Below are 68,930 nucleotides of genomic sequence, written 5' to 3'. Positions count from 1 at the left end.
TATACTTATAAACTAAAATATGAGATTTTGGGGGAGTGCAAATAAATACTCCCTCCGGTTTCCTAAAGGATGCCATTTTGAACAGCGACACGATCTAAAACAACAATTTTGACCATTACTTTTTGATATAAATTATTTTATAAAATATAGTTAATATATATGTCGGGTTCATAAACCCGGGGTCCCTCGTGGACTGGTTTCTCAACAAAGGCTCGGCCTAAGCAGACAGCGAGCAACTCATGGGCCGACCCAAGTATCCGGACAATAGGCCAGAAGGGCGATTCAATCACCGACCGGAAGGTCTGGCCGAGGAGGAGCGGCACCCGTTTTTTTGACTCTGGCCCACCTCTTCGACTGGAGCGCTCGCTCTGACTCCAGCTGCCTCTAGACAACCTCTCCAACCGGAAGGCCTAGTCAGAGCACTACTTCTGACTCCAACCCCACGTCTCTGACCGGGGTACGCAGAAGCCCTGCTCACTGCTCTTCTCCGACAAGCGCAACTAGAGCCGACTAGAACCAACCGACTAGGGACGTCCGCTCGGAAAGGACCAGGGAACGAACGGAGAAAGCGAGGCAAGGTGCACAAGTCAAAACATGAAACCAGGGACCGTATCCTGTACACCTACAGGAATAGTACTCTACAACTACCCTGACACGAACAGTGCTGTAGGCGTCGATATTTTACCTACAGTATTGTGGGCGCCATTAACTCCCATACGGTAAGGCCCCCCACATGCCTCTAGGCGTCGACAGTGTTGTGGACGCCGAAATTTACCGTACCGAGTGAACTTGGTGAAACTCCTCATATGTCTCTGGGCATCAACAATATATGCAGGTATCGACATCTACCATATCCAAACAAAGACGACGTAACCTCCCACGTGCATCTGACATCCAACAGTGTTGTGGGCGCCTACCATCATCTTGCACCCACCACGCGTGGGCAATAAGACTTAGAAGCATATGAACTCTCTCCCTCTCACTTGTAAGGTCATCCCCTTCATCTATAAAAGGGGATGCACTCTCTCTCAAGAGATTTAGAGTTAATCCAAGTTGATACAAGTCATTCCAGATTCACTAGATCGACCAAGTTCACTAGTTCACAACCACAGAACCGCCAGGTTCGGACCTCAAGCACTCGCTTGAACACATAGCTCATAGCGGAGCTCCTGTTGCTCTCGGCCCTTTTGACTAGAGCTGACCAAACCTCTCGTACACCCCATCTTTCTCCTTCTCGTTTATAACCCCACCACAAACTTCAAGTATCTGGGCTCAGGAATAAAGTCACCGACCGACTCAAACTGGACGTAGGGCATGTTGCCTGAACCAGTATAAACCCTATGTCATTAAATGCTAGGCCACCTCCGATCACAATGTACGACAAAACTATAAATATTTACTTGTTGGTCATTTTCTGCACCGACAATATACTTTTATGAAACTATATTTCGAGATGAATCTACTTACATCACTTTCATATTTTCAAACTCAACCTAAAAAAACATTATTTGTAATTAAAGTTTAAAATGTTTAACTTAAGACGACTTCAAAATGACAATCTTTAGAAAACCGGAGGGAGTAATCAACAGGAGGGAGTAATCGATAAATCCCAAATTTTAAGGTAACAGTACACATTAGTCAGCACTACATTATAGTCAATGGCTGGCGTGGCTGACTATACTGAGGACATCAATACTGATGGGGAGGAAGAGGGAAGAAGGTTCACACAGTCGCTGCTCGTGTTGTTGCGTTGGAGAGGAAACGATCAATGGAGGGCCGGCCGACCACTTCACCTCTACTTGCGTGTCGTACCAGTATATATAGGCAAAGGCAGGCAGGCAGGGGCTAGGGCTATGGAGCCAATCTAGTTCCAGTGCAGTCACAACAAGCAGCTAGCTCGCAACCAGCCACCATGCTGTCCCCATCGCCGCAGCTGCGGGTGCTATCCAGGCGCACCGTCAAGCCACCACCACGCCTACTCCCACGCATCCCGCTCACCACGTGGGATGTCTCCTTTCTCTTCGCCAACTACATCTAGAAAGGCCTCTATGCCACGCCGCCCTTCTCCACGGCCTGCCTCCTCGACTACCTCCAGACTACGCTCGCCCAGGCGCTCCACGCCTACTACCCCATCGCCGGCCACTTCGCCACGGACCAGCACCGCGACGCCCATGGCAACGTCCTTGGCTGCTCGGTCTCCATCGACTACGATGGCCAGGGCGTCGACATCATCCACGCCGTCACTGATGTCATCCCGCCCGACACCGATGTTTTGCGCCTCGTCTAGTCCCTCTTTCCCCTCGACGGCGCCATCAACCATGACGGCCACCACCTCCCGCTGTTTGTCGTCCAAGTCACCGAACTCACCGACATCGTCTTCCTCAGCTTCGCCTACAACCACGCGCTCTTCGACGGCACTGCCTTATGGACATTCATCAACGTATGGACGGGCATCACTCGCGACAGCCTCTCTGCCTCCCCCTCACCCTCGAGGCCGGAGGAGCACAAGCACGCTCTAGCTCCGCCACCCTTGCTGGAGCGCTGGACCCCAACGGCCTGATGCCGCCGTCGCCGCCGGTCGTGGTCCCAATTCCTGACCTCACAGGGCGCATCGAGAGGCTGCCCCCGCCGCCGCTGCGCGAGCGCATGCTGCAGTTCTCGGCCCACACGCTAGAGGCGCTCAAGGACCAGGCGCGAGAGGAGCTCCTGGAGGCCAGGGACGCGCCCGGCGTGGCGGCCGTCACCAAGTTCCAGGCACTCAGCTCGCTGGTGTGGCATTGCGTCACCCGCGCGCGCCGCCTGCCGCCCAACCAAACAACCTTTTGCCGCGCCGCCATCAACAACCGCACGCACCTCCACCCACAAGGAGCCGCCACCACTGGCTGGCGAGGCTACCACGCCACCTCCGCCACATCGCGTGTTGGCCGGAGGGCTGCGCCGCCGCCGCCAATGTGTGGGCTGGCCGGAGCTCCGACCCGCGAACCCGCCCGCCACTGCGACTGCGCTGCGGCCTGGCTCTGCACGGGGAAGAAGCTCGCGGGATCCTAGGCCTGGCCAAATTGCATGTGTGAATAGAGGGGTATATTGGATGTACGGAAAACAAACTGACAAAGTCAAATCAGTCAACTAACAAATGGACGGTGAAAATAGACGGAAGTGCTATTTACAGAAGGAAATTTCAACTTATGCTAGATTGATAAGAAAGTTTAAAATTAAATACGAAAGAATAATTTGTTTCAGTGTCAAATAGATAATTCTTCCATCGATCAATCAATCCTGTCGAAATTATAAAAAGGATGTCTTTGCGTGGAGAACATGAGAACATGGGCGCACACATTGCTGAATAGTCTGGTCGTCGGAGAGGTCTACGGTGGAAAGGCCAAAGTCGACGATGCCTAGCTCTGGTGATTTTTTTTTATTTTTAACACTTTTTAAACTAATTTTAAATCTAACACTGTTTTATTTATTTTTTCAAAACTAACACTTTTGGTCGTGCCAATTTTCCTGACGTGGCGAAATGTCTGTGTTGTGTCATGCATGGTGGCGCGGCGAGAGGGATGACATGGCGCTGACCGGTGACGTGGCAGAGACTGTCGCGCCATCGATCTTGGTGCGGCGCCGCCGTGCCATCCCTCACGGCACGGCAGGAGAGGCCAGGAGAAGTTGCCGCCTTGGAGGCCAGGAGAGGATGACGCAACGTCTGCACTCCGAAGACTGCAGACGCTCCTCGTGAGCGCCTCATGGGTGGGTCCACGTGTCAGATCCCGGGTACGTGTCGCCATAAATAAAGACACAGCGTTCGGTCAGATTCCTGGTGACCATAAATAAGGGGATGTTTGGTTCCACGGACTAAATTTTAGTCCATGTCATATTGAATGTTTGACACTAATTTAGAATATTAAATATAGACTAATTATAAAACCAAATGCACATATTAAGACTAATTTGCGAGATGAATCTATTAAGCCCAATTAGTCCATGATTTGACAATGTGGTGCTACAGTAAATATGCGCTAATGATGGATTAATTAGGCTTAATAGATTCATCTCGCAAATTAGGCCCCGTTCGCTGGTCTGAAACTTGGCTGAAACTGGCTGAAAACACTGTTCTGGCTGAAATGTTATGAGAAAAAAATACTATTCCGGCTACAAAAAGAAGTCGAACAAGCCAAATTTCAAACCAGCCGAACGAAGCCTTAGTCTGCATCTATGTAATTAGTTTTATAATTGACTCATGTTTAGTCCTTCTAATTAGCATCCGAATATCCGATGTGACAGGGACTAAACTTTAGTCTCTAGAACCAAACACCCCTAAAATAACATGGACCACGACGCCTGTTCAACCATGTGGCCACAACTACTAGCGCTTGTTGCAGCTCTGACGAGACGACGCCTCCCTCGTGAATCGTGATGGTGGTCATCCGTGTACACACAGAGAGACCCTCTATGGTGATGCACATGACCTGACCATCTGTGTCAATCTTGTATATGAGCACGAACGATCACGGCTCATATATAGTTGCTCCTCCTGTGATCCTATAATATAATATAATATAATATAATATAATATAATATAATATAATATAATATAATAGTCATGAATCCATGTGATGGTCCTAGCATGGCTTGGCCCAAGCACTGATGAGCCTCCATTGGAGGAGCAGTGGATGACATATTATATTATATTATAAGCAGTAGAGAACAGGATCACAAGAGGAGCAACTATATATGAGCAGTGGTCGTTCGTGCTCATATACGGGATGGACACAGATGGTCAGGTCATGTGCATCACGAGCGAGCGTCTCTATGTGTACACGGATGACCGCCATCACGATTCACGAGGGAGGTGTTGTCTCGTCAGAGCTGCAGCAAGCGCAGGTAGTTGTGGCCATATGGTTGAGCAGGCGTTGTGGACTCGTGGTCCATGTTATTTTATTTATGGTCACTAGGGAATCTGACCGAACGCTGTCTTTCTTTATGGTGACACGTACACGGGATCTGACACGTGGACCCAACCATGAGGTGCTCACGAGGAGCGTCTGCAGTCTCCGACGTGCAGACGGTGCGTCGTCCTCTCTTGGCCTCCTAGGCATCGACTTCTCTTGGCCTCTCCTGCACGCTGTGAGGGATGGCGTGTGGCACCGCGCTAAGATCGGTGGCGCGGCAGACCCTGCCACATCACCGGTCAGCGCCCCGGTCATCGCCGCGTCATCCCTTTTGTCGCGCCACCATGCATGGTGCGACACAGGCATTTCGCCGCGCCAAGAAAATAGACATGGCTAAAAGTGTTAGTTTTGGAAGAAAAAAACAGTGTTAGATTTAAAATTAGTTTTAAAAAAATATTAAAAATATAAAAAAAAATTCGCTCCGGCGGCGTGGTATCCATTTCCATTCCATCCGTGCAGGTCTAGCGGCACCGGGGTTGATGCACGTGGCGGCTTCGGGAGCAGCGCAGCAGGGCGGCTGGGCGGGGAACCAAGAAGAAGAAATCTGCATGCAACTGTGAGAGTTACCTGCAAGAATCCGCAACGGGACACGCCGAGTCGGCGCCGTGAATATTTGTACTTGTATGTTGCCTGCCATCAAGCAACAAGCATGCATGGAACTGAGATTTTCTTCTGCTAGAACTAGGATACCATTTCCACATCTTGAAATTTTCTTCTGCTAGAACAAGGGATTGTTCGCACTTCTAGATTAAAGTTCAACCACATACTTACTGACTAAAAAGACTTATTTTTTTAGTCGCTCAATTCTGTATAGAAATATAGGATAGACCCAGTTGAACATATGCACAAGCACACAACCATGGAACTATTGTAGACTTGTAGTCCAGCATTCCTACTGGAACTCCAAAACCGGACATTTTACCCACCTCCTCAATTCTCAAAATTATTTAATTTACCTTCCTGTCTTAATAAGATGGCCGCAATCAGTTACTTGTCTTGTCACCCCCATTGGCAACAAGTGGTCTATACAGTTTTATGTTCGTACTCACTACCACGGATACACGGTCCTTAACCGGTAAGCAAGCTATGTCCTCCAAGAAACCCCATCTTGCCATGACCATACCCCCTGCCGACCAATGTTCATACCATTCCCAAGTGACACTAGTGTTGATCCCTTCCCAAGGTCTTGCTTAGTGGATTATCATCCTATCATCGCGCGAGTAATGAGAAACACATCATTAGCTCGACTTCTAAGATCTAAGCATACCAAGCATGGTTGTCAAACAAGACATGTATGGTTGATTGGTGTGACAGTATATGGATAAGGCTTGACATAGGTAATTACATTCCTGGTTCACTAGTCATATAGTAACATAGCAATGCGGTAGATAAACATAGTTCATTATGCATTTATAAAGCATAGGGATGCATAGGGGCCTGCCTTGAACGTCGTTGCTAGGATCAACGGCTTCTTCCTCCTGAGGCTCCTCCTCAACAGGTTCTTCAGAAATCATGTCACCTATACATGCATGATGCTTGATGAGTGAACTACGTAAAGTACATGCTCATGCTATGCAACGATTCTTAGTTGTTTATGCTTTAGTGACACATGAGTGAGTGCGTAGTTAGGCACTGGTTATCTATTGACTAATAACTATCGGGTAGTCCGGTGTGGATGTCGGATGGTCCGATGGTTATTGGGACTTAGTGGGATATTGGCTCTCTAGATCCATCGGACTCTCTGAACTAGGATCAGACTCTCCGGTATGAAGTCTGTGCTCTCGAAAATCTCTCGGTGTAAAAGGTGATCCTATCGAAAAGTTCTGTCAACTGTGGCGGACCATCCGTCAGATCAGGTCTGTAGGTGTTGTGGGCTACTAAGGGTTCAGGCTCCATCGGATACTTCGTGCGAGTGACGGATCATCTTTAGGAACTAGCTGCTCTCTAGTTTCTACTCTGGGTGCTCGGAATGCAATATCTGCTGGAAGTATGGCCTCTGAGCCGTAGACCATAAAATATGGAGATACGCCGGTACTGCGACTAGCTTGAGTGCGCAGTCCCCAGACCACAGCTGGTAGTTCTTTGAGCCATCTGCCCAGGTGCTTTTCTTCTTTCTAATAGAGCCTTTTCTTGAGGGCATCGAGGATCATACCGTTAGCTCGCTCGACCTGACCGTTAGCTCTAGGATGAGCAACGGAAACGTATTTAACAGAGATGCACATGTCCTCGCAGAAGTTCCAAAAATGATGGCCAGTAAAAGTTGTCCCGAGGTCGGTGATGATGCTGTTCGGGAGACCGAATCTATGTATGATGTCTTCAAAGAGCCCGACTGCTTTCTTAGCAGTAGCTGCGACGAGTGGTTTGTACTCGATCCACTTGGAGAACTTATCAATGGCGACGTACATGTACCGGAAACCTCCTGGCGTAGGTTTGAAAGGCCCGATCATATCCAGTCCCCAGCATGCGAACGGCTAGGAAGCTGGAATGGTCTGTAATTCTTGTGCCGGCACATGTATTTGTTTGGCGAAAAATTGACACCCCTCACATCGTCGAACAAGATCTTCTGCATCGGTAATAGTCGTGGGCCAGTAAAAACCTGCCCGGAGAGCTTTGCCGACCAGTGTCCTTGAAGCCGCATGATTGCCACAGGAGCCAGAGTGAATTTCAGATAGTAGCTTCACGCCGTCGTCTTGGATGATGCACTTCTGCAGTATCCCTTCCTTAGCACTTTTCCTCATCAGGCTACCGTCCACCAACACATAGTGCTTACTTCGGCGAATTAATTGTTCGGTTTCGATTTTGTTGGCGGGTACTTCGCCGTTGGAGAGGTATTTGATGAACTGTTCCCTCCAATCGGTGACCTACGAAGGTATCGTGAGTACCAACTCCTCGGCAGGGGTTACTTCTACAACTTCCTTATCTTCCTTAATGGATGGTGTCAAGAGGTCCTGAACGAAGACCCCTGGTGGAGCCGTGGTGCGAGAAGATCCTATCTTCGATAGCTGGTCGGCTATTTGATTTTGATCCCGTACCACGTGATGGTACTCGATGCCGTAGAATTTCCCTTCAATCTTCCTAATTTCGGCGCAGTAAGCATCAATTTTCTCACTGGAGCAGGACCAATCTTTATTAAGTTGATTGATAACCAGTGCGGAATCCCCGTATACCATGAGGCGTTTTACGCCAAGCTCGATGGCTATTCGGAGGCCGTGGAGACATGCTTTGTATTCCGCGGCGTTGTTGGAGACCGCGAAGTATATGCGAAGAACGTATCTAAGTTTATCCCTTGTCGGTGTAATGAACAGAATGCCCGCACCGGCCCCATTGATATTAAGGGCGCCGTCGAAGTACATCACCTAGTGCTTGGGGCAAGTGGCGACGATGGGTTCTTGGATTTCGGTCCACTCAGCGATGAAATCGGCGAGCGCCTGCGACTTTACGGTCATCCTGCTTCTGAAGTCAATGGATTAGGTGCCGAGCTCAACAGCCCACTTGATGATACGACCATTGGCCTCTTTATTTCAGAGAATGTCTCCCAGAGGGAACTCAGTGACCACGGTGATCTTGTAGTATTCGAAGTAATGTCGGAGCTTGCGTGAGGTGATTAAAATTGCATATAACAGCTTTTGCACCTGAGGATAACGAGTTTTGGGCTCATTAAGTACCTCGCTGATGAAATAGACCGGACGCTGTACCTTGTAGGCGTGTCCAGTTTCCTCGCGTTCGACGACAATAGCTATACTGACAACTCGAGAAGTGGCGGCGATGTAAACCAGCAGAGTTTCATCAGGTCGTGGCGCTGTCATGATTGGAGGTTTTGTTAAAAACAATTTGAGCTGCTCGAAAGCTGTGTCTGCCTCCTTCGACCAAGAAAAAAGCTCGGAGACCTTGAGGAGCTTGAAGAAAGGTAGCCCTTTTTCACCGAGGCGCGAGATAAATTGGCTTAACGCAGCCATGCAGCCTGTAAGCTTCTGTATATCCTTGACACACGTCGGTCGTTTCATGTTGGTGATGGCGAAGACTTTGTTAGGGTTTGGTTCGATGCCCCGAGCGCTGACGATGTAGCCGAGCAGGATACCGGATGGAACTCCGAAGATACACTTTGAAGGGTTCAGCTTTCATCGGTATTTGCTTAGGTTGGAGAAAGTTTCTTCAAGGTCGGTGATAAGATTGTCGACGGTTCTAGTCTTGACGACCACATCGTCGATGTAGGCTTCGATGTTGCGGCCGATCTGTTGGTCGAGGCACATCTGGATAGCCCTTTGGTAGGTCGTGCCGGTGTTCTTTAGTCCAAAGGACATAGTGGTGTAGCAGTATGCACCGAAAGGTGTGATGAACGATGTTTTAACCTGGTCTTCCTCCTTGAGGGAGATCTGATGGTAGCCTGAGTAACAGTCGAGAAAGGAGAGCAACTCGCAGCCGGCGGTGGAGTCTACAACCTCGTCTATCCGAGGCAAACCGAAGGGGTCTTTAGGGCAGTGTTTGTTAAGATCAGTATAATCAACACACATTCTCCATTCTTTATTCTTTTTCTTAACAAGAATAGGATTAGCTAACCAATCTGGATGATACACTTCTTTTATAAATCCGGTAGCTAAAAGCCGTTTTATTTCTACCCTGATAGCCTCCTTTTTGTCCGGTGCGAATCGACGAAGTTTCTGCTTGATCGGCTTAGCGGTCGGTGAGACATTCAAGGAGTGCTCGATCTTCTCCCATGGTACCCCCGGCATGTCTGCAGGTTTCCAAGCAAACACATCAACGTTGGCACGTAGGAAGGAGACGAGCGCGCTTTCCTATTTGGGGTCAAGGTGAGCCCTGATTTTCACCGTCTTTGAAGGGTCGTCGAGGCCGAGGCCGATCTCCTTGACTTCCTTGGACTTGGCGGAGGCCCGGGGAGGCTCTAGGATTTCCATGTCATCAGCAGATGCGGTCTTGGCTTCGGCGACCACGCTGGCCATCTAGATGGAGAGGTCGGTGGCTTCGGCGAGGGCGAGACTTTCCATCTCGCAGGCATAGGCGACGGAGAGGTTGGCCCGCAGAGATAGGACTCCTACAGGCGAAGGCATCTTCAACACCAGATACGCATAGTGCGGAACGGCCATGAACTTGGTCAGAGCCGGACGCCCTAGTATGGCGTGGTAGGCGATGTCGAAGTCGGCGACATAAAAGTTGATATGCTCCACTCTGTAGTTGGTTGCCGTGCCGAACTATACTGGTAGGGTAATTTCCCCAAGTGGTCTAGATGCCCTGCCAGGTACCACGCCCCAGAAGGAGGAGTCTGAGGGCGTGAGGTCTGTTGTCCTGAGTCCGAGCTCCCTTAAAGCCTCGGCGAAGAGTAGATTCAAAGCGCTCCCACCATCGACGAGGACTTTTCTGAATAGCACCTTTTGGACAGTCGCGTCAAGGACGAGGGGAAAAACACCCTATGTAGGGTATGTCCGCCCACTGGTCGGCTCTGCTAAAGGTGATGGAGATTTCGGACCATGGACGATAGCTGGGGTTGGCGGTAGTTTCTTTTGAGACTACGGCGAGCACTCGTCGGGCGGCGAGCTTCCGTTCCCTTCTGCTTTCGTTGGAGGTGAAACCCCCGAAGATGGTGGCGACCACCTTGTCGTGGTCCTGGAAGGCGTTATTATTATCCCCTGGTGGTCAGCGTCCTCCGTTCCCACCATTGTCGTCGTTGTACTTTTTCTCCTGGAACTCCTTAGCCAAACCAAGGCAATCTTTCATCTTGTGTTTGGCATTTTTGTGCAGGGGGCACGGGTCGTCGAGGATCTTCTTGTACTGCTCATCGTAGTTACGCTTTGCGCGCGGCTCATTGACGTTGGCAACAAAGTGATCTGGTCGGCGGCGGCGATTCTGACCAGGTTTGAATCCGTCTGGCCGATCACGTCCGCTGTCTCGGTGGAAACTACGGTCGTCGTAGCGGCGATCGTTGTACTGTCGGTTGTCGTTGCGGTCATCGTGGCGGCGAGGCGAGCGATTAGTGCCTGTATCTTCGTTAAAACGCACCTCTGCTTCCTCGGCATCGGCGTACTGGTTGGCGGTTGTGATCATCTCGTCGATGCCGGTAGGTGGCTTTCTATTGAACTTAGAACGGAGTTCTCGATGATGAAGTCCTCGGATGAAGGCGGTGATGACTTCGGCTTTCGTGATGTTGGGAATAGAATTCCTCATCTCGAAAAAGCGTCTGATGTAGCTACGGAGTAGTTCGGACGGCTTTTGGTTGATGCGGTTGAGATCGTGCTTGGTGCCCGGCTGCCTACAAGTGGCCATGTAGTTGTCAGTGAAAACTCTCTTCAGATCTTCCCAAGAGCCGATGGAGTCCGGGGCGAGGCTTGTGAACCAGCTCATGGCGGCTGGCGTGAGCATAACAGGGAGATAGTTTGCCATGACGTTGGTGTCTCCTCCGGCGGCGCGGACGGCGGTGGCGTAAGCCTGCAGCCACTGAGTTGGGTTCATCCTTCCTTCATAGGGCTCGACTCCGGTGATTTTGAAACCACGGGGCCACTGGAGCGTTCAGAGTGCCCTAGTGAACGCAGGGGGCCCTTTCGGGCTGCCGGGACCAACATCGGCAGTGTTGCCAGCGACGATCAGCTCCAGAGCTGAGTCCGGGTTACCGTATTCCTGCTCGTACTCCTGGCGATGTCGTACTTCATCTTCATGGTGCCTGAAACGTCGTTGGTCGATACACCGTCGTGCATCCCGAAGGTTGCTGAGGTGCACTCAGGCGTCCTGTTTGACCTCTTGGTCATGCTGGCGATGATGCTCGGCGCTGTGGCCTCCAACTCCCCCCTAGGGAGGTGGTGACTGGTCAGCGAAGCGGCTTTGACTGGGGCGGCGATTGGATCTAGGATCAACTGATCGGCGGATCACGCTTGTGGAGCACGAAGGTCTCTGAACTTCTCGGATCTCGTTAACTTGATAGTGTGCCACTTTAAGCATAGCGGTGACCTTGGCGAGCTCGGGCGTCTGCGGGAGGTGAGCAAGTTCGTTGGTGGCCACGGCCAAATTAGCGCTCGAAGTCTTGAAAACATCGTGGCCATCAACGCGGAGGAATTCTTCGTTGAGGTTGCGATGGAGGGGCCTTCCTTGTGAATCGAACTGGTTATCACGAGCGGCCTCGGCCATCGCAATGACGTGTTCGTTATCACGCCATTGCGCGCGGTTGGCGTTCCTGTTTTCATGGGCAGCACGTTCCTTGTCTGTTTCGCCGTTCCAGGGGGGGCTGTCGATACTGACGTTGAAAATCGCGCCACCCCGGAAAGGTAGGAGAGGAGGTTGCTTGGTGAAGGTCTTGGTGAGGGGCTCGGTGGATCCTTGAGATTCAGAGTCCGGATTTTCCTCAAGGATAGTTTGGAGGGATGCTCCGAGACCCCGGCCGGCGTGCAGCATGTTGACGGTTGGTGGAAATTGGTCGGCGAGCTGGTCGGCGAATTTGCCCCTCAAGGCATCCTGATATGTAGTTGCGGTGTTGGCGAGCCCGAAAGGTAGGGCGGCGGGCCCTAGAGTCTACCGAGCATTGAATGTTGATAGATCGGGATCAGAGGGTGCTCAGTGCTGAACAAGGGTGTCCAGAGCCGACTCAGCAATGGAGAGGCAATCGACGAGTTTCAGGCCGACCCGATCGATAGATTCGATCAGATCGTCGTTGTTGACATGCCTCCTCTGGTAGCAAGGAAGCGAGCGGTGGGTGGCTGATGGAGTCGACCCCGGAAGTGGTTCCGAGATTGGATGTGCAGTTGCAGGTGCGAGGGTGGTCGGTGCAGAACAGATCTGCACCGGCTCGAGAAGCTCTCCAGCTCCATCGGCGCTGATGACCCACGTGATGGATCCGACCGTGAAGATCTAGCCGGGCTGCGGGAGGAACGAAGAGCCTACGGAAAAAACCATCTTGTTTGATAAGGAAACAGCACGCAGACCCCTACCTGGCGCGCCAATTGTCGATAGAATATCGTTGGTAGTCCACCGAGGGGCATCCCGCGATGGTAGATTGATCGGTAAAGGAGCGTGTAATCAAGAACAAGAAGGCAACAGAGACACACGAGTTATACAGGTTCAGGCCGTCGGTACGACGTAATACCTTACTCCTGTGGTCTGTTGGTTTGCATTAGCTATCGTATGATTTGCCGTAAATTCATAGGGGGTTCCTGCCCGCCTTATATAGTCTGGGGGGCAAGGTTACAAGTCGGTTAGATCTGAGAGATAACCGGAAAGTAATAACAGATTACAAGAAACATGGGATCGTACATATCCTATCAGATCTCGTAACATCTTTAGGATATCCTCTCCGTGCCTTGCGGGGGTCGCCGAGCAGAATCGTGCCCCGCAAGTCTCCTTCTTGCATGCTGGGCCGCCCCTGGAGGCATAGCCCATGTAACCTACCGTGGGTATCCAGGGTCGTACCCCCCACAGACACTCTGGAATATCGACGAGCACTCCGCTGTACCAAAACTGTGATCTAGGTTCTCTAGACACTTTTCTGTCTTGGGCGTATGACTCATTGGATGCTCCGATGTAGTGATGGACACTCCGGTGGGTTATAGACGTGTTCTGTGCAGGTGAGCAGTGAGGCATTCAATACTGATGGATACTCCGCTGGTGATGTCGGACCCTCCGTCGACACTGACAGTGAACACCTTATAGTAACTCGAGATCCAAATCTTCACCCATGGTGCTTGCATGTATAAACCATCTTCAGGGTAGACTACTAGGGTTCTATAGAATATATCTAGCTGGCTAGTTCTAACTACATTGGGTGCAAACTAACTATAGGCCACAAATCGACGTTTCCTACGTTTTGGCTTCTAAAGACACAATCCCTACCTCTTGTGGACGATAACCTCTAGGTGATCTCCACGGCCATCTCTTGCTGCTTCCAAGCTTCAATCCCTTCTCCTTTCTCCTCCTTTTCTTCTCCTCTTCCTTGCTTGAGTGTGAGAGAGAGTAGAGAGATGAACTAGAGAGAGAGTGGGAGTGTAAGAGTGAGCTGGTGGACTATCTACCTTGGTGTGTCCATGAGATCGACAACTGTGGTGAAGTGTGGGACCAAGTGATTCACAAAGTGACACCTCACATTTCTGCATGGGATGATCATATCGGACAATCCGTCGTGATGGCGGACTATCCGGTGGTGTCGGGTTACTGACTGACAGCGTGCTAGCGAACTAGCAGATAAGCCGGTGGTGCTGGCGAATTCTCCGTCAATCCAACAGTGAGCAATTTAATGCAACATTCAATTTCTAACTAGATGATTTCAAATGCAAATATGCTCATGATGCTGATGCTCACAAGGGTGTTAGGACCAGGTTGTGACAATACTATTGAAACATATGTGTGAAACATATGCAACATCTAGATCAAAAACGATTGCAACATACGTCTGAAAACAGACGAAACATTTTGAATAAACGCTTGCATCATGCATCTGAAACACTTGCAATATGTGCAACATCCCCCGATTTACTTTTGCGACATCAAAATGAAGCAATTTCAACATACATATGAAACGTCTGAAATAACTGAAACATACATATGCAACATATTGGAGGGGAAGGTCAGGGCCGGTTGATTCCAGCCGCCGGGATCGGAGCTAGCAGCGAGCGACGGCGTGCAAGCACCACTGCGACCAGCACTAGGCTTGGCTCAGCCCGGCGGGCGCACCAGCGCCAATGGCGCGCACTCACACCACCACCACCACCACCACCACCAGTGCCACCAGCGTCGATCTTGGCTCGGTCGGGTAGGCGACGCGCGCAACGGGTGGAGTGAGCACCACCAGCACCAGCGCGCGGGACGGAGGGGGCGAGAAGCTCTTCCGACGAGGGCGAGCCAGCGACGCCGGATGGGGGGCGCAGCAGGAGCGAGGCAGAGTGGCATATGCGTTCAGGACGGGACGAACAGAGTGGTAGCCGCAAGCCGCTACGGTGGAGATGAGGGGGCGGAAGGGATAAAAAGGTTATTTCTTTTTTTAGAACGGTTGGGGTGAGGGCGAGTGGATGAGCGGTCGTTGGGCTATGTCGCGGCTCACCATCGGCATGGTTCGGGTGGATGGACGCCCTATACCAGCAGTACCGCTTCTAAAGTTGTTTTTTTTTGTCACTTGTATGTAGTAACGGTACGAGGACATTATTCCACCTGCAATAGGATTTCGGCCTAGGGTAGTCCGATAGGACCCGTGGAGGTGGCTTCACATCACCGGTACACGTGACAGCCGGTCAGGAGGCCCAGTCAGCCTACTGGGCTAGGCCGAGAGATGTAGTCGTCGTGAAGGCCCAGACCGACCAGCCCAACAATACGAATGTCCGGTCTCTGAGTGAGTGGGCCACTTTCTCAATCAATCTCAAAAAAAAAAAAAGGAGTGAGTGGGGCACACCGCTCCTAACCAAACACGCCAGCATATATCTGCTGCAGTCCACGACGGATGACGGATGCATGCATGGTTCCGATCGCTAGTGTGGGATCTTTCCCCGACGGAAACCGCAACATATCACGTGCAAACCAATCAACCTGTGTAAACTTAAAAACTACCGATCAGAACTACTGGATGCTGATCCAAGGATGAGGTGCGCAGGCGAGGAGACGTGTTGTGCGCCGCCGCCTGCTGTTAGTTGCTGATATGATCTCTGTCTGACTTGCGTGCTGAACTGCTGACGGACGCCGTCACTCGCCACGCATGGCATGGATATGATCTGACTTGGCGTCGTCGTCGCCTTGCGAGATGAGGTGGCCGGACGCGGGCCGGCCTGCATGCTGCGGACGCTGCCGTGTCCTCCCGGCGATGTCGCTGGCCGTTTCACAGAAACGCTCGCCGGCCGGCCCGAGCGCGTGGTCGTCGTCGTCTGCGGCTAGAGCATCTATATCGCTTGGATCGAAAGCTAATTAACAGATGCATGCAATTATATTATACTATTAGATAAAGCTGCTACTGGCTTTTTAGTACTTCTTTTTTTCCCTTTGCTTTTCGCTGATTAGCAGATATACATATATGGAGATAGATCGAAAAACGGTTGGCTATATATAGATGGCTTGCGGTGTTTAGCAACGTATAACAAGATATAATAATAAAAAACGATAGAGATATATAGATGATGATGATCTTGTAGATGAAGATATATAGTACTCCAGATGATAGACACCGTGTACATGGTACACCACAAGACTAGGCCTAGGTAACCACACGCGTGACTGTTGGTTGTGCATGGTAAGCCAGTGGATTTTAGTGCAAGGCAGTACGTTGTTGTTGGTGTAACTAGCTTGTCGTTTGGGATATGATGGGAAAGTACCCTTTTTATTAGAAGGATAATAATTAATGAATATAATAATAATAACCAGGGTGCTACGTCACTACTCTCCGGAGTCCGCACACCGGTTTTAGTTTCGTGGGTGACACGACGGAAGGAATACAATAGCGGTCCTCACCTGTGTCGACGTGGCACAGACAATAGTCACTGTCACGATTGCACGGCCATGGCCGTACGTGCTTTTTCCATGTTTGCAAGTGTTGGCATGCATGCTACTATACACAGTTACACGCGTGTGGTATTATTACAGTGGCTAGTTTAATTTACCACGCACAGTCGTATACATAATTTAGCCACTCGCAGCCCATAAATAAAGGAAATTCATAGCCACTAACAGTAGATAAATAATTTTTTTCAAAATATAGAAAAAAAGAAAATCTAGAAAAGGAAATGTATAAAAAAATATTATTTTAGCATATATCAAAACTAGATAAAAATTTCATCCCGAAAATTTACAATGGTATTATGGCAAAGAGATGCTTGCATTAAAATATGGCCAAAAAAAGATTAATTGCAAATAGGTACATTATTTCGTCGCCCATAGGATTCCACATGTCGCTATCTTTATAGTAATACTGCGTATACGACAATGAGCACTGCGGAAATTATCGCACGCAAACTTTTCTCTCAGTAACGACACACACTGACACATCAATGTGCGGTGGCGATGTAGGCATCTCGCCGCTCGCCTACGGCTATAAATAGTGCGGGTCCAACGATCGTCCCCCCTCGCAGACCGTTCTTGTGTAGATATCCATCGCCAAAATTGATATCGCCATGCTCTTAAGGAGATGTCGCCATGGCTCTCGCTTGTGTTCTCTGTCTGATGCCAATCTTGTTGTACAGTCCGACCCCCCTCCCCCCCCCCCCCTCCCCCTTGGGTATTATTGCGACTGGTTAAGTTTGAAGGGTTTTCGAATTTCAAGCTTACTATGCTTAATCCATTCTTTTCCTAGGTCATGCCTGAAGCTCCACTATACCACAACACTACAATAGCATCTAACGTCTGTTGCTAAATGTTGACATTAACGTTGAACGGTGAGTCGCTAAAGCTTGTCCTCGAATTGTCAGTTGCTAATATTAAATACTGCGATGGATGATCTGTTGCTATAAATATTTTGCTTTTGCTTTGGATCATGTTGTCGGTCGCTAAAAGTTGGATCGTCGAACTGTCCGTTGCTAAAGATAATGTCCGTCGTTGTACATACAACGACGGCTTCATTAGCAACTACAAGGGTCCGTTGTTATAACCTTTAGTAACTAACCGTCCATTGCTGTACACCCCTTTTAGCAACTCTAAATTACTCGTTGTTTAAAGGTAGTGCTGTAGTGCTCGTCCATTGCGGCATCTATTTTTAATCGGCCTTCTCCTACCAAATCAGATCTATCATATTTTTAATATTTCCCGTATTTATTTGTCTTTTATACTTTGATTTTCCTCTTTCGTTTGGCACGAATCATGCTCATGTTGTGACTATTTGGTGCATGGTGATATTAATGTTAAAATTCCCCTAAAATCACAATAGTTTGGATGTGGGGCAAGCATTCTTACATATTAATTACAACTTTACATGGATTGATTTTAACTGTTGTTGTGTAAGTGAAAATAATGTGATTTTTGATACACGAAAAGTGGCCAAAACATAGGATCAAATGTAAGGAAATAAACCTTACAACTGCAACACAAATATATAAGTGCTTTTTTTTACCAGCTTATGTTTACAACAACATCATGCATATATACTGTGTTATGGTATAATCTACTATTATGATTTTTTGTGTGCTATAGATATTTACTATATATCCAAACTTATAAGTTCATAAAATAATTATATATGTGTTATTGTATTATTATTTTATATGTATATATATCTTATATAGAGACGGTATACTGGGGAAACCCGAAAACAACTTCCTCTCAAAAAGGAAATAGCTCGGAGTAGAAAAAAAACAGGGCTTTTTGCCCAACTAACTAAGCGAAAGTCATCTTCACTTTTTACATGTCGGAATCACAAGAACACTTCACCACACCACGTAAACACATATACCCACAATGGGTTGCTTTACTAACAGGCTGTTTCACTCTCATCATGCTGTACACATGACACAAGTGCGTGCGACAGGGTGTACACATCACTCCTGGTTGATCCCTATCACATTGGCATGGGACAAATCGCTCCTCATGCATGGCATGCACGGCTGCACCCCTCGTGACAGGGATAGAGATACAAGGCATCTTTACACACAGCGTCTTCTGGGAGAAGCAGCCGACGAATCTATCTGTCATGGACATGTCACTGGAGATATATGATCCATACACAGAAAAGTATCCTGCAGCACCATCTTGAAGCTACGTTGGGACATATCGAGTACGAGACAACACACGCAAGCGCCACTGCAAGCACTTGAGCCCCTATAAATACATGCCTGGGGGCCTCGAAACCATCATCAACTCACAAACAAACCTTCATTCGCAAAGAAACTAGTGAATAAACCTCACCACCACCGCCACCATGCTTTCCTGATATACTTCGTCTTCCTCGGCAAGCTCATGTGGGCATAATCTCCTCGCATGCAGATTTGCACAGCCAGAAACTAATCTACACCAGTGACTGTGTAGTTAGTTATATTAGCACACGTATTACTAGCTAGCTCTGGCTAGTGTGTGTTAGCATAAGAGAGATTGATCAATTCATGATGGCTTCCTCCTTGCCGCTGGTCACGACTGAACTCCGCTGTCCGCCATCGACGTCCGGCGACGGCCACGGAGGCACGCGCCCCAACGGTGGTGGCCGGCGGAACGAGGACTCTCTGAATTGGTGCGCGTGGGCGCACCAAGGGCACCGCCTGTGGGTGGGCATGCCAGACTCGTTCTGGGTGTTCACGTACAAGGTGGAACGGTGCCCGTTCCCGGGCAACCACGTTTGGATGTCGTGCCCGTACGCGCACAGGGGCGAGCGAGCGCGCCGCCGCGACCCCAGAAGCTTTCGGTACGCCGCCGCGCCGTGCCCGGAGTACGAGGAGTCCAAGAGGCAGCTCCGGCTCGCCGGGTCCAGCGCGACGCCCACCTGCGCGCGTGGCCTCCACTGCGGCTACGCGCACGGAATCTTCGAGACGTGGCTGCACCCCACCAGATTCCGCACAGTCATGTGCCAGCGCGGCGCCGAGTGCACGCGCAGGATCTGCTTCTTCGCGCACTGCCTCGCGCAACGTAGGCATGAGGACGAGGAAGTGCCCCTCGTCGTCTTCCCCGTGACGCAGCCGCCCCCGGTCTTCGTCCCGCGCGCCCCACGTCTGGCTGCGTCGGCGTCCTCATCCTCCCACTCCCGCTCCCAGTCGGTCTCGATCGTCTCTCGTCCGGTTGACCGCGTGACGCAGGCCATGCAGCAGGGCCACAGCGTGCACCTGCTTACGCGGCACTCCGATGTCGCCGGCGCTTCGTCGTCCTCCTCCTCCCTTGCCGCTGTCTCTACTACTGCTGCTGCCCCCACGGCGCTGGTGCCGCTGTCGGCGCCGCTGCTGCAGGCCTCGCCGTCGCCGGTCGACGACGAGGATATCGACTTCGTCGCCATTGTGACCAACTGCTGCCTCGCCTCCGAGGCAGACTCTAAGGCTGAGGGCAGTGGCTACCCGCACTTCGACCTCTTCATGGACATCTTGAGGAGGTAGAAAGCTAGGTAAGGATCGATCGATTGCAAGTAATTACCGCCCGCGCATTCGTCCACACGCACACAATCACTTACTATAGCTTTTGACGTTGTTTCTGTCTACGTTGCTACGTTAGATGTGACGGCGTCATGCGGCGCAGTGCATGGCGTCCATGCATGCATTTGGATGGATCGGCGCCTCGCCATGTGGAGGTGGTCTGGACGGCGAAAGTAGGGGCGCCAGCAGCAGCATCAGCATCGCCACAAGGCCCGTGCCAAACGCACGCATCGACGCTATGCACTGCGCCGTCATCACATGTAACGTAACGCGGGCAGAAACAAACGTTAATCAAAAGCTATAGTGTGTGTCTTGTTTGTGGACGCATGCACGGGTTCTCGCGGTAGTTACTGTACTTGTGATCGATGGATCCTTACATAGCTTTTCTTGCTCCTGATGATGTCCATAATGAGCTCGAAGTGCGGGCAGTAGTCGTTGCCTTTAGCCTAGTCTTCCTCCGACGCGAGGCAGCAGAGCGATGGCAATGGCGACGAAGTCAGATATCCTCATCGTCGACCGGCGACGACGAGGCCTGCAGCAGCGCTGATGGCGGCACCGGCGCTGTGGCGCCGGCAGCAGTAGTAAGGACAGCGGCACGGGAGGAGGACGACTACGAAGTGTCGGCGGCATCGGAGCGGCGCGTAAGCAGGCGCACGCTGCGCCCTGCTGCATGGCCTGCGTGACGCGGTCAACCCTGGGAGCGGGAGGATGCTGACGCGGGCGGGCGCGGGACGAAGGCCGGGGGCGGCGGCGTGGCGGGGAAGACGACGAGTGGCACCTCGTCTTCCTCGCGCATGCGCTGCGCGAGGCATTGCGCGAAGAAGCAGATCCTGCGCAGGCAGTCGGCGCCGCCGTCGCACGTGACGGTGCGGAACCTGGTGGGGGTGCAGCCACGTCTCGAAGATGCCGTGCGCGTAGCCGCAGCGGACGCCGGGCGAGTAGGTGGGCGCCACGTTGGAACAAGGATACGGGATTTGACCGAGATAGTCCGAATTTCGGCGAAATTCGTCCATTTCGGTTAGGTCCGAAACGAATTTTGTGCTTCAAATCTCGAAAATTCACCGAATTGAATCCGAAATTGAACCAAAATTTCCCGAAATCCTTCCATTTCTGTTGGGATCGAAATTTTTTCCAAAATGAATCCCAGAACCTTGCGTTGGACCCGGCTAGCTGGAGCCACCTCTTCGACTCGGCGTACTTGGGGCACGACGCGGCGGTGTACGTGAAGCGGCTGGGGTCGGGGCGGCGCGCGCGCTCCCCCCTGTACGCGTACGTGCACGTCGTCCACACGTGGTTGCCCGGGAACGGGCACCGCTCCGTAGACCCAGAACGAGTCTGGCATGCCCACCCACAGGCGGTGCCCACGCGCACCAGTTCAAGGGGTCCTCTTTCCGGCCGCCGCCGTTCGAGCGTGTGCCGCCATGCCCGTCCCTCGACGTCGTTGACGGCGGACGGCGGAGAGCCCAGTCGTGACCAGTGCCAAGGAGGATTGGAGGCTATCACGAATTAATCGATCTCTTATGCTAACACACTAGGTAGAGCTAGTGCGCTAACTACACGGTCACTGGTTTAGATTAGGCTACATGATCACAAGGCCAGGGCGCGTGCAGCCTGCAGGGGGTACAGGGATCATTGGATCAGGATCATCACAAGGGAGCAGCAACAAGCTCATGCGAGACTCCAGTCTACTCCCCTTGCAGCGGCACGCGGAGTGTAGGAACGAGCAGGAGTCGGGAGAGGCGGCGGGTCGTGATCCCCGGCGCCTCCGTCATGTCCAGCTCGCCGGGCTGCACCCCGTCCGGCAGCGCCCAGTCGAAGTGGTAGAGGAGGGAGGCGAGCGCGAGGTCCATGTTGGCCAACCCGAAGGCTATGCCGGGGCACATCCGCCGCCCGGCCCCAAACGGGATGAACTCGAAGTCCGTCCCTTTGAAGTCGACGGCGCCGCTGCCCTCGAACCGCTCCGGCGAGAACTCCTCCGGCGCGTCCCAGTGCCTGGGGTCCCTGCCGATCGCCCACGCGTTGACGAGGACCATCGCCCCCGCCGGTACGTCGAATCCCAGGACCCGGCACCGCGTCCGGCACTCCCGTGGGATCAGCAGTGGCGCCGGAGGGTGCAGCCGAAGCGCCTCCTTGATGACGAGCGGCAGGTAACGCAGACCGCTCAAGCTGTCCTCCGTGATGGTCTCCTGCCCGGCGAGGACTCGCCGGACCTCGCCCTGCGCCTTGCGCATTACGCTTGGGTTCCTCATCAGCTCCGCCATGGTCCACTGCAGCGTGGTCGCCGACGTCTCGCTGCTCGCTCCAAATATGTCCTGACAGTATACCGTAGCATCATTATTCACAGCTCATGATTTTCTGATTATATTAGAACTGGAAATCTTACGATGATGACTGCCTTGATGTTATCGGTGGTGAGGGGTGGATCGAGCTCGTCCTCCCTCTGGATCCTCAGTAGCACGTCGAGCAAGTCGTCGTCGTCATCGGTGTCGGCGGCGCCTCTGCTGTCTTGGTGGTCCTGGATGATGGTGTCGATGAACGCCATCATGTCCTGGCGCTCGCGCTTCAAGAGCCGCAGCGTCGGGCTGACGAGCGTCGCCAAGCGCGAGGACGGGAAGAGGTCCGGAAGGCTCTGCGCGGGCACGTTCCGGAGGCGGCGCTCCAGCAGGCGCAGGAACGTGTCCCTGTCCCTGAACTTGCTGCCGATGATGGCGCGCACGGACGCGTCGGCCACGTACGCCGACACCATCTCGCTCAGGTCGACCGGCGCCGGCGCCGCCGCCACGGAGCGGAGGAGCCGGCGGACCTCGTCCTCGCGCACGGCCCTGAACGACCGTACGCGGCGCGCGCTGAGCAGCTCCGTGGTGCAGATCCTGCGGAGCTGCCTCCACCCGGCGCCGTAGGGTGCGAACACGAGGCCGAGGCTGCCGTCGCCGAGCAGGGCCCTGGCCGTGTGGCTGACAGGCCGCGTCGTGAAGGCGAGGTCGTGGGTCCGCATCACCTCGCGCGCGGCGTCGGCCGAGGAGGCCACCACGACGCGGAGCTCGCCGAGGCGGAGCAGCATGAGCGGGCCGAGGCGCCTCGCCAGGTCCCGCATGGCGCGGTGCGGGAGCGCGCCCGCGAGGGCCAGGTGGTGGAGGTGGCCGATCACCGGGAGCGCCCACGGAGACGGAGGAGGGAGCGGCGCCGCGCCGCTGCGCCGGTGCCGGGCCGACGAACGGTGGAGCGCGAGGAGTGGGATGCCGGCGAGCAGAGGAATCAAGATAAGGAGGAGGTAGTAGCAGTAGTGGAGTGGGAGCTCGGCCATGGCCATCTGCGTCATTGCCTGCGTTTTAGCTGAGGTTGAGAAGGAGAGGTTCACGAGATCATCAGCCGCTTGTACGTGCTCTGCTCTGGGGTGCGCCAGCGCCATGCGCACCGCACTGTCTCTGCAAATGGCGCAGTGCATATAACGAGCGCGAGCGAGGAAACCAAAGGAGCGGGCCCCTCTGCAGGACCCGGACCCACCCGGCACGGCGGCACCCCGCGCCGCGCCGGCCTCGCCGCTGCCGCATGCAGACTTGTAGAGGCCGTGGTGGGCCGCAGTCTTGTTGCTTCGCCTCGGGTTGGGTTGGGCCAACAAAGGAACCCCAACTTGGCAGGAAAAGGCCCACGGAGGTCCTCCTGGCCTTCTTCCTCGTTGGTGCTGTCACAGACTCACAGGTGAGTGTACCATACCAATACCATGTTTCCATGGATCCCATCGCCCTGTCGATCCGTTCTAGATCGCTCTGTTCTTTTCTTGAGTATGCCGTCCTTGTTCCTAGACCTTGTAGCTCCGGCCGTCCTCTATGCAAGATCGAGACACAGGCGCTGAGGCGCATAGCCTCCTTGTTTCTACTGGGATGGGCTGGGCACATGGAATTGTTTAGAGGATGTCGTAGTCAGAGCCAAATAGCCAATGGGGAATATAGAACATATATATAAATGAAAATACGGCAGTATATACATTAATATACTACTAGTACCTAGGTCAAGTCAATGGTGTGGACGTCGTCCGGATCACTGCTGCGTCGATCTCATTCTCACATGACTTCGCTCGAGGTAGCAGACTTTGAACAGCACATGACTCGGGTGACTAAAATTTAGCAGTGTTACGTGAGGATGTCGCATGGGGTGTTTGAATATTAATAAAAAAAACAAATTACATAATCTGTCAGTACTTCACGAGATGAATTTATTAAGCCTAATTAATTCGTCATTAACACATGTTACTGTAGCACTACATTGTCAAATCATGGGCTAATTAGGCTTAAAAGATTCGTCTCACAAATTAGTCGCAAGGTGTGCAATTAGTTTCGTAATTAGTCTATATTTAATACTCCATGCATGTGTCCAAACATCCGATGGGACAACGACTAAAATTTAGGAGGAGGAACCAAATACCCACTAAATCTGGCGACTTGTTGTAGACTGAAACAGGCCTGGTGCAGCCATGGGTCACAATTCAGGGGGTGTTTGGTTTCTCCTCCTAAACTTTAGTCGATGTCCCATCGGATGTTTGACACATGCATGGAGTATTAAATATAGACTAATTACGAAACTAATTGCACAGTTTACGACTAATTTGCGAGACGAATCTTTTAAGCCTAATTAGACCATGATTTGACAATGTTGTGCTACAGTAAAAATGTTCTAATGCCAGGTTAATTAGGCTTAAAAATTCGTCTCGTTGAGTACTGACGAATTATGTAATTTATTTTTTTTATTATTATCCGAACATCCCATGTGACACCCTCATTTGACACCTCCTAAATTTTAGTCACTGGATCCAAACACCCCATTATCTTCATCATGTTTGCTTGCTCTTATACGATCGTGGATTATAAGCTGGAACAATATTTTTCTCTCACACCAAACCAGCCAGCAGTAAATAATCCACGATCGTTTACGACCTGCCGAACAGGCTGTTATCAGACGTCAGATACAATGCCAGTGTAAAATACTCCCTCTGTCCTAATCTGTCGGTTTTGGTTTATGTGCCGCAAATTTAACTTGATTTGTAGAAAATACGTGTAACATTTGTATCTCCAAATAAATTTATAAAAAAAACTAGATTCAAATGTCTTTCCAATGATACCAATTATATATCACGAATATTAATATTTTTTAATATATATTTTTTCAAATATGTTTCTTGAGAAACGAAAACAACGGATATTTTGGGACGCGCGTTAACTTCCTGATAAATGCCAGTGACAGTCATCGCATATTTCCTTCCAAGTGATACAGTTTATTGAAGTCAAATACCTTGTTGGCTAGTCGCCAACCCTCAATTAATGCAACACCGTGCTCATCTTGATAACCACTGCCTCAGGCAGTCAGTCAGGCTCAGGGCGCGTTTAGTTGGCAAAAATTTTTGGTTTCGGCTATTGTAGCACTTTCGTTTGTATTTAGTAATTAGTGTCTAATTATGGATTAATTAGGTTCGAAAGTTTCGTCTCGCGATTTCTCACCTAACTATGCAATTAGTTTTGTTTTTCGTCTACATTTAGTACTCTATACATATACCGCAAGATTCGATATGACACTTTGACCGAAAATTTTTAGAATCTAAACAGGACCTCAGGGTCTGGGCTCAGACTCAAGAGACAAGACAGAAGACGCCTGCATACAGCATACTGATGTATGGAGATGCATGCACCAAGCAATTAAAATTTAAAATGGCCCTGTTGTGCAAACTGCATATACAGTGTTTTTGAATTTTTAATCTTCGTGTGATAGCTAGGTATGCAAGCAGTTTCTTCAAGTAATTAATGCTTGTTAATATGAGATAAACAACAAGAAAACTCACGGTTTCATTGTTTTCAACAGAGCCGGCCGGGATTGGACGAGGTTTTTCTACCAAATTATCTTGGTCAACTATGCCTTGGTCCATGCTGATGATGCTGGATTGTTACATTTCTGGATCGACGATGATAGAGCTTAGAGCAGCAGCCAATATAAAATATATCAACAGCAACAGCAACCTCCGATCCGTGCTTAAAAGAGCTCCATGGACGACGACCTCCACTCCATGCCAACTACGTACCTTGGGACTACCTTCAGCTACCAAGGCACACACACTAGACACGCGTCTTTGCCTCTTCGATCAATACACGTTCGTCGTGCGGCGCCAGCATGTCGGCTCACGTCGTCCGCCGCCGCCTCCTCGCCGTTGCCCTGGTTGCTTTCGCCGCGGCGACGATGCAGGCTGCGCCGGCCGCCGCGGAGGACACCATCCTGGGCCACAAGTGCGGCATGCCTGTGGCTGCGGCTGCGGGGGCAGGCAACAGCAGCGACGCCGCCTACAGGTCCAACCTCAACGCACTGGCCGCCACCCTCATCGCGGGCGCGCGGGCCAACGGTTCAGCCGTCGGCGCGTCCGGCGCGTCATCGTCGTCGCCCGACGCCGCCTACGGCCTCGCGCTCTGCCGGGGGGACTTCAGGGGCGACGCCTGCGAGCGGGGGCTCCGCGATGCCCTATCCAGCGCCATCAACGACTCCGAGAACGCTTTCGGCTGCGGCCCGCGCCTGAGAGACATCACTCTCTTCTACGACCGCTACCAGCTGCGGCTCTCCGGCGCTGACTTCCTCTCCGGCACCGACGGTGGCAACGCGCCCAGGTGGGCTGGGAACAACACCAACTTCGTGACCCCCGCCGACGCGGCGCGCCGGTTCGACGCGCTCGTCCGCGAGCTGGTCACCACCATTGCCGGCATCGCCGCGGGCGAGCCCGGCAGGTACGCCACGGGGCGATCGTGGTTCGAGGAGCAGCGCCTCACGCTGTTCGCCCTGGTGCAGTGCACCGTCGACATGTCGCCGGACCGGTGCCGCGCGTGCCTCGACGGCCTCATCTCGGCGTTCCCGGCCACGTTTCCCAGCGGGCAGCATGGCGGGAGAATCCTTGTGCCGCGGTGCACCGTGCGGTACGAGACGGACGACACCTTCTTTAACACCGCCGACTTATCAGTCGACCTGCACAAGCAAAAACAGCCCAAACGTATGTAATCCTTTTTTTTTCATCCAAAACGCACTAACATTTTTTTTCCGTTTTCACATAATGGAATTAAACGACATTATCAAACTATTTGTTTTCTAAATGTAGATTAGCAAAGATGACTTGAAAATACAGATATATAAAGTGGCTTTCATGACAAACTCTACTGATCATATCATGTCTATCCATGACAAAAGATATTTATATTGTGTAAGTTAGCAAACAAAATGTTTCAAAAGTGGACTACAAGACTCTGGATGATATTTATTTTGAGAATGGTAGAGTACATATAGGGGACAAACAGATCTTTTTTTACAAATTAATTAAACATGAGCACCTTTCACAGTTCATTTTGAATTCTAATTCCGGCTTGGTTTTAACGCAGCGAGCAAGGCTTGGCTCTGGACCACCATAGCCGTTGTTTCTCTACTTTTGTTGTCTGCTAGTTTTCTTCTCCATAGATGGATCAAAATACGGCAAAAGCGAGGTATATATTTTTTTTCTCGCGCTTATATAAACTCACAAAGAAACTTCAAAAAAAAAATCCCCTTTTCCTTTGTCTGAACCTGGATCGTCGAATTTCTACCAACCTGTTGTGATCAGAACTTGCTCGGTCGGAATTACGGAGGTTGTCTATAGCTGTTAAAAATGTGATCAACCTCTGGAGATTGGAAGAAGGCAACTCAGGGTTTTCGCTCTACGACTTCTCTCAGATGAAAGGCGCTACCAATGGATTTTCGATTGAAAACAAACTCGGACAAGGTGGTTTCGGTGCTGTCTACAAGGTATATTTATGTCATTTGCAGTGATATTCAGACATTCACAATAAGTCCTTTGCTCTATCTTCAAATCAAGTAGTATATATATGTTTGGTGTTGTCAGGGAGTGCTGCCTGATGGACTTGAAATAGGAGTGAAAAGACTTGGCCCATGTTCTTTGCAAGGCTTGCTAGAGTTCAAGAATGAGATCCAGCTCATTGCAAAGCTTCAGCACAGGAATCTAGTCAGGCTGCTGGGCTGCTGTATTGAAGGGGAGCACGAGAAGATTCTGGTCTATGAGTACATGCCAAACAAAAGCCTAGATCTCATCATCTTCGGTATGTATATATATATGTAGTGTGCCAAAAGATTTCCTTGAAAACTTGTCCCAAGAAGTTCTTCTCCTTGAGAAATAAGAAATTCTCGAGAAATGAAATGATATGCTTCCATTGAAATTAAATCTCTTCTGATGGGGAAAAAATGTTTTCCTTGATGACACAGTCGTCGTCTAATACACACCAAAATCTTATCCCAGTGTAATTTGTGAAATTTTATTTTCTCATCAGTCTTAACTCTGACCACGCACATTTTATTTGCATTGCATGTCTTCTTCAGACAGTAAAAAAGGAGCATCATTAGATTGGCCTAAACGTCTGAATATAATCGACGGGATAGCCCAGGGGCTTCTCTACCTTCACATCCACTCGCGCCTCTGCGTGGTCCACAGGGATCTCAAAGCCAGCAACATTCTCTTGGACAGCGAGATGAACCCTAAAATCTCAGATTTTGGGATGGCCAGGATATTCAGCTCTAGCGTGGCCGAGTCAAACACCACTCGAATTGTGGGCACACAGTAAGTAGAGTCGATCCAAAGACAAATCCGAAGTTGACTTGTATATACAGTTTAGTTTATTGCATTAGAATATCTCCAATTCTCCATTAATATTAACTTCAGTGATTGTGTTGTATATATTATCATCAAGTGGGTACATAGCTCCGGAGTATGCCTCGGATGGAGTTTGCTCGGTCAAGTCTGACGTCTTCAGCTTCGGTGTGCTGCTCCTGGAGATAATCAGCGGCACCATGACCACTGGCTCCTACAGATTCGATGGGAAACTGTACAAGCTAATCGCATATGTTAGTAATATATATACATTCTACTAGATATAAATCTTATCAATTGTCTGCTAAAGATGATTACATATGTTCGTCAGAGACAAGGCACATTAAATTTGTGATAGCTATCTGCTCTACTTTTCTTGCACAGGCATGGCTGCTGTGGAGAGCCGGGCAATGGCCGGAGCTGGTGGACCGCAGCTTAGGGAGCGGAACGTATGACTACACCATGGAGAGGCACATCCACGTGGCGCTCCTATGCGTGCAGGAGAGCGCGGACGACCGCCCCGCCATGAACGAGGTCGTCAGGATGCTGAGCAGCGGCGAGGTCGGCGCGGCCCTCCCGGAGCCGAAGCAGCCGGCGTACTTCAACGTGCGCCCCGTCGGCACGGAGATGTCGGCGTCCTGCGACATGACCATCAGCATAACCTTGTCGAGATAGCAGTAGTTGTCATGGATGCACCCATGCACTTAAGCGACTGTATTGTGTGTAGAGTGTAGACTTTAGAGAGCTATCCTAACAGTTCTATTCACAAGCATGCTTATTGCTTACCATGCATGATCTGACAAAATATTATGACTCAGGATGCCAAAATATGCATGGGAGATACAAATTGTACACCCTGAAATCCTGAATGAAAATGTTGAGATACGTGCTGCAGGCTGGCAAAATGTTGTTTCTTTTTTTTTTAAGAAATGCTGATGGCTAGCCATTCTGACCCTGCTCACACTGAATGCTTGGTACCACTCAAGGTGTGCGCGCAGAAGGATTTGGGTTAGATTCTGTTGAAATTATTTTGGTGTGATTAGATCTGGTCATTTGATTCATGCTTCGTTCCTAGCGATCGGCGACGTGGTTGTGTGAATATCATCGCGACTCAAATGCTTTGGATTTGGTCGCTCTGTTTTTTTCTGTTTTTGTTTTGTCTGAAGCCTCTTGTAGTGAAGCTCAGATTCAATTGGACGATCTGTGAGCTAGTACAGCATGCGCCCGCAGACTGACGGCATCGTGGGTTCTTGTTCAGAATAGAGCATTGCAGACTTGCAGTGCAGTTCAGTTGTTCGCTTGAACTTATCAGCCGGCTTATCAGCTAGAATCTACAGTATTTTTCTCCCACAACAAATCAGCTTCAGCTGGCTTATCAGCCGGCTTTAATACCAGCCGAACAGGAGGCCCCGTTTAGTGTAGATCAGTTTTTTCCAGGTCCACAGGCATCTTTAATGGCAGAGTTGATACTGTTTAGTAGAACAAATTCTCATAATAGATCTGAGAGAGGGAGATGGTGGAAGCTACACTTTTTAGATCCACCTGCTTATCCTAAACAAGAACCCCAATCATATCCAGAGACAGCACTTATCCTAATTAACATTACATAAGAACAGATGTATAGGCTTCATTTCTGAATACAACTCTTCAGATGCTTGGTGGCACTACTACGAACAACGCTGCCCAAGTCCTCCATTCCACCTCAAAAACTAGCCACAACATCAACGATCAGAGGTAAGTAAGCTTATGTATGCACATGTTCACCTTAGAACTAGAAGATAGTCTACAGTGACAAATCTTTAGGGCATGTTTGGTTTCCATAAGTCAGGTGACTTATTAAGTCAGGTGACTGAAAACCAGTGACTTATAAGTCATGCCTGTTTGGTTGTAGATGACTTATAAGCTCATTAAAGGTGTGGGCCCCACGCAGAAAAGGATGACTTATAAGTTTTAAGCAGGGGTGAACCAACTTAAAACTTATAAGCATGGGTGACTTATTAGTTGGTGGTGTTTGGCAAAATAAATCACTTATTTTACTTTTTAACTTATAAGTAGGTGACTTATTTGGAACCAAACATGCCCTTAGTTGGTAGATACAGAGAAGTCTCTTAACAATAATCAGTTGAAGCATTCAGCAGTGGAACTAGTAGCACCAGTAGGGAGAGGGAGCTGAGAACAAATCATTCTGCTGACATGAATGCCATATCAAATGAGGCTAAGAAAATCCAGATTTCAGTAAAATACATAGACTAAATTGTGTTATCAGTTATTCGCAGCGGGTTGGAACATCACACCATGAAATCCAGTCTGACCCACAGACAACCAAAATAATTTAAATAATTGATCAATGCAAGCAAATTACAACTGTCGATGTAAAACAGGAAAACATCACTGCTTATGAAGTAACATATAAAAGACAAATCAGCAGCACAAAAAAAAACTCTTCTTAATCCAGAAATGGGAGTAACCTATTTCGCAAAACAAAAAAGAAAGAAATGGGAGTAACCCATGCTGACAAAACATTATCAACTGTACTCATCAGCTACTTTATACTAAAAATGCGAATGGATAATCTGGCCATTCCCTGTTGGGTTCTCAGCTATTCAAGTGTGAATTGTGGAAAGTCAGAGTCGGATGCAGAGAGCAACCTCGACTCCTCTAGCTACACAGTTCTTTGCGTAAATTTTCAACTAAAACAGTATTTTTCTCCTATCCAAACTAGCCAGCAGTACTTCTTCACAAACCATCGACGATACGAACCAGCCAACCGAACAAGCTGTTTTGAGGATTGGGTAGACAAAGATAGATGAACTAAATGGAATATAATCATAGCAATTCAGAGACAAGCTTGTGCCTGCTCAACGCCTAGTCAACAGCTCGCCGCGCTTGCAGGAAACAGAGTAGCGAGCAATCAGGAAGGGAAAACAACATCAGAAGTCCCCCTCAGCTTTCCTGGATCCGCAGCGAGCCGCCGCCGTGGCGACGAAGAGCCTGGGCCTGCTTGGCCCTCTCCGTGTGGCACCGGCGCACCGCCGGTGAAGGGCAGCGGGTGGCCGGGTTGTGCCTCACCGCCAGCCGCGGCGGGCACTCGGGGTCACGGGATACGCGAGATCCGTGAGCGCAGATGGATCCGCGCGCGTCGTCGAGACAAGAAGACGAGACATACAACGCTGCTCCTCGCGGCGCTCGGGCCTCGGAGCACGGGCCCTCGCCGTCGTCTCCTGAGACGACGGGGCAACCGTCTCCAAGCCAAACCGAGGATTTTTTTTTTAAAAAAAAACGAAGATAGAGACGGGCTGTGACGACGCGTTGTACGTATGCCATGAATACTCATGAGGTACTCATGTCATGATAACCGTCCCTCTGTTTTTTTTATAAAAAAATTACCGCCAAAAGGCTCCAGAATCCAGATCTATCGCAACTGACGACGCGCATCTCGTAACCTTGAGGAACGACGAAAGACAGACAGGCTCTGTTCCAAGGAAACAGAGACCTCTCCAGTCAGCACACACCGCTGGAGCCTGGAGGCTGTTCTGTTGGGTTGTTTCAGGCCACCTAAACTAACCGCCACCTAACCACCCGAACAGGAAGCCGTTTTTTTGGGCGCCAATTCTCAGCGACCTTGCTGACCCACGTCCAGCCATCCATAGCTAGCTTAGCTTTGCTTGCGTACACACGGTACACGGACGGACGAATGCCGGACAAGGTGAAAAAAAACTGGAGAGAGTAGTGAGGAGACCCCTGTTGGTTTAGCTACCCTCAATCTAGCTGACTGACTGACTGACTTAATTAGATGTTACTAGAGACCACAACCACCGTCAGACGACCAAACACCTGCACCCGCACACTCCCTCAGTCTCCCCCTCCCATATCAACCCAGCCACGGCAAGGAATCCAACCGAGAACAGTTCCTGCATTGTCCGGCGAGCTGTCTGTCTCCTTCCTCCTCGTTCCGTGGAGATCTTGAGCTCGGACTAGCCTCGTGACATCACCTACATACATTTACTCCCATCGTCGGCTCGGCTGCCTAGCTATATACACCGCGCTCACCCTGCCTCCTGTACCTGCCTGCAAGGAGCTGTGTCCACCAGAAGCTAGCTAGCTAGCATGGGTCGTCGGGCGGCGGCGATGGCTGCCGTGGCGGCGCTGCTGCTGTGCGCTGCGGCGTTGGGAGTAGGAGCGGAGGTGGTGGACGAGTTCGGGGGCGGGGCGTCCTTCATCTTCGGGGACTCACTAGTAGACGCCGGCAACAACAACTACATCCCGACGCTATCCAGGGCCAACATGACGCCCAACGGCATCGACTTCGCGGCGACGGGCGGGACGCCCACGGGTCGGTTCACGAACGGGCGGACGATCGCGGACATCATCGGCGAGATGCTGGGGCAGGCGGACTACTCGCCGCCGTTCCTGGCGCCCAACACGAGCGGTGGCGCGATCCTGAACGGCGTCAACTACGCGTCGGGCGGCGGCGGGATCCTGAACGGCACGGGGAAGGTGTTCGTGAACCGGATCGGGATGGACCTGCAGGTGGACTACTTCAACATCACCAGGCAGCAGCTGGACGCGCTGCTGGGGAGGGACAAGGCCAGGGAGTTTCTGAGGAAGAAGGCTATCTTCTCCGTCACTGTTGGGTCTAATGACTTCCTCAACAACTACCTCATGCCCGTGCTGTCTACTGGCACGAGGATCCGTGAGTCGCCTGACGCCTTCGTCGACGACCTCATCTTCCACCTCCGGGACCAGCTCACGGTACGTGCGTTCACCAAGCATGGCAATGGCATGTAAGTGGCAGCAGCAATGGCCGGCTGCCGGATGATCCTGATCCTGAACGCTTGCTTGCATGGATGATGGATGCAGAGGCTGCACACGCTGGACGCGCGCAAGTTCGTGGTGGCCAACGTGGGGCCGCTGGGTTGCATCCCGTACCAGAAGACCATCAACCGGGTGGGCGAGGACGAGTGCGTGAAGCTGCCCAACCAGCTGGCGGCGCAGTACAACGCACGGCTCAGGGAGCTCATCATCGAGCTCAACGGCAACCTCCCCGGCGCCAGGTTCTGCCTCGCCAACGTCTACGACCTCGTCATGGAGCTCATCACAAACTACCCCAACTACGGTGAGCCGCCGCCGTGAGCATGCATTTCATTATTCAGCAAGCAGAGCAGGACATGGATGCATGAATGAATCCATCACATGCATGTTGCAGGGTTCGAGACGGCCAGCGTGGCGTGCTGCGGCAACGGCGGGTCGTACGACGGGCTGGTGCCGTGCGGGCCGACGACGAGCCTGTGCGACGACCGGGACAAGCACGTGTTCTGGGACCCCTACCACCCCAGCGATGCCGCCAACGTGCTGCTCGCCAAGTACATCGTCGACGGCGACACCAAGTACATCTCGCCCATCAACCTCAGGAAGCTCTACTCCCTCTGATCTAATTGCCCAGCCCCTCGCTCACCGACCATTTCATTTGGCCGCCGTCGACGCGTCTAGCCAGCTTTCATTTGCATTTCCTGCGTGCAATGATGCAACTGTGTGCAGTGGTATATTGTTGATCTTGGACAAGCGCTCAATTGCGACCTGTAATTTTTTTGGTGCGAGGAAATTAATTTATCATGTGGTTTTCGAGTGTATGTAATTTGTAATGTAGCCAAACTAATATTTACTTTTAAAGACATCGAAGGACATGAAACAAGTTTTGGAGAAAATATAGCAAAAACCAATCGAACATCTCCAGAAAATATAAAATTCAATCAAACCATCAAATGTGCTTTCTTACAAATGGATCATTGCCCACTTAAAAAATGAACCTACGGCCCATTAAGTTGAGCCCAATTACCAAAATGACACGAACCCAATTAAACTGACAGCCCAACTCCTCTCCTCGCCCTCGGCTGACTTCGGTTCGGACTTGCCCAGTTTCTACCCTCCGACCGCCGCACGGAGAAGCAGAAGCCATGCAGGCCGCCGCCGCGCGCGCACGCCGCCTCCTCGCGTCCCCGGCGGCCTCGGGGATCCCCGGAATACTCTCCGGACCGACCCCAGGGCGCGCATCCTACGCCGAGGGCGTTCTCCTTCACCGTCTCGATGGCGCCCCCGCCTCGCCGTCCTCTCCGCATCATGCCAGGGGCTTCTCCTCCTCCTGCTTCGCCTCCCGGTCGCCATGTGAGCTTCCTTATCTCATACCTATCAAATGTGTGCTCTGCGCTTTGCTTCCCAGTGAGCTGCTCGCGGGTTTGCCTGGCGCTGCATTTCGTCAAACTGGTGGTGGGCGCGCGGAGTGGCATGCCCACCGTACGGCCTCGAATCTCGAAGGGCTCTCGCTTTCGCTTGGATTTAATTTTTCATGTTCCGAGTGGGAATGGTCAAGGTTTTGAGCAGCGGAGATGTTCGGCAGAGCATCATTCTGCTAGCGCTTGTGACTATGTGATAGTTTTAGATGCGTGTGATCCATTAGTAGGTTCCTTGGGGATTAGCTGATGTGTTTGTTGTTTGCAGTTGAAGTCTGGGTTTGATGAGAGTTAAGTTTTTTTATGGAATGAGCATGAGTCGGCTATTGCCTTATATGGCACTCTAATTTGCTTCATTTCCTTGTACTGATATATGCTTCTGTCCCTTCACTTCTAACGTTCCGTGGTCTCTTGTCCATTTTGCTTGCTTTGGATTACATTGAACTTTCCTTAAAGAAAAGAGGGTGTTGCAAACACTCTGCAAAGCATCTGAACCTTTAAGTGACTTTAGCTATTGCAGTGAAATGTTTCACTAATGACCATTTTTTGTCCATGATTAGATTAGTTTTGATTCATTAAACCATGCTGACTATTTTTTTAATTAATTTAGGTAACCTCCTATCGCCGACCATAGCTTCTCAATGGCTGAGTGAGAAATCAGTAAACTATCACATGACAACAGCACACTTCTCAACGGAAGCAAGTGACAAGGACCACCCTACAGGTTATCTATTAACTTATTCAGTTTATTCAAAGAAGGTCCACTATCGAGATAAGTAGCAGCTTTTCCATACCGTTGCTAAGTTAGCAACAAAAGATCCCTTGCATAGGAATTATCTAACCAGCAACCATCTGCTAACTGGACGTTTCGTTGTAGACTCATCAATCTACTTTACCATCTTGCTTGTTATCTTTGTAATATCTGTTAGAATTAATTGCTATTTACTTTTAATCACCTAGTTACTTGTGTAATCTCCTAGCTTTAATCTCCTAGCTAGCTGTGCTGAGTTAATGACCAGTTGGCCCCTTGGGGTTCGGTTGGCCTCTTGGGACTCGGCTGGCCCTTTGGGTCACCCTCCTCCTCTCTTTTTATATGTAATCTCTTCTGTAAACTCAATACAAGGAATCTAAGCCTGTTAGGCTATTGTCTATCATGGTATCAGACTAAACCATCGATCCTTCTACTTCCGCTCCCACTCCACCCACCCCAGGCTGCTGCGCGCGCCCATGGCCACCTCCAGCTCCTCCGCCATGGCTACCGCGACCAAGCTCCGCGACCAAGCCCTCTCTGCTGCCAAGCGCCTGGAGGATGAGGCCTCCGCTCTGCGCTCCACCAACACAGAGCGCAGCCAGCAGCTCAAGGAAGAAGCTGCCCTTCTCAAGTCTGCTGCCGCCGCCTAGGAGCGTGTCCGCGCCGCTGTTGCTGCTCTTGACAAAGAGCGCGCGCAGGCAGATACCCTGGAGCAGCAGGCCGCGGCCCTCCGGGATCGCCTCCGCCCTGAGCATCCGGACGACGACGCCGATCCTGAGGATGACGACGTCCACTCCGCCTCCTTTGAAGCAGCGGCCATCGCCCACCTCCACACTCAAGCTGCTGCCGTCCAGAACATCAAGAACCTCATCCCTATCGTTCTTGATCTTCAATCCTCCAACTACTCCAAGTGGCGCGGCTACGTCCTCCTCATCCTCGGCTGTTTCGCCTTGAAGGATCACGTCCTCAGCGACGACTCCCGCCCCTACGATCCGGCGTGGTCACGCATGGACTGCGTCGTCCTCTCTTGGCTTTTCAACACCATCTCCGCCGACCTCCTGGACGTCATCCATGAGCACGACGGCCTCACCGCCCGGACAGCATGGCTCGGGATTGAACAACAGTTCCTCAACAATCGCGAGTCCCGCGCCATGCTCCTCGACGCCGAGTTTCGCACTCTCTGCCAAGGTGCCCTCTCCATCGACGACTACTGCCGCAAAATGAAGAGCATGGCGGATGCCCTCGCCGACCTCGGCGAGCCCATCCAGGACCGAACTCTGGTGCTGAACGTTCTACGGGGTCTCAATGAACGTTTTCAGTTCATGTCCCAGCTCGTCACCCGCCAGAGGCCGTTCCCGTCCTTCGCCGATGTTCGTGCTGACCTCCGTTTGGCCGAACTCAACATGGGGACGCCCTCTGCCTCTCCTTCGGCTCTCGTCGCCGCGCCCTCCATCAGGCCGCCCTCTTCGTCCTCGCCTGCGCCTCCACGCCATCATCAGGCTGCTGCTGGACAGCAATCCAGTGGCAACCGCGTCCGACACCGCCGCGGCGGGCGCGGCTCTGGCGGCTCCCACAGCAGCGCACAGGGCGGGACTGCACCAGCCACACCACAGTGGCCCTCGCTGCTCAACCCCTGGACCGGCTCTATCCACATGTGGCCAGGGTCCACCGCCGGCGGCGCCCGTGGCCCTCCACCACGCGCAGTCCAGCCTGCACCTCTGCAGCAGGCTCTGGTGGCCGGCGTGCCACCGGCATACTTCGCTCCACCACCGGCTTCCGGGTCCTACTACCCTCAGCCCCCTCAGGCACCTCCTGCTTGGGCGCCCTGGACCCAAGATTTTCTCATGCAGTCATACATTATCGTAATCCAGGAAATGCAGTGTTTTTTTTTCTGACCCTAATGCTAATTGAAGTTTATGTATGATCTTCTAATTTGCCCCAGTTGGCTCTTGCTAGATCCATGAAGTGACATATTTATTTTTGTTTCTAGATGTTTTTATTTGTGTAAAGTTACATTGTTGCAGATAAATCCAACAAATACAGAGTTATTAAATCTTTGAGATATTCGGTTGAATTTTATTATGTATTTCTTTTCATGTACATTTTTCTGCATGATTTCTATAATTATTCATAGAATGGATTTCCTGAAGTTCGATACTACCATTTGTCCATGTCATGGTTCACCACAGAAGCTGTAGAGGAGATGTACCAGAAAATGTTGAAATCTGTTGAAGCTAAGACCATGCCTCCAAATGCCTGGTTGTGGTCGATGATTGATAGCTGCTCCATTGAGGAGGACATCAAACTTCTTTTTCAAATTTTGCAGAAACTCAGAGTATTTGTAAGTCTCCTTCATATTCCTCATACACGTAGAATGGTTCATTGTATATTTTGTCTACCAAGTTACAGTACCAATTATGAGTGCATATGTGAATTTGTTGGTATCATCATCCCTCTTGTGGTGACGGCTACAGATATCTAATCTTGATCTCTAGAGTTATTTTCTTTATTTATTTGCAAAGAAGTGTTCATTCAGCTGAGTTAACAGAGTTTCTATTACATTTAGCCGTATTGATAAATTTCAACACACGTATGGAATAAGGGTATGTGGTCTGGAATTGTGATGTTGACTGAATCATCAAGGTCCTTTTAGATTGGTGACGCAGGATAAGAAAGATAAACGGTTTCTATGTCTGTCTTTTTTATTCCTTGAACTTTGGACTTAGTAGCTTTCTTTCAATGTAATTGTTGTTCTCTGGAATCTGGACATAGATGAGAAAGTATGTTGTTTTTTCCCTAAATTTTGTTCTGTTACTACTTACTATAAGCTATCTTAAATTGACACTTATTATCGATCCAGAGACTATCAAATCTTCGAATCAGCGCAAACTTCAATGAGAATCTCTGCAGGAAAGTAACTGAGGCTTGTGCTCGTGTAGGCGCCATCGACTATGGTAAAGTCCCTTTTAAACACCAACGAGATTTTTTATCTGAGGCTGAGTGCATGTTTCCATTTTTTAACCATTTCTGTTGAATCTGGTTTCTAATGGATTTTCTATGTATAGATTTAGGATTTCCTGAGAGAAACTTGTGCCTTGCATCTTAATGAAAAGAATGCTGCATCTATTTTTTCTGCTAATGATATGATATATTGAAGACATTACTTTTTTTAATAATCTTTGCATGAGTTATCAAGTTCATTATTTAAGATGATAATATTAGATAAGGTTGAAATGGTCAAGGGACATCTATTCTGGTTCATAAAGGCATTAACTTTGATGTCGTGTCACTTCTCAGTTTTGTGTATTCTATAATAACTATTAGGGCCCGTTTGGATCCTTGGAATTGAATTCATTCTAATAATTACAATTTAGGCATAGATTAATTAAGGTAATATAGTTATATATGGAATATATTTGTATATTTATTGTTAGGCATACAAGGGACATACTTATATGTTGCATTTCTATTGTAGGGAAGTGAGTTGAAGAGTGTGCTATAAGTTGGAGAATAGAATTATAGCATAGTGATCTATAGAATCCATTTCCATCTCCCACCCTATGAATTTGAGATAGGCTTATTTATGAGCTTGAGAATGTTATGGAATGTCAAATTCCAAGCCAAATAGCCTAATCCATTATGTAGATTTCAATTCCTCCAAAATGAAGGGATCCAAACCGCCCCTTACTAAATTAGACCCCCCCCCCCCCCCCCCCCCCCCACCCACCCACCCACAACAAATCATGACAAAAATAATTCAGTAATTCAGTTTGGTTACGGTAATGTGATGAATGCAGGGTTGAAGGCTTTATGGAAGCATAATGTCTATGGAATAACACCAACAATTGGTTCTGCTCATTATCTACTGGTATTCTGTTCAAGAGAAAAAGTCTTCTGGTATCCATTTTTCCTAGTTACTTGGTTATGATTCTCTCCTTTTGCAGCAACATGCTAAAGAGCAAAATGACACCAAACTAATGGAAAACGTAATTCATGTCCTATTGAGAAATTTCTTACTGCTGCAACCAGGCACAGCTGATATAGTCTTCAGGTATGTCATTGTCTGTTCTCAGTTGTTATTTTCATTTGTTGTTTTCATATTACTGTACACCATGACCTAGCCTCTATAAAATTGATTTCAATGTTTCATTGCATCATATTAGTCCTATCTTTTTGCAATATAGTTCGGACTCACATTAGCCTTGTAACAAAATAAAGACTCGAAATATTATTATGATACACTACTAATTAGGTATCTTAATAAGTCAACATTTCCGTGATATGTCTAATTAGCAATTATGTGAATTTAGCAGAAATGGTAACCTCGAGAATTTGTTGTGGTTGATTTGTATTTTATTTTTTCTTGACTCGTTCTTTCCTTCCAAGATTTCATGCTCTTTTCAATTATTGATTTCATGGATTTATATTGTCTTGTGCAGCATCTGCTATAATGCTGATAGATGGGATTTACTCTCAAAATACGCGGAGAGATTTGTTAAGGCAGGTGTCAAACTGCACCGTGCTGCATTTGACATTTGGATGGACTTTGCTGCCAAAGTTGGTAAGCAGTTTGATTCTTCTTACTGATCTCAGCTAAATATGACAGCTGACCTGAACCTAAAGCCAGCATTGGAGGTGCATTGCCATTGCAACTGCAGCCAAATTAGTTATGGATGAACTGAACATCTTTCATTGCTCGTTTCAAGCGGTATGGGTTCGGACCAGGGGCAGTTACCTACTTACCTTACCTGCATGATGAAATCCAGGAGGGTTTGTGATGTTCATTTTATTTATGAAATAGTAGTTTTTTTTGTTTGGTAGTTAAATCTTAGTTTCTCTATAACATTGTTGTTAATGTATTAAACCATGCTTCTGCAGGGGATTCTCAATCTATTTGGAACATTAATAGTCTAAGAGGCAGGTCTGTCAAACATTATACTCTTGCATCAGGTTTTGCATGTGCAAAGGTAATTGTACCTGGCATGGACATTATTACACAAGAAGCAATAAATTACAGTATTTCTTCCTTTTTGTTTTATTTTGTGTCAAATTGAACTAACCAATCTAAATCTATTCTCCAACGTGCCATGTTAAGTTGCAATAGTACATTAAGTGGTTCTGTAGCATATCATACTAATTCATGATCCATAGTCTGTAGTTAGCACTTTGGCCTTTTTGTGAAACATAGCTACATAGGCACTGTTGGTGATTTGTTCAGTTGTGTGCACTGCTTCAGGTTTCTGTTCTCAGGCTTGTTATTTGTCTTGTTGCAGGGGTCTCTGCTTGATCGGAAGTCAGAAAATGCCGCTGCCATGATTATACTCCTTTACAAGGTTTGGCACAGGATTATTATTGCCATCAGACCTGTATTACTAAAATACTGGATTTGCTTCATGCCAGCAGCATATTCCAAAATATTTCTGGATAACAGATATTTTTTCCTTACTCTGAATATCCTGCTGCATCTATGCTGGCCATGCTGCTCAAGCATATCAAACTCAAGCTATTTTTTTTTGTTTGGCATTTTGAATGTTAAAATGATACATTTCACTATTTTACAGAGTCCTTAAGCGAAAATAGTTTGATAGAGATGATTTTTACATATAAAACCTTGAATTGGCGTGTTCGCCTGATGAGAATTTATGGTTGGGCGCAGCATTTGCCTGATCAGAAGAAACCATTTGTGAAAGATGAGCTCGAGAAACTTATTGCTGAATGGCCTACGGAGGTGGTAAAAAGGCAGAAGAAAGATAATAGGAAGGTGAGATACTTGATCTTTGGTTTGGTTCCTACACAATCATGCATTTGTTAGTCTTGTATTCCCCAGCCCGGCAGAACTACACTTTCTCCTTGTGACACTACGTCTTGGTATTAATTTGACTGGGGAGTGGGAGTGCCTTTTTCATTATTTATTATGTTGAGCAACTTTTGCCGCTTTTCAAGAATCAATACTGCTGCACTTTTTTTTTGAAAGGAGATTACCTCGGCTTTTAAGAAAGCCAATAACAGTTGTACATACTGGGGTTTCCAGTTTTAAAGAAAGAAAACTGACTGAGCCCTTCAGATTACAAGAAAAAACTACGCATTACCAAGCCTATTGTCCAACGCGCCCTATCAAAGACAGCAAACATCCAGACTATAGGCTAAATCACCACGATCTCTGAGCAGGGTCCTTCAAAGTGTACAATACTGCTGCACTCCGTGTTCCTCGTATCTGTTTGTTATATACGAACCTGTCTAGTAACAAAATATCTCTCCATCTATCAGGCGTTGGAGGAAGCTTTGATCAAGGACATCCCTACGATGGTCGACTGCCTGACAAAGTCCGGCCTCGACATCCCTGTGGTTCTGGACAAGCTTGCCACCCCACAGCTCCAAGTGGCGTAGTAAAAGAAGACCCGCACGGCTCGCCAGATGCAGGCATGCATTTTGGCCCTGATGCAGGCAGGCAGCGCAGATTGAGCGCGCAGCTATTTAGATCCCATTTGTTTTGATTGGTATAAGCGTAGTTTTAGCGCTCGCTCAGCTTCTGGAGTGGAGATAATAACATGTAACATGTGTATGCCCGTGCGTCCTAGTTGGCGTGCCCTGTTTCTGTTGTGCGTTGGCCGTTGAGGATTTGTGATAGATATAATAACATGTTTTTTTATTTGTTTCTGAGAAGGAAATGCCGTCGTATCCTGGCATTGTGTTGTTACCGCACTGATTCCTTTGAATTTGTACGTGCTAATCAACAACACTACATACTTGAGGTGATGATATTCAAAAGTGCAGTTGTCACTTGTCAGTAGTAGTAGAACCAAACCAACGCCTGTGCAGTGCAGTCCTACGGTTGCGCGTTGCCTGACGAGCATGCAGGCCTGCAGGGCATTGCGGCCAGCCGTTGGCCACTCAGACAAGAGTTGTGAGTTGTGACCTCCATGCGAGAAGAGAAGCGCAGGCAGGGGCGACGAGCTGGCAAACCATGAGCATTTTTTACAATTTAGCCTTTTTTTTTAAAAGTTTCTCACAAATAGACCCCTGGCGGAAAGAATTCAGAAAATTGACCCTTAGCTCGGCGCCGAGCTAACACGTCTCGGCGCCAGAGTCCCTGGCGCCGAGGTCCTAGGCTCAGTGGATGACATGGCAGGGAGCTCGGCGCCAGTCACTCTGGCGCCGTAGATCTTGGCGTCGAGCTCGGCGCCAGAGTGACTGGCGCCGAGATCCCTGCCATTTAACCCCGGGCCAACCTTCCTGCCCGAGCGTTATTCCTCTTCTTTCTCCTCCCTCTCGGGTTTTTTCTCTCCCCACTTCACCCTACCTCACGAATCGGCATATTGGACCTTGAAAACCTTGATTTGATCCGTAGATCTTCGAGAGAAAGATATTCTCGCTCCCCTCCTAGTTTTTTTCGCATCGATTCGGTATATATTAGTCGGATTTTTGAACGTAATAATCGTCATCACTTAGGGTTTCATTGTATCACTCAATATATGTATTATACAACCGTAGGATGATGCCAAGGCGTGAAAAAAGCTAGCAAACCAAGGCGCATGTAGTTATGTTATGGGTTCATTGTTGTGCATCAAATGGGAAACCCTAGGTTTAGGGTTTAATGTTAACTGCTTTCGGTTCTTAGAACGAAATTGGTTGTATTGTAGTTATGGTTCTCATTGACATTTATTTGTGATGTTTTGATTTATGTTTGTTAAATTACATCCGTTTTGTTAGATGCAAGAAATGTTTCGGGGGGGGGGGGTTTGGCGAAAACGGGGTCGTCCTCGACAATTATACCCCAACGCGTCTAGCAAAGATGCCCCCGTCCCTCCTGACCTCCCTGTCCCTAACTGTGACTGTGGTTTCCCGGCCCATGTTTTTCAATCGAAACATCCGGACACAGCGGCGCGTTGCTTCTACACATGCAGTCGTTTTAATGTAAGAAACTGTTTCCACTATCCTTTTTCTTTATTTGTGTAAGTATGCTACTAATATTTTGTTGGAATCTCGTTGTGTAGGACCATGAGAGGTGCCTTTTCTTTCAGTGGATCGACGGTGCAGACAAGTTTGATCCTAGGTACCTCCTTTTCGACGATTGGTTTAGAGGGAGACATCCACGTGAGCACTTCAAGTGGTGGGTTCCAAGCCCCCCTAACCCTTCGCCAATGACGGCTAAGGAGAAGCACCTAGCCGTAGTTAGATGACTCGAGGAACCTCCTCTGTGCGATTACGGAGATCGAGCTGTGATAAACCCTGAGAATACGTTGGAGTTTGTGTGTCCAAACAAGCATGAAGTAAGTGTAAAGTGTATGTGTTGAAATCTTGAGCTATATGTGTTCATGTACTAATGTCTCATTATTTAGGTGTTTTCAATGGCAAAGTGTCGTTTCAAGGAGTGGTTGTATGGTCCTAAGAACCAATGGCCGGAAGAACCGCAGAGGGTTAAAGAAAAGAAGAAAGAAAGGGTAATCTACAAAGCACCTTCTGTCATATGCGAATGTGGTGTTAAATCCAACTATGGCCTAGTCCCTTCGGAGCTTGGAATAGATCATTATTGCAGCCATATGATTGAGTATGATGAGGTTCATTATTTTTGTGGTAAACATGAAATCGTATTTTGTTTCTTTTGCTAAGACATATATGATATAATATTTCTTTTGAACAGAGCACTAGGAAATGCAGATGGGAATGTTATGATGGTCAAGCTAAGTTCTTGGATGAACTGAAGAAGAGGCAACTAATTGCATGGAAGAGGGGATATGGACCTGACTACGTCAACCTATTTGTTAAACATCACAAAGAAAAGATACATGAGTTTACTAGACAGCGCGGTATTTGTAACCCGATCGATGTTGGGCTTAACAAATGGGGATTGGAGAGGCGGATGATGTTAGAGGAGGAGATGGCAAGGAATGAGGCAAGGGAGGAGACAAAAGTACAGATGCAGGTCTTGAACGAGCATGTTGCTACATTATGTGCCAGTGAGTGCTTGAAAGCCTTTTTTTCGTTGCCTGATTTTAAATGTAATATAATCGCGTTGCTAACTGATTGCATTTTATACATGAAGGGATTGGTTGCAGCGAGGAACATGCCGCAGAGGTGGCTCGTGCAAGGTATGAGGAGAAGAAGTTAGATGAGCATAGATCATGAGCTGGTCGCACCGTTCAATCACCGATTGTGTTGTCTGATGAGGGGGACGAGGATGAGGACGACACTGGCAGACTGAGTGAGCTCATTGCTCTAGCAGAGGCGGGCATGCAGGCGCAGGAGGCTGAGGACGACACTGGCAGACTGAGCGAGCTCATCGCTCTAGCAGAGGCGGGCATGCAGGCGAAAAAGACTGAGGATGACACTGGCAGACTAAGCGACCTCATCGCTCTAGTAGAGGTGGGCTTACAGGTGGAGGAGGATGACGACATGTTCTTCACTCAGGCCGTAGTGGCCGCAGATGAAGCGGAGGCCGCTTACTACAGGCGACAGGCAGATCAGAGCAACGCAGGTGGGCATAGCCACAGCAACAAGGTTGTGGTAGAGGACTGGTACTCGGATGATGAGTTGCTTACTCAGTACGTTTTAGACTGAGGATTTAGAAGTGCATTTGCCCCTATGTCTACTGTTGGCACGTACTTCTAGTATTAATATGTTGTGTAAGGTGGCATAGTATTGAACTTTTCATTATGTGGTTGTTTTTATTATTTATGGTCTTAATATTCCGCTTAATGATACGGACGTATTGAAATGTGAACACGTGCTGCAAAAAAACCTAACGACGTACGGCATTATATAAATCAACATACGAAACACATGAAATGGCATGTGACTACATGTACCGAACCTGGGTACAGAGTTTCCTTCGACTAAACCTAACATGCCTTAGGTAATTAAACCAAACAACAAACATATAGATGTGGTATATGAAAAAGATAAAGTCATCCTAGTAGTGTGGCCACATAGCAAATTGTGTTGCACCTTCTCCATAGTAGCCTCTCGTTGTTGGTGATGGTGGTGGCGGGGGTGACGGGGGAGGCCCCTTGTTCTTGTGGTTAGGGCAGGTGCACTATGGATCATTGTAGAGTGCCTCCTGTGAATCGGCATCATTGTTGTTGTCGTCCTATCCGTCGTCCTTGTAACCGCTGCTAACTTCCCTTTCTAGATCGAAGATACGGTCCTGTAGGTAGTAGATGTACTCCGCATGCGGATAAATAGGTCGAGGATCGACCCACCTACTAAACCCATAGTTTTCTTCGGCCAAGGAAGACTACAATAAGTATGTCGTATAAGTTATATACAAGAGAAACATATTGAAGAAACAAATAGTAATAGCAATTACCCATGCTCGCGGACATTTGAAGAAACAACGACCTCCATCTATTCCCTCGGTGAACATCTACACTAGACAGTTCTCACCATGCATGCATTTTGGCCACTCTTCTTTCCTTTCATCGTATCCTCTCAGTGGTGCCTCTTTGGTGAAATCACTTTTGCTCTCAACTGGGAACCTCTCATAAAGAGCTTCCTCAAAGAAATTGGGACCAAGAGGACCCTCCCACCCCTAGGTAGTTCCCTTCCCCTTTTCTCTCCCTCTGGACAACCCTCCAGACATTGGTACTGCAACAAAAGAAAATGTTGAGGAGTGTTCTTCTTCCTTATTGTGTGTGTGAATGAGAGGGAGTGAGTGATTATTTATAGGTTGAGAGGAGGAATGGAGGCCTCTCAATGTGTCATGTCAGCGATCCATGTGCCTCTTCACCTCAACCCTTGGATTAAACAGTCATAAGATGGATGGTGGAGATAGAGTGGAGTTGTGCTTCCTTGCATGCCAGTACTATGTCAGTGATGTGATAAATCGTTGTTGTCCCTGTATCTAAAAAGTCTATTTTTATTATCTAAAAAGCATAGAATCATTCACCGTTGCTTGGTAACCCTAGATTCATCTACAAAGCATATGTACGATACGTTTGAATTATACACTTTCTAATAAATTTATAGTTAATCTGTGTACTACATTTGTGCCTTTTTAACAGTGTAGTATGATTATTGTTTCACAGAAAAAATTCGCAAGAGTTTTCCTTGTTTTAGGAGCATCCACAGTTACAAACAGAGACATCATTATATATTCCAAACATTTAATCATCCAAGGAGCAAAATGCAACCACAACGAACATCACAACCAACATAATATGTCATGCACAGTCCAAATAGTCCACAATGTCCATATAGTCCCAAATAGTTATAGAAAAGTAAATACAAAATCCATAATAGTGCATACTAACAACTACCACATCCCTCACTGCCTCCTACTCTTGCCCTTACCCTTGTGACCGAGAGCGCTCGTACCTGGAGTGTAAGGGTCACGTGGACGGTGTCGGCTAGTGCCTAGAGGCGGTGTAGGATGAGTCGAGGGAGAATCATGGAGCTGAGAGGGGCCAAGCTCCTCATGCCTCTTGTCCACGTCGTCGTCGTCGTCTTCCTTGTCCTCGACCCCGTCCCATGTAGCTACTTGACTAGAGGAACCCAAGCCTCCTCTGCCTATGGAAGGAACATACACGTCTTACGTCGTGTCTATCCTGCAACCACAACGACCACCCGCACGGCGTAGACGACATGACAGCCTCTGTTGTACAAAACTATGTTAACTAAAAGAATCTAACATATTAATGATATGTTTGAAAGAATATTTTTAATCTTACGTCCAGGAAGCCAAGTATGTAGTCGTCATTGACTCTCGGCCGAACGCACTCAATCTCTTCAACTGAGCATTCAAGTGTATTGCCCTGCAACAAAGTTCTCAGTAATAATACTTCTGAACAGATAGCAATAGGTTTTGTTTTCTTTTGTATAAGAATCTAACGTATTATAAGGGTGATACGGCTTGAAGGTGGCACTAACTACAATAGATAACTTCTAATGTCGGTCCAAGAACACCTAATGTATTGTTATGCAACTTAACGTACAAAAATAAGGCAATTGCTTACCACTCTGTCCAAGATCGGTCCTGCCTCCACCTGCCTTCCTGCACGAGTCGACTGGTCGTACGTCGTGTCTTCATCGTCGGAGGACTCGATGTCGGCGTAGCCAACTTCGGTCCACTGTACCCTCAACCTACAACGTGTCGCACGCTGGTACCAAGCTTGGTACCGCCTGAACTCACGGTTCGTGTGCGGCTCGTTATTGTCGTCCACATTGTCGTGCATCTCCTCCCATTCCTCAACGAAGGACTGGTGGTGCCTCTCCCAGTCAAAAATCTTCTTGTTCCTCTGACGATCCAACATGCACGTATGTCATCGTTACTTGAATCCATGTACATGTCACCATATTAATAGAAATGGACCATCATCATGAGACATTTGAAATATCAAAACACTTACTTGTATAAGTCAACGCCAGTCGAGAACAGAGCCGTAGGCCAAAGCTGTCTCACTCCAAATTGGCGTGCAACCCTATCTGGCAGGTGGAACTCGACAGCATAGAAGCAGATTAGAGGGCACCTCATCCTATAGAAGTCGTCGTCGACCCCATAAACGTTGCTTAGCTGAAAAGGAAGTGCGTCCTCTCCACCGTACGGCTCCCACTCCACCTGCAACATGTCCAAATAAGATGTTAGATGGTATACTAATCCTTTTCAAAACAGCATGGGAAATAAAATTTACTTACACTAGACACCGTCAGCATGTCTAGCTCGTTGGCGAACTCAATGTATGCCCGGTCTAACCTCGCGTATAGAACCCTGGCCTGGTCCCAAAGGTACGCCCACGTCGGCTGCCGACTTGGAGGTTGACCTTGGAACCACTCACAACGAGCTAGAACCTCAGGACGGCCAACTAGAAGACGAGCCCACATCCACAGCTGTAACAGGTACACGCATCCACCAAGTGACGGGTTAGACGAAGACCGATGACACCCCTCGCATAGCTACCGGTATAGAAAACACAAGACTATAGAGCCCCAGCTGTAGTGACACGCCTGGTCCCAGTCACTGAGGCAGTGGATCTACATCCAGGATGCACTGTCACCCATGGCGTCGGGGAAGAGAACACAGGCAAACAGGTGTAGGATCCACGCCCTACAGTAGTACCCAACTGTCTCCTCATCTGCCTCCTCGGGGCACTGTGCGAACTCTTCCCATAGCCAGGAGATGGGAACTCTAGAAGTGCGAGCCACTTGCTCGCCAAGCTCACGCCCAAGGAAGGCCTCCACTCGTGCTCTCCAGCCCTCTGACCTGCACTGCCCGGTGATTGGGTTGCCGTGAATCCTTAGGCCTAGCATCTTCTAATAGTCCTGGAGCATGACTGTTATATCCCCGAAAGGTAGGTGGAAGCTGTGAGTCTCCGACCGCCACCTATATTTAAGACAAAGCAATATTAATTATCAAAAAGTCAATCGCATGAACAAATGGCCATGAATGGAGGCAATGCTTCAATTTAATACCTGTCAACCAACGCAGTTATGGCCGCTGAGTGGACTTGGGCAACCCACAACGAACCTGAAAAGAGATGACATCTAGGCCAGCTCTTTGCAGGAAAGGAGTATACCTATCGTCGTACCGCATGTCCAAGAATCCACTGTGGGTTCTAGGACGAAGGAGCGGAAGGTCCTGCATCGAATAAAACATAGTCTCCTGTTACTTCACGAACACATGTACGCTCACCAAATTTTGAACAAAACTTATAGATTATTACCTACCCAGCGCTATGAGACGTCCTCGGTGGGTCGCCTCGTACGTCGGGTCGAGCAGGTGGAATTACGCCATCCTAGAAAAAAGTGAATGAATTAGAATTTCAATATACAATGAAGCATGAACTTAGAAATGTATAAGTAATTGACACAAATACAAGCATAAAAAGAGACATGCATAATTAATTAAATGAAGACGACAAATATAAAATAATAAAATGAACCAATAGTCGCACCTCACTAATCTGCCAATGGCAACTTCGTGGATTGTGGTCAAGTCTACCGCACTTGCCACACTCGTACTGCCCGGGGTCAGTAACAAATGGAGTTCCTCTCCCACACCTCGTTCTTCCGGGTATCTGATCCATAACCATCCTGTGCCTCGTCCTCTACCTTAATCCACGCTTGTTCCAACGGTAAGCTAGATCCACAATGTACTTCAGCCCATCATATGGAGACCACTCTCTAGGGTCCCAGAAAGGCACGAAGCAGGGGCTCCATGTGTGCACAAGCGTGTCGACGCTGAACTCGTGAGGTATCCTCCTCTCGATATTATAGTTGCGATGCCTAGCTGCTGCCACCAAATGAGAACATAGAAAGTGGTACTGCCTTGGTTTACCACAAGTGCACTTGAAATCTTGGAGGACAACCACATGTATCCTCGACTCTCGGACCTCGCCGTCAGACGTTGTACCGCCCCTATGCTCGACCTAATAAGTCCCTGTGGCGTGGTCAAAGCATGTAACCTCATGTGTGCCAGCCCTTTCTCTTACCTTCTCTAGGTGTGCCTTTGGTTTCAGAGCCCATATCTCTCCATCACTCCGCAACTGCAATGCATGGGCGTGTCTATCGTTGAACCAGGCAACAAGCTTATAGAAGGTGAATTGAACGATTGCATTCACGGGCATACCACGTATCCCTAATAGTAACTTATTGAATGACTCTACCATGTTGCTGCACTAAGACTCGTTCCTCCATCCACCGGCTCTAGTCCATTTCTCCAAATCCCTCATCAAACCTGTGAGCCATTGTCTACCTTCTGCATTTGATGCGGTTCTAACCTGCTCCAACTTTTTCTTAAAGTACTTGTCCTTAAGCTGTCGAGCAACCTCCTGGAACAGATCAAAGTTACCCTTCACACCATCCTTCCGGAGTAGATTTTCGGCAAGGTGCCAAGTACACCAACGATGGTGCAAAGGTGCATACCCCTCTATCTGCTCTCGCACGGCATTAAGTATGCCCTGATGCCTATCAGATATGACGCCAACCTCCCTACCAGGCCCAACCATGTGTATCCGGACTAGCCTCAAGAACCATCCCCAACTGTCATTATTCTCCTTCTCAACCAAAGTAAATGCCAAAGGAACCAACTTGTTGTTCGCGTCACGGGATATGGCTATAAGAAGTGTGCCCTGGTATTTGCCAATCAAGAACGTACCATCAATGGAGAAGACGGGACGACACTGCCTAAAGGCCTCGACACACTGAGGGAAGCACCAGAAAGCACAGAAGAATATCTACCTCCCATCCTTCCATGCATTTGGTTTTGGGATGTACTCATAATGCATGCCTGGATTCACCGCTTTGATTGCATTGAAAAGAACTGGCAGTTGCTCATACCCATCCTCCCAGTCCCCATATATCATCTTCCACGCTCGCTGCTTAGCCCTCCATGCTTTACCATAAGTTATCACATAACCTCCATACAATGCCTCAACGGTCCTGATAATTGTCCTCACCTTCATATTGGATTCTCCTTGCAAAATTCCCATCAACCGCTTGGCAATGAGGGTAGATGTCAACTGCTGATGCCTCAGTGTCAGCTCATGGTTAGCACAATTGTGTGGCCCGATAACTTTTGTGATCTTCCATTTTCCAGTTACCTGTTGCTTCCTTGCACAAACCCTTCATGGGCAGCGTTCTTTGTCACACACAACTGTGTAACGGTGCTCTACATATGAATGCAATACCTTATAAGGTCTCTTTCGTATCACTGCAAAAGCCTACAACCACCTCTTCAAAGCAGGGAGATCATTGAACACCCTCCCATTCTCAATTACCATGTTAGGACTAGCCTCAGGAGCTTCTAGGAGCTCATCATCACGTCCTTCTGCAAATGTCTGATCGGAATGAGCAAGATCGCTGAACTCGGGAACTCTAGGATCACGGCGGCCGAGAAAGATACGCCTCATCATCTCAACATCACTCTCCGTCAGCTCTCTAACAGGGCGATCATCATTAGAATCAAGAGCCCTAGCCATCTCATATGGCTCTGATTCATGCATAATTTCAACACTATTGGAGCCACGGAATCCATCTCCAAAGTTTACTTGCGCAGCAACAGGGGACACATCCATATTCTCAGGAATATCTCCTGCAAGATAAGTAGAGAAATGAGGAAAGAATAAAAGAAATAGATGTAAGGAACGTGGTAAGCTCCCAAAAACCATACGGTTAAGATACTTACTCGGATGATTCTGTGTCAAAGGAATCTCATAAGGAAGATCTGCTACGGAAACATGAGTCTGACAACCATCTCCAACTACCACATTCAGGGTAGATTGAGCATCGGGAACCGTAGGTGCAATCTCCACATACAGATAAGGTTCTGGAACAGGGGCGTCGATGTGTGCCTGCTGATCCATTGCTGGGGTAAACCCATGGGAGATGGGATCAACTAACACCCGACGCACAACCACGTCCAAACATTGCAGCTGTCTCTTCATAGTCGATCTCACATAGTTTTTCCATTGATCCGCACAACCAATTGAGATCATTCGCCTGAAGATGTTGGGAGGACAACCTAGGTGCAGTACACCATCAACTGCAATGCCATCATCTCCAAGGCAATGCAGCTCCTCCTGAGCCCTTGCAACCATCTTACTAAATGAAGGCCTATCATTGAATAGCACAGGCACGTTTTGCATGTCAACAAACTCAACATATCCATAGCGATCGCTTTCAACGGTGTCTCCATGATATATGGTCACTAGGTTGTCCATCTAGTTTAAACACGTAACGAAACACATGTCATTTAGTCCAAATTGGACGATAGATAGTACTTAACAAGTACTTTCTAACTACAAACTAAGTAAATAAGATAATAACTACGTATATATATATAGTGTACTCACTAAATAGCTAGATCATATGTAACTACATATCTAAGTAGCTATCTAACTATATCTATATACCTATGTATCTATGTTTCTATCTATCTACATATATATCTCACTAGATCACTAACTAAATCAACTACCTGAGTCATCACATTAACTAGTAAATAACAAATGCCAACTAAGTAGGTACATTGCATATTCATAATTTTTACCTTTCCAATGACTGATCCGCGGACGTCGACGGAGTTGCAGCGGACGATGGGCATGGGTCAAGCCGACGATCCGGGCCGGCGGTGGCACGGCCGGCCGCTGTAGGTGGCGGGGTCGGCAGTGCCGCGGCCGATGACAGCGGTGGCGCGCGGCGGGCGCGGGATGCCCGGGGCTCCGCGCGGCGAGTCCGGCTCGACGGGCGCGGGAGGCATGGCGGCCGTGGCCGGCGGTGGAGGGCGGCAAGGCGGGGCGAGGCCAAGGCGAGGAGAGGGCACGGCGTAGGAGCAGGAACCGGCGAGGGGACTGGGGCACGGGCGGAGGGGCGATGGCCGCGGCGCGGCGCGGGGCGGCCACGGTGGCGCTAGGCGGCCTCGGGGCGCGGGCGCGGCGCTGCGCGGGCGAGGGCGGCCGGTGGAGGCGCGGGCGCGGACAGCGACGAACCTCGGCTTGGCTCTGCTAGGGCGAGAGAGGGAGAGGAAGAGAGGCGCGGGGCCCATAGGTAGGCGCCGAGCTCGGCGCCAAAATCTACGACGCCGAGCTCCCTGTCATATCATCCACCGAGCCTAGGACCTCGACGCCAGGGACTCTGGCGCCGAGACGTGTTAGCTCGGCGCCAGCATCAATGGTGCCGAGCTAAGAGTCTATTTTCTGAATTCTTTCTACTAGGGGTCTATTTGTGAGAAACTTTAAAAAAAAGGACTAAATTATAAAAAATTGTAGCAAACCATGGCCTGATGGCCCTGCCTGCCGGCGACGCGTGAATGCCCTATGGCGAACCGGCAGCGTCTCTCCAGCCTTCCAGCCTCTAGGGCGGTGAGAACGCATCTGCCCGACCCGACACACAAGTCTCCTCTAGTCCTCTGTAGTTGGTTTCCTCCTGCACTTGGGTCCGTGGCAGGTGGGCCTGGACACCGGCATAGCACCCCGGTCCCCGGTGGCCTCAACCGAAGACGAAGCACAAGCTAGGACTAGGACCGTCGTTGCTCCGTCTCCTTCATTACCGGAACACGCATGGCAGCCGTACGTTCCCAACTGCTTTGGCCCACGATCGAGCCATCGAGGCAGCCTGCGGAACCTACCCAACGGACGTGCCACCCAATTAACTACACGACCAGCTGTCAATGAATGAACGCCCGGCCCAACAACGTCGGCCGCCTCCTAGGCGTCAGCACCCCCTGCCCTCCCCTCCCCCTCCCCCTCCTCCTCCCCCACCTCCTCCCCTATCCTCCCCACCAAGGATGCGGCCGGATCTGGCGTTCTGGCGCCTCCGCGGGATCCGTGGCCGCCCGTGCGGATGTCGGCGTCGGGAACTGCCGCCGCCGCTGCCGACGACGGATCCGAGCCCATTCCCACTGGATCCGGCGCTTCGGCCCCTCCGCGGCCCTCCACGCTGCCGCAGCCGTCGAGGTCGGGCTCCGTCGCCACTACATCCACGCCGACGATGATGTCGGGCACCACTGCAGCAGCCACCACCGGCGTCGAGCCCACCCTTGCGGGATCCACGGCCCCTCCGCGGCCACCTGCGCCGCCACCGACACTGACCCCGGAGGCAGCCACCGTGACCGCCACTGCAACGGCCGGTCCACCGCCGCCTCCTCCTGCGGGGACCGTGCGAGCGCCTCCCGGGGACGAGGACGCTGCCACGGCAACCACCACGGCCGCGCCGCTGCCGCCCGAGGGGGTCACCTATGACGCTGCGTCCCCTCCACCGCTGGGGATGGATGCGAGCAATACCGCAGCCACGGCTAGGCCCGGGGGTACCGTCACGGCGTCGCTGGGCGCCTCAGGCTCCTCCCTCTCGCCGGCCACGGCACCGTTCTTCCACGGATGCTCTTCGGGAGGGCGTTCGAAGAGCCGGCGGTGGGCGGACGACGACGATGAGGACACCGATGACGACGAACCCGCGACATACCTGGAGGCCGCTCGTCGCCCGGCGATGCCGGCCTCACCGTCCCCCGTGCGCCGCCACACTCGTTCAGCCGTAGCTTTGGGGCGCCGCGGAGCAGGGCCTTTGCGTGGCTGTGCTGCTGCTGAGCGGGGCCGTCAGGGACATGGCCGTAGGCGGAGGAAGTGCAGCCGACCACGCTCGCAGCTGGTGAACGGCTTGCCTGTGCGGCCAGTGGACGGCCGTGTCCCTGCCCACCAATGCCTCGGCCGTCGTGGACGGATCTCCGCCCCCAACACCGATGGGTGGCGGGAAATTCTCCCCCAGCAGGTCTCTGGATCTAATACTGCTGCCTCGACGGAGCCGCGCCCCAGCTAGGGGCAACTCCCACAGGACAAGAAGATCCCGGCAGAGCTTCACGGCAGATGCTTCAACTGCCTCTCCTACTCGCACCGAGTAGCGACTTGTCGGTTGCCACGGCGTTGCCTGCGTTGTCGTGGATTCGGGCACATCGTCAAGGACTGCAGGCGAAGGACTGCTTCGACCTCAGCGGCGGTGGGTGCCGACCTGCCTCGGTATTCTGCTCGCGTCGACCCTACGTCCTCCCAGCACGCGCCGCGCGGCGGTGCGAGGGATACCGCACCGGGGGCCGTGGGAGGCGCCGGTGGGAGACGACGACAACAGCGGCGACGGATGAATAAGCCGAAGGAGATCGGCACGGGTGCGCCTGACGACCACGCTGGCAAGGCACCTACTTATACTGCTGCACTAAGCTTCCCCGAGCCAGATCCGGTGGCGATGGAGCTATGCGCGAGGGCGGGCCCCCCCGCATTGGTCATCTCTTTTGACCCGATGCTGGAGGAGCTCGCCGCCTCGCTCGTCATGAGCCAGCCAATGAGAGCAGCAACACCTGAGTGTCTGTCTACTACGACAGCCCCGCAGGAGGTTGAGGCACCGGTGGCGGACACCTGTTCCCCGACGGCGACTGCTCAGTGGACGACAGACCTGTCACTGACGTCGCCAGGGCAGGGGACGGCACAACTCACGCCACCACGAGCGGGAGCACCCGGCGTCGTAGAGGGTTGCACCACCCCCAGCGACGCGACGCCCACACCACGCGAGGCTGCACGACGGCTCGCACGGTTCACTGAGGAGGTGCAGCTCGAGCGAATGCCGCCTCTGATCGCCAGCCCACCCAGGCAGAAGGTGCCAACCAGAGGGCAACCCATGCCAAAGCGGAGCAGACGGATTGCCGCTCAGCCGCTGGCGCACATTCCGATCTCCAAGCGGGGTGAGGTGCTCCTCATGCGGAAGATGGGCTTTGCACCGCCGGCAAGTCCAATCTCATCCGCGTCCAAGAGAGCTTACGGCGATTTTTTCGCAAGGAACTGGACGTCGAGCGAAGTGGAAGCACTGGACAAGCTGTTCCCGGCGGCCACTGCTACGATTGGTACAAGGCTCTTCTCGGATGACGGAGCAGAGTCGCGCGGCCATTAGCGGAGACACACAGCTACGTTGGTTACTGCGTGGCTCGTAGTTCGGTTGTTTACTTTTATGTAATATCCAAGTTTGAAACAGTCTACTAGGCAGGTCCAGTTAAACTGTAAGACCTCCTAGGGCGCTTATTAGAAGCGTGTCGTGTGTATGGTTAAACCCCTTTTCTTCTTAATTAGAATGGTACGCAAATCTTTTGCGTATTCGAGAAAAAAAAAACAGTTCAACTGCCTTGGTACTCAAAAGAATGCAATTCTAACACATCATCACATTTTGGTACCTTATAAGTCTGACCAATTATAGATAAAAAATATCCATATTTATAATATCAAATAAATAATATCAGATTAATTATGAAATGTATTTTTATAATAAATTAATTTAAAAACATAACTGTGAATATTATTTATTAAAAACTTGGTCAAACGTGAATCGCTTTTCGTGGCATGTAACACATAGTTGTATTTTTTTCAGGACGGAGGTAGTGTTAGCAAAACTCCACCTGCCCATTGTAAGGGTCTGTTAGGATCCTATTAGGATTACAATAATTAATGATCAACTAAAATTATTTAATTGGGATCCAAAAAGACTGACTAATAGGGATAACAAATAGTTTTTTTTTTTGCGAAAAAGGAGAGAGCTTTATTGATTACTCATGAAACAAATTACATTCTTTCGCAATCAATTACTCCACGCATTGGGGAACCTGTGCATGCCACACTGCAGAGTGTGACGCGCGTTAATTACTCCCCGTCCTAAAAAAATAATTCTCACTTCCCGACAAGTCAAAATTTCGGCCTCTTTAGAACGCAGGATTCTAAAAACTCAAGAATACAAAAAACTAGGAATAGAATGCCTTGACATTTTGAATACTCTGTATTGGAAAACATAAGACGTTTGGATGGAGTGCCAGAAAAACACAAGAATTCGATGAGAGAGAGTGACACAAAGGAAATTCCAAAATTCCTATGAAACAAGCCAATTCCATAGGATTCCTAGGAACCAAATCCTTTGTTTCAAAAGGGTTCATAGGAAATTTTCCTATAGTATTCCAATCCTCTAATTCCTCCATTTTTTTTCTTTGTTCCAAAGGGGGCCTGAATGTAATTCTTACTTGACCAAATGACTAGTACACAAATTGACCAAATTATCCTAACCTTTTCATTTCATGTGTGCTTTGCAACTAAGCACTGTGTAACTGTCATATACCGGTACAGATCTGACCGAGCTTCCCTGGTCCAGGAGACATGGCGTGTTGTGTGATCCATACAGCTCAGAGGGTGACGGAAGCCTTGGCAGCTACTCCTGGGTCTTCCACGAGCTGCAGGACGAAGTGGACAGCAGGATCGACCCGGACTTCGTGCGGCCCCAAGGAATTCGCCCCCAAAACGGCGTCTTGCTGCAAGAAAGCTGCGAAAATTTTCCATCGCCATATTAGAAGACTCAAGGAGATACATACAACCTTCGGCCACGCATTAGGCCGCGCTTGTAGCACACAGATTACAACATTTCTGGCGTAGAACTTGTCAAATGTCAGATCTGGGCTGTAGAACATAACAGCAGAAAGCATTTGAGTTTTGCGACGCTTTTGATTCTGTTTGAAGATCTTGTAGATGAAACAAAGGAAAACTGATGATGTAACTTACTGACAAAATAGCAGGTAAAAAAATATTCAATTGATTGGAAGTAATCTATGTAGAGTGATGACTTGCTAAGTTGACCTAACAGTTCCATTCCTCACTCAAACTAATTAATCTAACATGACATGTTGCTGCTTGTAAGAATGGAAAAGAGAACCTAATGTACATAATTGACTAATCCAGCTCCCTCTCCAGCCTATACATTGACCGATGTTCGGAAAAAAAAAAAAAAAATCCTTACATGAATGGATCCGAGAAAAAAAAAAACAATTCATTGTTGTAGCTCATTCCGAATAAGATATCCCAGTTTGTTGGAACCACTGCAAAGTATTTTTCCTTTTTGGGGGTATTGAAGACTTGATCTGCACTAAGCATGACATGATGTATCATCTAGCACGGGCAGTTGCTGGGTGTTTCCGCTTCTGGTTGCTAGCTGCAGAGTCTGCCAATGGTCCGGACCAGGTAGGCACTGCACTTTTGTCATAAGGAAATATGGTGCTGAAGGAAGGGTCTGGGGGCTCAAATGAAGGTTCCATGTGATTCGAACAGCCCAAGGGAAATCCAAGCGCACCATCCTGGTGCGGTGGTGGGAACTTCTCACTCTTGCTCTTCGCATTTGCATGAGTTATTAACCTTCTTTTCTGTAGATAAAAAGAGAATTATGTTAGCCATCAGACTAAATTTGGCACCCTTCCAGATGCTATGCAAACAGGTTCATGCCAATGAACCCTCAAAAAATAAGGAATTAACATACATCAATATTTGCTTGCAGTTCGGCGTTTGCCTCTGGAGCTGGAACAGCCCTAGGCCGATCCCGTGTCCTTGTTTTCCTTGTTCCATCTCCATTAGCTCTACCACCAGCAGCCCTTAAGCTGTTGTCCATCCAATAAATAAGCCAGTCAGCCAAAGAGCAACCAGAATGTTAAGGTAAAGTGTAGTAAGACAACTGCATCTAACAAGGACAATATACAACAGAAAAGACGGGAGGACAAATTGTTTCATGACTCATCATGATGTGTAACCAGTATTCCATGATGATGTCTAAGCATTATTCTCAACAAGTTCCAAGAAATCCTGGAATCTTGGCACGACAGCCAAGACTCCCACTTTAGTATACTCCTAGATCGGAACATGTCCTAGCAGTGGACCAAAGTTACTTTTGAGACAAGAAATAAAATTTTCGTAAGCTGAACACATTTTTGTCATGTTTTGTCTTCCGGTCATCAGCATGAGCACTGTTGCCACAAGTTTTATGGCACATGGAACATGCGGATGTAGGCAAAGTATCAACTACAGATTTCATATCACTACGCATTGTTTTGCATAGATGACAATATAGAGCATCCAGAACAACAAATGCAAAACATAGATGGAAAATTGTGAGTGTTAGGGCAACAAACCGTCTAGCTTGTTCGTCTCTTCGTTTCGCATCCATCTCTTTGCTTGGTGGGTATTGGGGCAGACTTGATGGTTCACACGCATAAGGCTCTGTTGCAAAGAACTGCATGTATAGTGAAAGTAAGGGTCTTGCTTTTGAAAAGAATTGTTCACAGTAACAACGCATAAATTACTGACATAAATTCAAATAAGACCAGTAATATTGTATTTAAAAGGAATAACATTTGGACTCAGGTACCAAGGGGCCTTCATAAATCTGAACTAAATTTTAAGAATCAAGGTGGTTTAACTAAACAGAAATATCTTGATCAATACATAGGTAACAATTTTAAGTTGTTATGGCTACAAGTCATTATACTTCCATGTCCCGTAAAAATTGAACTATTGTTGTCCTCTAGAAATCTGGAAACAATGAACACCTTTTTTTCAAGGACTAACATAAAGTAATGACCTGTTAACTAGCTTGTCTATAATCCGTTCCAAAATTCGATTTGAGAAACCAAAGTGGCCAACAAGTCGTATACTTCTATGTCCAGTAAAAATTGAACTATCGATAACCCTATGAAAATCTGGAAAAAGGAACATTTTTTTCAAGGACTAACATGGAGCACTAAACTAGCTTCTATCTAATCTCTTCTGAAAATCGATTTGAGAAACCAAAGTGGTTATTACCGTCAACCATTGGGTGCTAATATTCCTGGTGAACTAGTATGCTGTCGTTAATGACATCAGGGAAGGTAATTAATCCATAAAGCAAAGTCGGTGTTTTCTCTGGTAAAGAAAATAAGAACAGAATGATAAGAACTCAGACAACTTACGTCACTGTTTAATGCAGAAGTTGCTGTTAACCGATCAGCTGGATCAATTGCAAGTAGTGTCTCAATCAGTCGAATTGCTGTTTGAGGGAAATCTTTGAATGTATCCGCTATTCGCCTTTTATATGGCTGTTGAGGCTTAAATATAGTTGCATGAGGCAACTTTGATTTTTTCCAATATTCTTCCGTCGGAGAGCCACATAGCTTAAAAATTTTATGCAGCTGTTCCACCTGAAAGACAGACACCCAATCAAAAAAGGAAATATCATGGAAAGCAATGGATGAAAATAAAAATTGTGACTGAACATATGACCATCACTAAACTGTCTGAATTTAAAAAAAAAAAAAACAGTTGCATTTCGAAATTATTTCATTGAATTGTTTGGTGCGAACAATAATTCAGCATCAGAGCTCTGAAGAAAGGCAAGTGATTCAGGGTCTACCGTGTAACAAAGGTGGCAAGAGACACTAAGCAGATAAAGATTTTCAGATGACTGATATGTTCTTTATTCCAATAAATCAGGTACAGGTCTGCATTGTCAAGAAAGTACATTTGTAGTAAAACTATTAACCCTGGTGAAAACATGTCCTTTTTAATCATCAGAAAGGTCATTTTTTTATATGATTTTGCTAAAAAAATGAAATATGATTTTCATCAACAAGGACATTTTGTATGACACCCAGAGTTAGAATAGGTTAAGCTATTGCTCAATTATCTAACAAGATAACAAAACTAATATAGCTTGGGTAAGAAATTGAAAATTCGGAGGTTTGCTTCCACATGAGAAGTAGTGCAGTACTGCAGCAGGATCACAACTAAATAAAATACACTACGATTCTCTTGGTAACGAAAATTTCACAGCCTTGGTAAACAGAATCCTTAAATGGCGAGTGCTAGTAATAGCCAGACGGTATTTCAGGGACAATATAATGCAACAGTGAAGCATTCTGTAGCTAACCTCAGTCCGTCCAGGCATAATAGGCTTTCCAGCCAGCAATTCAGCCAGTATACATCCTGCACTCCACAAGTCGACGCCAACTCCATAATCCGTCGCACCCAGCAGCAACTCTGGAGGGCGGTACCAGAGTGTCACCACCCGACTCGTCATTGGCTGTTTATGGTTGGGGTCGAAGAAGGACGCCAGACCGAAATCACCAATCTTCAGCACACCGTTGTTGTCCAAAAGCAGATTTGATCCCTTGATGTCGCGATGTAGCACTCCCAGGTTGTGGCAGTGCTCGAGCCCTGACAACAGCTGATGCACATAGCACTTGACCTGCCCCCATATAAACACCTCTCAATCAGTCGCATTTCACATAATTGAGCGCGATGCTGTGTCAGGCTGTCAGTGGAATGGGATCTTGACCTGGGGCAGCGTGAACTTGATGTCGGGGCTGGCGGCGAGGCCGGCGAGATCGTGGACCATGTAGTCGAAGACGAGGTAGAGGCTGCACGACATGCGGGAGGTGACGAGCCCGTCGAGCTTGATGACATTGGGGTGGTCGAGGCGGCGCAGGATGAGGATCTCGCGCGCCATGAACCGCACGCTCTCGGGCTCCAGGTTGTCGAAGCGCACCTTCTTGAGCGCCACGATCTTGCCGCTCAGCGAGTCCCGCGCCTTGTACACATTGCTGTACGTGCCCTGGCCGATCTGAGAGAGACAGGAAGAGAGGGAGAGGGTGAGGGGGAGAAAAAAAATGCAATTTTTTCACCTCGGCGTTCGCGCTGCACGGATCACGGAGCTAGGGAGGCGGAGGAAAGGGCGCACCTTGTCGATCTTCTCGAAGGAGTCGGCGCGGCGAGGGGTCCAGCCACCGATGGCCTCGCCGGCGACGGCGGAGAGCCAGGCGGGCCAGCCGGCGGCGACCTGCTCGCCGCGCGCCTTGTTGGCGAAGCTCCCTCCCAGGCGCACCTCGGCGTGCGCCGCTGCCGCGGCGGCGGCTGCGGAGCGTGACGACCGCGACCGCCGCTCCCGCTTGACCTTCTCGGGCTTCTCGGCCGCCTGCTGGTCCGGCGCCGCGGCGTCCGCCGGCGGCACCGTTGCGGCGGCGTCGGAGGAATCGACCCCTTCCTGCTGCGGCTGGGTGACCGCGGGATGGTCCCGGCGGCGGGAGGAGGTGGCGACGGGCGCGGGGCTGGAGGTGGTGGGGCGGCCGTGCACGCAGCCCATGGCCGGCCGTGGGGGCGCTGGTCACCGACGGCCGGGCATGGGCCGGGGCTGGCGCGCGAAGCTTCGCCGCAGGAGGGAGGTCCGGTCGCGATCCGGAGGCGGCGGCGCGGGGAGGCAGGCGGGCGGGTGGGAAGCGGAAGGCGGGGTTGGAGGTGGTGGTGGTGGTGGGGGCGAGTAAAGTAAAGCTTGGGCGAGTGAGGGAACGGCACGGGCACGGGGCTGGTGGCCAGTGGAACAGAGCGGAACGGGACGTAACGCTTTGACTCTGATGGATCTGCACCACCATGCTGTCCTCTTCCTCTTCGATGTGCCTACGCCGGTAGGAGGACGACCAAGCCCTATGCACAAATTCACCAAGGACAGGAGGGTAATTTACTAGTAGCAGGGAGCAGAAACTGAAAATTAATTCATGAGGCTTGTTGTTTTCTAGGTGGCTGAATTTTTGAACAATAATATTAAACAGCTAACTAGTATAATTAAAAAATAATGCATAAGGGATTTTATATTTTTTTATACTCAAACAATTATAAAATTATATATTTCCTAAATAACTAAAAGAGAAGTGTAAATGTATTTGTATAACTAAAAGAGAAGCGTAAATGTATTTGTTCTTAGTATTTTATTACTCACACACCGAAGCGCAATCCTACGAAGTAGTAAGTACTCTTTTTTCCTTTGATAAATTGCTAGGGGAGGGAGGATCCCCGCCTCCAAATATATTGCTTTTTGTGGCCCTGCTGTCCCAGCAAATTAGGGAATTACATTGTTATTAGTAGCCAAGAGACATTAGGTACAATCTCGAGACTGTCAAGTATATTATATATCCCCTGAGTTCGGCGTTCGCTAATTATGAAGGTCCAACTGTCAAGTTTGTCTTTAAGCTTGAGTATTCGAGAGTCGAGACTCGAGGGAGTATATATAAATGTATGATGGTAAATAAATTCAGAGTTGAGAAACAAAAAGAGCTTGTATGCTAATTGAGCATCTAGAAAAACAGTGCCTTTTTTTCGTTTGATGTTTTGCTTATCCAGAGGAAGTGATGATTTGTTTGGTAGCTTTTGTGCACGCTTTTTTTTTCTTTTCTTTCTATATATGCATGTTGGGCTCTTGAGAGGCGTTTTCTTTATATTTTCCCTAGGGATGTGACCACAGCCATGAAAAGAATAAAAGCTGAGGGGCAGGCACCGGAGGGCCCTTGGGGTTTTTGTCTCATGGGGAAGGAGACACAGCCAGACAGGGTGCCTATAATGCATTATTATGCATGCATGGGATTATCAACTGCAAAAGGGAACAAACAAAAGGGCAATAACAAGCAGGGTTATGTATGTATGTGCTTTCAATCATGCACATGCCCTCTTTTCAACAGAAAATTGGAATCAAAGCCCTTTTCCACGTAAAAGAAAGAATTTCACCATCTTCCTTATGTTGTGTGTGTATGTGTGCTACTCTGCTGTATCATTTCTTGCTAAATAATGGAGGACAGCTGAATGAAAGCCTGGAAGCAATGCTAATCTCCCTTTGACACGCAACAGTCGCTCTCGACACAATATTGTTTATTGACGACAACGAAAGAGGATGCGAATTGACTCGCCGACAAAAAAAAAAAAAATCCATTAGCCTGTTTGGCTCATGGTTTCTATGGCTGATAAACCGAATAATATTGTTTTGCTGTGAGAAAAAAATACTGAGCGAACGTTTAGTACTACTAGCGCCCTGTGGCTACTACTTGCCAGAAAGATCCAAGAGAAAACGACGAGCAGCAGAAGGTCACCAACTCAGCGTGTCCGTGATGTCTCTCTTTCTTTCAGTCCAGTATCCATCTCTGAAAGACTGAAACTTTGTCATGGGTGAATCCCGAGGAGGAGAGGGGATGGGGAGATGCCTTGGAAGAGACGGACATGTCTGCACTACGCCGGGGGACACCCACCCATTCGTCCGCCGGGCTGCTGCGTGCTGCTCCTCGCCCTCGCCCATACCCGTACGGCGCCACCTGCCCACCTCTCGGAGTTACTGCGTTGCACGTACAGTACACTGCATTTGCACAGGAGGTGGTAGAGGAACACGGCGCCTGAATCCAAGGAATGGCCTGGCCCTGGCCCGGCCTAGATGCATGTGTCGTGATTTTTTCTTCTTCTTCTTCTTGGTAGAAGAAATGTTTTAAGTATGAACAGCTTAATAAGAGCATCTCCAAGAGTTCCCTAAATATTTCTCCTAAAAAATCTATGTTTACCAACTCCTAAAAAAGTTTTAGGAGAAAAAAAGTTCATCTCCAATAGTTCCTAATATTTGACTTCTAAAAAATCAAATGCAGGTCCTATTTGACTTTTTTTTCTTCAGTCTTCTTTTTTTTCCACGCAAACCTTTTCGTCGCCGCACATATTCACGCCGCCGCCGCCTACTGCTGCTCTTCTTCCCTTCGCTCCTACTCTTCCGCTGCGGCACGCCGCCGCCGCCGCCTCCCAGTCCCAGGTGTGCATTTTGATTTGATGGACTTGGATGAGGATTCTGGTTTCCAACAGTATGTTGCTGTGAAGCTTGATTGGCACGTTCTACTTGATCGATTTATGGCGTGGTGAACAAGTGTTACCACACGGCAACGGGCATATATAGGCCCTGTATGTATGTGTTGGTACCGTCCGCAAAGGAGGCTGGCCGGCCGGCCACACTTTGTAGTATGTATGTATGTATTGTCGTATTTCATTCTGAGCTGCTAGGACTAGGAGCGGTAGCTAAGCCATGGGGCTCAACTACATGGGCGTCGCCGCCATCAACGTCGTGCCCGCGCTGCTGTCCATCCCCGTGATCGCCGCCAACATCTGGCTGTCGACGCAGGCCGACAACGCCTGCGTCTAGATCCTCCAGTGGCCAGTGATTGCCCTCGGCGTGGCTGTCCTCGCGGTCGGCCTCGCGGGCTTCGTGGCCGCCTTCTGGCGCCTGCCGTGGCTCCTCCTCGCCGACCTCGTGACCATGTTTGTCGTCGTCGTGGCGCTGGCCTGCCTCGCCGTCTTCGTCTTCGCGGTGACCATGGGCTCGTCGGGCCACCGGGTGCCGAGCCGGGAGTTCCTCGAGTACGACCTGGACGACTACTCGAACGGTGTTTCCGAGCGTGGCTTCGTCCGCGTAAAGTTACGCGAAAGGGGGAGGAATTTCCCAAGTCCTAAAAGATTAGGAGTAAATATTAGGAGTTGTTGGATAAGGTTTTTTTCCCATCTTTCTAAAACATAAGGATTAGGAGGATGTTTAGGGAACTTTTGGAGATGCTCTAACATCCTTTTAAATCCTATGGATAGATGAAGCACGGTAAAAGCACAAGATTTCGATGAGAGAAGGTGATACACAGATGGAGTGCGGTAAAAGCACAAGATTTGGATGAGAGGATAGAGTGGGGTAAAAGCACAAGATTTAGATAAGAGAAGATGATACACAGGCTCAATTTGGAGGGGCTCTAGCGGGTTCTAGTTCCACCACTGGAGCAGCGGAGCTGCCCAAATCCAAAACATTGGCTCCTCTTGTTTCTCCACTTTACCAATTATATATATTTTGTCGAAGCCAGAGCCATTTTGTTTCGCGGTACATGGCTACAGCACGCATGCGCATGGAGCCAAAGCCACTCGGAGCGGTGCCAAACAAATCCAAAGGAAACTTTCTACAAGGTTCAACCTCTTGTATAATTCCTCCTAACCATCCTATAGTAATTCCGTAAGATTTGTAACGACCAAATCCTTTGTTCCAAATGACTTCATAGAAATTTTTTTATGTAAAATTCCAGATCCTCTAGAAATTCCTTCGTTACAAAGTTTGTAACAGTTTCCAATTACAAAGTTCGGTTTTGATAATTAATAAAAAAAAACTGGTGAGGGGATAAATATTGTGTCGTGTCATCCTTCTGCGTCTGTGCATGATTGAAGATGGATTCACTGGTATTATCAGCAGTATAAATTTTTCCTGCCACGGAGTATGAGTGAATGATAGTGCGTTAGTGCTGTTCGTCGTCCTCTTCTCTATCCCTTTCTTCCCTCGGGTATATTCTATGGCGCCTTCAGCCAATCTTGCCAAGGTGTGAACTGTGAACTACCAGCACAGTGACTGACATGCTGGTCCCACGCGCACACGCACTCACAAACGTGGCACGTGCTAGCATGCTGCTCTTACCACTCACTATGAGGCTCTGACGATGTGACCCAGCAGCACCTTTCATTGGCAACCTTGATCCTACGGTTGACTCTTCTTCTTTTTTTTCCCTGGGAATTTTCATTTCCTTGAGCTTCCTTTCAGGCCAACTACTACAACGAAAGGGCTCTGTCAGGCTAACTGTTCTTGGCACGTACGCACACGTTGACAAGCTAGCACAGCAAGACAAATCAATCAAAGCCCAAGCGCAGGTTATTGTAGGAGTAGGATTGCATCATGGAGTAGTTGCAGTGCTCAACTGCTAAGACTGAAAGATCTAGTAGGAGTATTCAGGTGCAGTAGACTATCATGGATTAGTATCGGCCATGCATGCTTGATGTCCCGTTTGACTTGCTGTATGATCCAGCCACCGGGCAACATTTTTTAGTGTGTGGATCAGGTGCACCTCTGATTGGATAGGTTGAACTTAAAGTTCATCAGATTGAAGTTGACCATAACTACTTTATAATTTCCCACTAGAAAACAGGCACGGCGTTGCCGCACGCCTCCCTGTGTCAGTGTCAAGGGCGGTATGCGGCAGGGACGCCGGGCCTCGACTACGGAGCTCGTACCCGCGCTCCGTGGTAAACACGACGGGGTTATGCCCCCACGTCGCTCAGCACTCGCCGGGTTTTGCCCCCAGGCTCGTGGCTTAGAGAAGAGGTAGGAGATTAGATTGAATGATTCTTTCTTAATCTCTCAAGGTGCGGTTACAGGAATATATGGCCTCCGGCCCAACCACTCTTCCTAAACTTAAGGACTGCCAAAGGAAAATAACAGAAAAAGGAAACAACCAATTACTCTCTTCCTTCTAATCTTAGCCACTTGACGTGATCACCGGCTGACTCAGGCGTGCTGCTCGATCAGCAGCGCGGCGCACATCGCGTGCCCTGCGATGCCGCATGTACGTGTGCCCGTACATTACATCTCTCCCCTCCTCGAGAGGCAGCTCGTCCTCGAGCTGAAATTGGGGATATCGGGTGCGGAGCGAGTCGACATCCTCCCAGGTTGCTGAAGCTGGCGACGCCCCCTTCCACTGAATGAGGACCTGGCGCACTCCGCGCGCCAAGCGTGACTTGACAGCCCGCTCCGGCTCTGGAACGATCGCGCCATGGCGAACAGGAGGGAGGGCTGGTGGTTCCTGCGGTGGGTTGCCATGGAATTTCTTGAGCAGCCCAACGTGGAAGACATCGTGGAGGCGAGCTTGGGGAGGCAGGGCCAGGCGGACTGCGACGTCGTTGATGAGCTCGACGACGCGGTATGGCCCGTAGAAGCGAGGCTTGAGCTTTCCAGCCGATGCTTGGGGCATGGATGCAGTAGGCCGCTGACAAAGTCGAAGCAGGACCTAGTCGCCTGCCTGGTAGGTGACCTCGCGGTGGAGATGGTCGTAGTGGCGCTTCTGTATGGCCTGGGCCTGCTCGAGCCGGTGCCGAATGTCCTCCAGGAACTCCGTGCGTTCCTCCAGCGTTTGGGCCACCGCCGGCACCCTGGAGTCACCATGCGCGTAGGTGCGCAGGGATGGTGGATCGCGACCGTAGACGACGCGGAACGGCGTGTCGCGCAACGACGACTGGAAGGCGGTGTTGAAGATGTACTCCGCCCATGGAAGCCAGCGTAGCCAGTCACGTGGACGATCACCTGTCAAGCATCGAAGGTACATGATGATGACTTTGTTAGCGGACTCTGATTGCCCATCCGACTGCGGGTGGAAAGCCGTCGTCATCCGCAGCTTGGTGCCACTCAAGCGCATCAGCTCGTCCTAGAAATTGGAGGTGAACACGGAGTCGCGGTCGGAGACGATGGACTGCGGAATGCCGTGCAGCCGAACGATTTCGGAGAAGAAGGACTGGGCCACCGTCTCCGCCGAGTATGGGTGCGCCAGGGGTATAAAGTGCGCGTACTTGTTGAAACGATCCACCACCGTCAAGATGACTGACTTGCCCCGTACGCGCGGCAGCGCCTCGACGAAGTCCATGGCGATGTCCGACCAAACACCCTGTGGCACTGGTAGTGGCAACAGCAGTCCGGCCGGGTGGAGATGTTCCGGCTTGTTGCGCTGGCACACTGTACACGCACGAACAAGGTCCTGCACCACACGTTTCATGTTAGGGAAGTGGAAGTCGCGGCGGAGTCGGTGCAGCGTGCGCTGGACGCCCTCATGGCCCTCCTCATGGACCGCCCGCAGCACCTCCTGCAGCAGCGGTGAGTCAGGCGGCAGGTACAGCCATCCGCCGTAGTGGACCAGCCCGTCGGTGAATGCCCAGGGCTGCGACTTGGAGCCGCGGCTGATGGCGTCCTATAGGGCAACCAGCTCCGGTTCGGAGGCATGAGCTTGGCGAAGGCGGTCGAGGAAGTCGAAGCGCGGACCGGACAGCAGCATCACCGAGCCTTCCTCCGGAGTATCGCGGCGTGACAGGGCGTCTGCCACGGCATTTGTATGCCCCGGCTTGCACTCAACAGTGAAGTCGAAGCCGAGGAGTTTCCTGACCCAATGGTGTTGCGGGATCGTGGACAGCCTCTGATCCAACAAGTACTTGAGGCTATAATGATCTGTCTTGACCTCGAAGCGCCGCCCCCAAAGGTAGGGCCTCCAGTGGCGCACGGCCTGGACGAGGCCGATCAGTTCGCGCTCGTACGCCGCGAGAGCTCGGTGCCGGGGAGCCACAGGCCGGCTGAAGAAGGCCACCGGGTGGCTATCCTGGACCAGCACCGCCCCGAAACCGTGCGAGGACGCGTCGCACTCGACGACGAATGTCTTGGAGAAGTCCGGCATGGCGAGCACCGGGGCCG

General features: G+C 49.6%; 8 protein-coding genes and 2 pseudogenes across 8 annotated transcripts; 6 read left to right on the top strand and 4 right to left on the bottom strand.

Annotated features, from left to right (window-relative positions):
• The first annotated feature begins 1,912 nt into the window (after positions 1–1,912).
• On the top strand, positions 1,913–3,048 carry LOC136544652 (uncharacterized acetyltransferase At3g50280-like; annotated as a pseudogene).
• Positions 3,049–18,943: 15,895 nt separating this feature from the next.
• Positions 18,944–19,918, top strand: LOC136547419 (zinc finger CCCH domain-containing protein 49-like). Its single transcript, XM_066539368.1, has one exon. The coding sequence runs from the start codon at positions 18,944–18,946 to the stop codon at positions 19,916–19,918; it is 975 nt and encodes a 324-aa protein (XP_066395465.1).
• A 126-nt stretch (positions 19,919–20,044) lies between these two features.
• Positions 20,045–21,626, bottom strand: LOC136544651 (zinc finger CCCH domain-containing protein 50-like; annotated as a pseudogene).
• On the bottom strand, positions 21,490–23,258 carry LOC136547418 (desmethyl-deoxy-podophyllotoxin synthase-like). Its single transcript, XM_066539367.1, has 2 exons — positions 22,338–23,258; positions 21,490–22,266 (listed from the first exon to the last, which is right to left on the bottom strand). Exons 1-2 carry the CDS (start codon positions 23,256–23,258, stop codon positions 21,640–21,642), a joined length of 1,548 nt encoding a protein of 515 aa, XP_066395464.1. The 3' UTR covers positions 21,490–21,639.
• A 2,852-nt stretch (positions 23,259–26,110) lies between these two features.
• Positions 26,111–29,285, top strand: LOC136544650 (cysteine-rich receptor-like protein kinase 19). The gene is made up of 7 exons (XM_066536736.1): positions 26,111–26,972; positions 27,355–27,456; positions 27,573–27,754; positions 27,852–28,065; positions 28,343–28,580; positions 28,711–28,864; positions 28,995–29,285. Exons 1-7 carry the CDS (start codon positions 26,111–26,113, stop codon positions 29,283–29,285), a joined length of 2,043 nt encoding a protein of 680 aa, XP_066392833.1.
• A 3,254-nt stretch (positions 29,286–32,539) lies between these two features.
• On the top strand, positions 32,540–34,251 carry LOC136547416 (GDSL esterase/lipase At2g23540-like). The gene is made up of 3 exons (XM_066539366.1): positions 32,540–33,362; positions 33,471–33,726; positions 33,817–34,251. The coding sequence occupies exons 1-3, from the start codon at positions 32,718–32,720 to the stop codon at positions 34,038–34,040; spliced, it is 1,125 nt and encodes a 374-aa protein (XP_066395463.1). The 5' UTR covers positions 32,540–32,717; the 3' UTR covers positions 34,041–34,251.
• Positions 34,252–34,461: 210 nt separating this feature from the next.
• On the top strand, positions 34,462–42,346 carry LOC136547415 (uncharacterized). The gene is made up of 11 exons (XM_066539365.1): positions 34,462–34,772; positions 35,448–35,561; positions 37,778–37,929; positions 38,449–38,542; positions 39,386–39,456; positions 39,533–39,639; positions 40,028–40,149; positions 40,467–40,555; positions 40,862–40,921; positions 41,245–41,349; positions 41,856–42,346. Exons 1-11 carry the CDS (start codon positions 34,565–34,567, stop codon positions 41,973–41,975), a joined length of 1,242 nt encoding a protein of 413 aa, XP_066395462.1. The 5' UTR covers positions 34,462–34,564; the 3' UTR covers positions 41,976–42,346.
• Positions 42,347–52,626: 10,280 nt separating this feature from the next.
• On the bottom strand, positions 52,627–53,064 carry LOC136544649 (uncharacterized). The gene has a single exon (XM_066536735.1). The coding sequence runs from the start codon at positions 53,062–53,064 to the stop codon at positions 52,627–52,629; it is 438 nt and encodes a 145-aa protein (XP_066392832.1).
• Positions 53,065–57,536: 4,472 nt separating this feature from the next.
• Positions 57,537–62,137, bottom strand: LOC136542771 (probable serine/threonine-protein kinase At1g54610). Its single transcript, XM_066535367.1, has 7 exons — positions 61,569–62,137; positions 61,167–61,451; positions 60,759–61,076; positions 59,803–60,030; positions 58,987–59,087; positions 58,341–58,458; positions 57,537–58,227 (listed from the first exon to the last, which is right to left on the bottom strand). The coding sequence occupies exons 1-7, from the start codon at positions 61,968–61,970 to the stop codon at positions 57,973–57,975; spliced, it is 1,707 nt and encodes a 568-aa protein (XP_066391464.1). The 5' UTR covers positions 61,971–62,137; the 3' UTR covers positions 57,537–57,972.
• A 2,569-nt stretch (positions 62,138–64,706) lies between these two features.
• On the top strand, positions 64,707–66,281 carry LOC136544648 (protein TORNADO 2-like). Its single transcript, XM_066536734.1, has 3 exons — positions 64,707–64,769; positions 64,824–65,090; positions 66,246–66,281. The coding sequence occupies exons 1-3, from the start codon at positions 64,707–64,709 to the stop codon at positions 66,279–66,281; spliced, it is 366 nt and encodes a 121-aa protein (XP_066392831.1).
• Positions 66,282–68,930: the final 2,649 nt, after the last annotated feature.

The sequence above is a fragment of the Miscanthus floridulus genome, chromosome 3, assembly GCF_019320115.1.
Source record: "Miscanthus floridulus cultivar M001 chromosome 3, ASM1932011v1, whole genome shotgun sequence".
Lineage (NCBI taxonomy): Eukaryota > Viridiplantae > Streptophyta > Magnoliopsida > Poales > Poaceae > Miscanthus > Miscanthus floridulus.
The sequence above is the reverse complement of the archived record's forward strand: the minus strand, read 5'-3'. Positions and strand labels throughout refer to the sequence as shown.

Bases quoted from the DNA above. Each gene is read 5' to 3' on its own strand.
- LOC136547416 (XM_066539366.1), top strand. From the start codon at position 32,718: ATGGGTCGTCGGGCGGCGGCGATGGCTGCCGTGGCGGCGCTGCTGCTG. The intron at 33,363-33,470 runs GTACGTGCGTTC...TGATGGATGCAG, and splicing joins ACCTCCGGGACCAGCTCACG to AGGCTGCACACGCTGGACGC. The intron at 33,727-33,816 runs GTGAGCCGCCGC...TGCATGTTGCAG, and splicing joins CACAAACTACCCCAACTACG to GGTTCGAGACGGCCAGCGTG.
- LOC136544650 (XM_066536736.1), top strand. From the start codon at position 26,111: ATGTCGGCTCACGTCGTCCGCCGCCGCCTCCTCGCCGTTGCCCTGGTT. The intron at 26,973-27,354 runs GTATGTAATCCT...GTTTTAACGCAG, and splicing joins CAAGCAAAAACAGCCCAAAC to CGAGCAAGGCTTGGCTCTGG. The intron at 28,581-28,710 runs GTAAGTAGAGTC...ATTATCATCAAG, and splicing joins ACTCGAATTGTGGGCACACA to TGGGTACATAGCTCCGGAGT.
- LOC136547415 (XM_066539365.1), top strand. From the start codon at position 34,565: ATGCAGGCCGCCGCCGCGCGCGCACGCCGCCTCCTCGCGTCCCCGGCG. The intron at 38,543-39,385 runs GTAAAGTCCCTT...TGATGAATGCAG, and splicing joins TGTAGGCGCCATCGACTATG to GGTTGAAGGCTTTATGGAAG. The intron at 39,640-40,027 runs GTATGTCATTGT...TGTCTTGTGCAG, and splicing joins ACAGCTGATATAGTCTTCAG to CATCTGCTATAATGCTGATA.
- LOC136547418 (XM_066539367.1), bottom strand. From the start codon at position 23,258: ATGGCCGAGCTCCCACTCCACTACTGCTACTACCTCCTCCTTATCTTG. The intron at 22,267-22,337 runs GTAAGATTTCCA...GTATACTGTCAG, and splicing joins ACATCAAGGCAGTCATCATC to GACATATTTGGAGCGAGCAG.
- LOC136544649 (XM_066536735.1), bottom strand. From the start codon at position 53,064: ATGGGCCCCGCGCCTCTCTTCCTCTCCCTCTCTCGCCCTAGCAGAGCC.
- LOC136547419 (XM_066539368.1), top strand. From the start codon at position 18,944: ATGATGGCTTCCTCCTTGCCGCTGGTCACGACTGAACTCCGCTGTCCG.
- LOC136544648 (XM_066536734.1), top strand. From the start codon at position 64,707: ATGGGGCTCAACTACATGGGCGTCGCCGCCATCAACGTCGTGCCCGCG. The intron at 64,770-64,823 runs GTGATCGCCGCC...GCCTGCGTCTAG, and splicing joins CCGCGCTGCTGTCCATCCCC to ATCCTCCAGTGGCCAGTGAT. The intron at 65,091-66,245 runs GTAAAGTTACGC...GCTTCCTTTCAG, and splicing joins CCGAGCGTGGCTTCGTCCGC to GCCAACTACTACAACGAAAG.
- LOC136542771 (XM_066535367.1), bottom strand. From the start codon at position 61,970: ATGGGCTGCGTGCACGGCCGCCCCACCACCTCCAGCCCCGCGCCCGTC. The intron at 61,077-61,166 runs GTCAAGATCCCA...ATATGGGGGCAG, and splicing joins TCAAGTTCACGCTGCCCCAG to GTCAAGTGCTATGTGCATCA. The intron at 58,459-58,986 runs GTTTGTTGCCCT...GATGGACAACAG, and splicing joins AGAGACGAACAAGCTAGACG to CTTAAGGGCTGCTGGTGGTA.